Raw genomic sequence first — 51,645 nt, 5'->3', positions numbered from 1 at the left:
GGGTCATACCAGATCACATGGCACTGGACTGTGTACAGATCATTAATCATCTCCAATGAGAGAGACTCCACACCCTCTCTGGACAATCTGTTCCAGTGTTGTGTCACTCACATATAAAGAAGTTCTTCCTCATATTCAGGTGGAACTTCCTGTGCATCAGTTTCTGCCCATTGCCTCTTTTCCTATTGTTGGGCACCACCAAGCAGAACCTGGTCCGTCTTCTTGGCCGCCCTCCTTTAAACATTTATAGACATGGATGAGCTCCCCTTTTTGTTGCCCTTTCTTGAGGATGAACAGGCCCAGCTCTCTCAGCCTTTCCTCATAAGAGAGATGCTCCAGTCTCTTGATAACTTTGTAGCTCTAAATTTAATGATTGGGAATGGTCTGTGCTGGGATAAAACCCTGGCTAATGGGTGTCACAGGCCAGCTCTCCTCTGTATGTAGGACTGACTGGCAAAATACGCTCTTCCTCCATTTATTAGGAATGGCAGAAGCTGTTGGTTTGGTGATGTTTTACAATTTTTACCACGCATTCAGCCATTTTTCTCCACTTGGGTGTGTTTCTGATCTTCACCCACAAAAATCCTTTGTTTGACCTTCCCCTTGCTGTCAGCCTCCTTCACGAGCAGTGAGTTAGCATCTTTAAGTGGTTCCTCTCTGTCAGTGGTTTTACATCTTTAATAGGATATGAAATATCTGCAGCAACCTTGTCAAGTTTTATAACCCTGTTCACAGGGATTTGGTATAGCTGGCATGGTCCAAAAGCCTGTCCCAATCTGTCTCATAAAGGTAATCCCCAGCTCATCTCTGATTCCTGCTAGTTTTCAGCAGTTACTTTCTCTCTCTTCACTGAATATTGGCTGCTTGAGCAGCCTGGGGAAACAAGGAGGACCAGTCGAAGATTACAGTGCAGCACTGCCAGCCCTCTATGTCTGTGTCTGTGCACAAACTTTTCTGGAGAATGCAAAAGGAAACTCAGTTTTCTTGAGAGTTGATGCCCACTCCTGTCAGTCATCTCCTCCCAGCCTGAGTCGTGCACAGGAGGTCTGAGCTTGTCTTTCATAGACACCTTGAAATATCTGAGTGAACTGGAACCAATGACAGAGGATTGAGGCATTGTCCTGCCCTCTCCAGTTCCACTAGCCCTACTGACAGAGGAGAGGGGGTCTGAGCTGCAACAACACACTAACAATTCTCTTTACTTCTAGAAGAGAGGATGAAGGAGGAGCAGTGAAGTATTAGGAAGTGAAAAACAAGTATCCTTCCCTGCCCCTACATTTGGATGGAACACTAGGGTTACCTGTGTGTGCATCAGCCTTCTCCTGGGATTGCTCCCTGGTGTTTTAGGTGTGATTTCAGACTGATACAGATGACCTTTCTTTGACTGCTATTGACATTGCTGACTTCATCACTTTGTCAGTCTTCCAACTGCTTGAACCTTCCAGAAAGCCTCATTTGAGCAGATCAGCCTTGCCTAGCATAAGGATGACTGCCTTCATTATTCTGAGAAACAGCTCATGCAGATCTGGTTACATTACTTGTACAGAGCTATATGATTAATACATTCCTTGTCTTTCCATGATTAGTATTTAAGCAGTAGCATGTGAGGGTTTTACACAGTTATTTAGAAAAGATTGTCCCCATTCTTCATTTGAATGTTAATAATGTAGCTAGAGTCTCAGTAGATCTGTCATAAAAAATATTATCAAAGGAACCAAGATAAGTGCAGAATTATTTGCTGTTTGGAAAATCCAGACACATCAGAGAAAGCAATAATGACACAAAATAACGTTGATAAAAGTTTTACAGGGAGCATTTTTTACAGCCCTCATTGAAATTACAGCTCATATTGAATAAGCTGATTACAAAGGCTTTAAGTTAATTTACATTTTAGTTCAGGAAGTAGAATAACGCTCTCTGACAGAAAAAAGTTCACCTCAAGGCAGAGGTCACCCAGCTGTAGCTACAATAGAGGCAGAACTTTGGAGAAAATATACACCTGGGGTTCAGAGTTCCCTTGGGTTGGGGCTGTACATGGCAACTCACCCAGAGCTCCCCACGCTTGAGATGTAAATGTCTCCTTATTTTTTGTGACTTCCACAACATTCTTGCTGAGAGGTACTATGGCTGAGCATCCACTGAGAAATAAATTGTCTTCCCACTGCACTGTGTCCAGTTCTGGATCAGGTTCCTCCCTTTCAGCATGAATTTCAGCATATTGCAGAGGTAGTCTCAGAACCAGAGCTTATGTACCAATGTCACTGTTCCCCTGAGAACACTGGTGACACACCTTTCTCTATGTTATTTTTTTTTTGTTATTTTTTCCTCCCGTATCAGCCAGACAAAAATCCTCCCACTAAATTATGACATCCATAATTCTGGATCTCCTGTCCTATTATAATTCAGTTATTCACTTATTGCTCTAAATACAGGGAAAGTGTTTTTCTCAAGTCTTTTTTCTCCATGCAGTGTTTGTACAGCAACATGTGTCACTGTAGCCAAAGCCTGATTAATATTGCTGGGTTTTGTTAATAAGTTATTTGCAAAGAACCATTTGGGAGTAAATGGGATCTAATAGAAGCTTCATAGGTTTACCATTATACCCCCACTGTTATAATTTAGAGGCAGCATCTTTTGTACTCATTAATGAATAATGACAATATGACAATCTTCAAAGCTCACCATTCCAGCACCAACCTTTCCTCTAACTTAGAACGAAGATGTTAATTTCCTTCTCACAAAGCAGGGACTTTTCTTTCTTTGCCGATGCATCTGTTTTCCAGATATCACTTCTCAACTCCCACTGCTGGGCTCAACCTCACTGAAGGATGAGGGGAGGGAGTACACAGTGTTTCATCTTTCACTGTCAGCCCTCAAAGCCAGTTTCACAAAGAAAGAAAATAGAGTGTGTCCTGCTGTTAGATGGCTCCTGTGGGTTTGGAAGCTATATGTTATTGACATAAGGGTCAGGAATCACAAAATCATGAAATCATTCAGGTCAGAAAAAACCTTAATGACTGTCAAGTCCAACCATTAACCCAGGACTGCCAAGGCCATCACTAATCCTTGTCCTCAAGTGCCACATCTACATATCCTTTCAATTCCTCCAAGGATGGTTACTCCACCACTTCCCTGAGCAGCCTGTTCCAATGACAGACAACCCTTTTGATGAAAAATTTTTTTCCCAGGATCTCATGTAAACCTCCTCTGGTGCAACTTGAAGCCATTTCCTCTCATCCTGCTGCTTTACATGGAAGAAGAGAGAATCATTTAGGTGGAAAAGACTTTTGAGATCTTTGAGTCCAGTGTCAGGATCTTTCACTGGTCTCCAGAGTATGGTGTGATGCTTTTCATTTTTAGGTGAATGAAATAAGGTCCCTGAGGCAAAGCTGTGCTCCCTACATGTTAGACATACTATTTGCTTCCTTTTGATATGTCTGACACCCAGACTAACACTGGGCCTGCCTAAGTGTCATCCTCAAGAATGCCCTCGTCCCTTTAAACATTCATGTACTCTTGCTTCTGCTCATGTATTTTTATTATGAACAGGTTTCCCAGCTGATAACACAGCAGTGAATACATTATTCATCCTGGATTGCTGACTTTATTGCTCGCTGTCTCCATTACAGCAGCATCCTCCTATTTATGAGTAGGGATCCCAAGATTCATCTGAGTGTCCTGGCAGAATGTGGCTGATGCTGCAGGGCTTAAGGGGAAAGGCAGTGGGATGGGACCAGAGCCAGGGATCTCTGTCCAGACTCCACTCACAACACTGGAGCACAGAAGCCCAGCTCCTCCAGTCCCTTGTGAGCCCCAGGAGATGCAGGGGAAGCAGAAGAAGCTTCTTGGGGCTGAAGTGCCACTTGTGCTTCTATTACATTACAGAGCTGCTACCGCTATGCAACATTCCTTTCCCTCTTCTCCCACATGAACCGTGAGCTGAAGTGCACAGGGGGTCTGTGAACCGTAATTCATGGTTTTCAGTTCTTGTGCTCTCAAAATTCAGTGTGTTTAATTCCTTCATTACTTCCCAGTTAATAGCATTATTTATTTGAGTCAGGGTAGTCCCCACCAAGCCTGTGCGATGGTGGGTTCCCAATTCCACATGATATGCTGGGCAGTCACAGACTCCCTGTCCTCCCTAACACTAACTAAAACAGGAAACAATTATGTTAAGTATTAGGAAATAGTTCTTCCCTGCGAGGGTGCTGAGGCCCTGGCACAGGTGGCCCAGAGAAGCTGTGGTTCCCCCATCCCTGGAAATGTCCAAGGCCAGGTTGTACATGGCTTGGAACAACCTGGGATAGTGGTAGAGTTTCCTACCCATGGCAGGGGGTTTGGCAGAGCTTTTAGGCCCCTTCCAACTCAAACCATTCCAGGAGTCTGTGATCACCCACCAGTGGGCCTGGGGAGACCCTCCCCAGGTGGATTTGTGTCCATGCATGGCTGTAGGTTGGGGAAAAGACATAGGAACATGGCCATACCTGCATGCACTGTCATCTATGTGGAAGAGGAATCCGTGTTTGATGAGTGGGGGATACAAGAGGAAGCTGAATTGCAAGCAGCCTTCATGTCCAGCTGCATACAAAGACCAAGCAAGACAAAAATTAAACAGGCCATTAAGCAGCACTACAGTGGATTAGCATTTGTCTGTCTTGCTTACACTGCAGGATTTCAAAATTCCTTTGAAGTTTGCATATTAGAAAATCACTTTCCAAGCCACATAACTTTGCGGAACAGCTGACTAATCCTTTAGGATTTAATTAGGTTAACTAACATGCAGAGTTTTGTAGGGAGCTATTGTTTGTATTTTGGCAGCAAACATGAAAAACATTGACAATCAGTAATGTTCTGTAAAGAGCCATAATGGAAGCATGGCATCATTTTGGTAACTTTTGTAGAAGCTTCCACTTTCTTCACAGAGCACACATTGGCCTTCTGATCTTGTTCAATTATAACAATTAATAGTTAACAGAACTGTTTGCTTTTAACTCTCACTGAATAAGATTACACTTTTCTCTTCTCCAGGTTAATTTATGGTTTTGTAGTTTCTTCTCTGACTCTTCAGGAACCCCTTCCATGGACTGGGAGAACATCAGCTGGTGCTGGTGGCAAGGGGATCCCAGCACTGGTCTGGCATTGAAGCCACATTCCACTGTTTGCCCAGCAGAGTCCAACTCTGTCCCTTGCAAGGTCTGGTACTGAGCCCTTCCCCGTCTAAGCTCCTGGAATAACTATAGCATAGAATCATAGAATCATTAAATTTGGAAAAGACCTCGAGGATAATCAAGTCCAGTCCTCCCCATTTGGGAGGTTGGTTGTGGGCTACTTGTGCCTCAGGTGCCTCAAGACTGAACAATGAACTTAATTTGGTATATACAGAAGACTAAGGTTGCATGCAACAAGCTGACACATAAATTCTTTAGGATGCAATTACAGCAATCAGAATGAAGGCTACTCAACTATTTTAACAAGAACACATAATTAACTGCAGGTTCATGTTGAATGCTGCCTGGTGCCATGAAGCAGGTTCCAAGGATTGGCTTCCATGGGTAAACACATCAGCAGGGCTTTTTCCAGAGCTTAGCCTCTGGCTGAGATGCAGACTGATGGAAAACAGCAGTGGCTGAATTGGTGGGAGACAAGCCTGAGCAAGACAGGAGGAGCAGAGTATCTTGTCCATCACCTAGCAGCCCAGTTGACAGAGCTGGAGCCTCTAGGGGTGTGAGCTCAGTGCATCAAAACTCATCGGGTATTATTGCTGCTGCACTGTTGCTGCCTTGTGATTAAACAGCATGAATATTAATGAGACCTTATAGCTTCTTTGGAAAGATCTGCCTGCTATGGCTTATAGATCATAGTGGTGCTGGGAGAAAATAAAACTATGTCAAGCTGTTTGCCTGTTGCTTATTTGTAACTCTCTCCCTCAGCTCATGGGAGCCTGGACGCTGTTCTGGAGAAATAGTTTCCTCAGCATCTCTTCCACTTCTAAATTATTTCATGGGAAGATTTGTTCTAGTAATGAGTGGAAAATTCAGTGTGCAATTAATATTTGTCACCCTTGGGCCTTCACAATCCTTGTCAGAATATACATTACACCAGTAAAAATTCCATACAGAGCAGCAGGCAGAGAGGTGGCTGTTTAGGGGCTGTGCATGGAGAGAAGGAAGAGATAAAAAGACAGGAAATCTCTCAGGATTTACAGTATACATAAAGCAGAAGAGCATGATGTGTGTGAGTGGCACATCAGGACTTGGCAGCTGTGGCACAGAATCCTGTGTGGTGAGGAGCAACCTGGCCTGGGAAAGGAGCACATGCCCATGGTAGGGGTGGGGGAATGAGCTTTAAGGGCCCTTCCAATCCAAACCATGTCATAATTCTATGGAATTAATTTTGTTAATTGCTGTCCCTCATTCCCAGGGCAGTGCCATGGGGTGCATGAGTTCCATGTCCCTGGTCCCTTTCCATTGTTTTAGGAGGAAGCTTCTGCAAAGAGACTGACCTTCCCACAGCTCATTTCCAAACGGAATTTAACAGACCCCTGTCTGCCAAACATAAATAAGAACATTTACATGCAACACTGTTGGTTAAGCAGAGCTGTAAACAAAGACTAAATGGCATCTTATTTAGGGAACAAGGTCAGGAAGGCAATGCTGCCATAGCTGCAGCACATGAGTGGGATGAACCACCCAGCTCCATATAGTCAGGTTCCCAAAAACCAAACCTACTTAAAGACTTAAAGCCACCATTAAGCGCTTTCCCCTGTGGCAGTGAAGGGAAGGCTCTAAAAGATTGCAGAAAATGCCTTATTACAGCAAATAATGTGGCTCTGGTTTCACTATCAACACGCTGTGGGGAAAGCCCAATGTGGTGAAGCTGGTGGCATGACAAGGGCAGGACCAGCACTGGCAGCTGTGTCGTTCCCAGGGAGAGCAGAGCCAGACATGCTCACAGACTTCCCTGGCCAGCCTGGGAACCGGCATGCACCAAACCAGGACAGGAGCCCGTGCACTGACTTGCCGACAGCTGGAATGGGGCTGGCAGAGACAGGAGAGCTGCAGGGCTTGTGGCACCTCCACACAGTGGATCCGTGGGCTGCTCTCAGCTCTTTACACACTACTAACTCATGTATTTTCTTGCTGCATAATTCATACCTTTTTAGCAGAAAAGAAAAACTTCGTAACTGTCAATGTGCAACTGTTTATTAACATGAGCCTGCCAGACAGCCCTTGGATTTGAAAGGAGCTCTTGAGAAGAGCCAAAGTCTGTCCTCTGTAAGCAGATGTTTTTGAAAGCTCAGAGGCTTGTGGGTACCAGTCTTCAAACAATTCTCCAATGGCTGCTGAATTGCTGCTTCATCCTAGTTCCCCTGAAGAACTTGGAGCATCACAGAAACAGAAATAAATAAATAGATAATTTTCTTTACACAAGGCGAGGTGCTGGATGTGCTGTATTGTTCATGTCTCTCTCCTGCACAGAGCAGTGAACCAAGCACAGAAAGGAGATAAGAGCATTTGTTCCCACAAGGAACACAGAGAGGATGAAAAACAAGGTTTCTGTTGTGTTCTGTGCAAGGTTGTTTATAACGCCTGTGACTATTTTTAAGCCTGAGAAATGAAGGGCTGCCAGCTGCAGCCCGCTCTTGAGGGAAGGTGCATTGTGTTCTCGAGCACTGCCAGGTGAACCAGAGCAGATACTTGTTACCCAGCAGCCAGCACAAGGACATTGGTTACACCATCCTCCCCATCCCTGACCTTGGCAGGAGCTTGGCTGCAGGCACTGTCCTGGCAGGTGGCCCTACACACCTGCTACTGGGGTGACACCAACATGCACAGGGACAACATAATTTCAAAAAAACCTTCCCAAAGATATTGCTGGGGGGGAAAGGTAATCTCTAGGTATAGAGGAGGATCAAGGTCTGCTCTTCCTGCTTCCTGTTCTGTAAAACCATGTCTGGTGGTATGGAGACGTGGGCAGGATGAAGACATGGGCAGGATGAAGGCGCAGGCAGGATGGAGGCACAAGCAGGGTGGAGGTATCCTGCACCTGCTGGAGCAGGGCAAGGATAGCTGCCTGTGAGGCCACCCCAGGGGCCAGGGATGAAGAGCAAAGCAAAGAACATAGGAGATACTCCAGCTCCTTTGGCAAGGTGAGCAGCCAGCCTCTTCCTCTCACCCACTGCTGGCACACAAGAACTCTTGGATGCTGACAGCAGCTATTTTCAACAGCCTCTGACAAAGGGAAGTGAGAAACCATTTCCCAGAGCCAGAATCTCTCTCTTAAGTGTTTTGGAGAGATCTGAGGCTGCCCAAACTCATGCTGTACCATGGGTGCTGGAATTGGCTCCCCGGGGAAGGGGTCACAGCCTGAAGCCTGACAGAACTCACTGAACATTTGGACAATGCTCTCAAGCAGATGGTGGGATTTTGGGGTTGTCCTGTGCAGGGACAGGAGTTGAATATAAAGATTCATCTGGATCCCTTCTAGTTCAGTACTGTATGATTCCAGGATTGCTGCAGTGCCTCAACCAAGCTGTAGCTCTGTAAAGAGCCTCCCCATGGCAATCCCAGCCACCTCCAACACAGCTCTGCCTGGCTTCCCTGAGGAGCTACTCTGTCATTTCCTGGAGGTTTGATGCATGTTCATCAAATTAAAAGGAATTAAAAATAAATAAGAACCATAAATACCCTAAGCAGGTCAGATCTATATAGGATACTGTCAATAAAGATAACATTATTTCAATAATAAGTTCAGAACTTCCACCTGTAAATTAAACATCTTATTGAAATATATGCTGATTACAAGGCTTTGTTCTAATTATTTTAATTATGGGCTTTTAATGTCAAGAATTTGTAGAAATTAAAACACTCATAAATGGCAGCATGCAACAGCAATACTGCATCTGCTGGCACTTGGACTGGGCTGTCAGAGTGAGGAATGAACTGATTCCTGGGGAGGGCATGGTGGGTGATGGGTATGCAGGGAGGCTATAGGGCTGTGAATGGTGTCTGTACACACCTGTCACACGAAGTGATGGTGGCAGCTTGGACAAACTCCATTCATCATCCCCATTTGTACAGCTCTCACCCCGGGAGCAGCCACAGTGGCTCTGGGCAACCTGTGCCAGGGCCTTAGCATGCTCACAGCTAAGAATTCCTTCCCAGTATCCCATCTATCCGTGCCCTCTGGCAGTGGGAGGCCATTCCCCCCTGTTCTATCCCTCTGGGTACTTGTCCAAAGTCCCTTCCCAGCTCTCTTGGAGCCATTTTAGGCACTGAAAATGGCTTTAAATTCTCCCTGGAGCCTTGGAGTTGCTCCCTTGGTGTCTTTTTATCTCTAGGCTGAACTTCCTCAGCTGTCCCAGCCTGGATCCAAAGCTGAGGGACTCCAGCCTTTGGAGCATCTCAGTGGCCTCCTCTGGTCTTGCTCCAGAGCTCCACATCTTTCTGGTGTTGGTTCCCAGAGCTGGAAGCAGCTCTGCAGGTGGGATCTCACCTGAGCAGGGCAGAATCTCCCCTCCCCTGCTGCCCACACTGTGAGATCAGCCCAGGGCTCAGGGGGGTTTCTGGGTCCCAGCACATGTGGGTAGTGCATGCCCAGCACCCTCAGTCCTTTTCTCCATGGCTACTCTACGATATTTTGCAGTGACACTCATTGGGATGGTGTATCATTGGAGTGTCCTGCCTGATCCTCAGCACACTGTGCTCAGCTGACTCCCTGCCTTTAGAAATGCCCCTGGAAAGGGTCTCTTCTATGCTGCCAGCCTTGCAATCCATTTTGGAGAAAAGCAGTGAGCTGAAGGGTAGACTGGTAGGCAGATTCAAGTTGTTTTTCTTTTCTAGCTGGACATATGGATACAGGAAATCTTTAGAGACCTTGAAAAGGAAAGGTACCTCTCTTTGCATTGCTAAACCGATGGCATGGCTAAGAATAGTCTTTGAAGGGAGAGGGAAGATGAATGACATGAGGCATTCAGCACCTTTTCTTACTGTGCAATAGTCTTGAAATTTAAAAAGTGAAATATCAAGGCATGTGCAGGCGAAGGGGAATGGCTAGTCATGCTGAGGACATTTGGAGGAGTGTGTTATTATGTAAAGCAAACTGGGGAAAGGTTAGCAAATACCACTGGTTCCCTGGGGAGTCCTTTTGCCAGAGTCATTAGTGCACTGGCAGGATAACAGATCCTCTCTGCTAATTCTCTAGGTCATAAGCAAATTAAGACAAGAAAGCTGGTCTGTTATCAATCTACATTAGGCACAGGAGTCCAGCTCACCTGTCCAGCAGCTGCTGGTTTATGGAAAGTTTAAGGCTGGAATATGAAAGTCTTCTCATTAAACCGGGCCCATTTTCCTCTCAGCTCAGGGAGGCTGGGCATGGAGCTCTGGGACAGGGCTACACGGTTCTGGCATCCCTTGGGTGAGAGCATGGCACAGGCAGAGCAATTTCACAGAGGGTGCCCCAGGATCTCCACCAGTGCTGCTTCATCCCTTCAGGGAAATCCATGGCCGTGGTGTTGCAGCTATGGTTCATGTCCAGGGCTCTGGGGTTGTGGCCACACAGGGAGGACTTGGATTCAGCCAGCTTGTGCTCACCTCAGAGTCTTGATGCCAGCCCCCAGCAGTGCAGCTTGAGATTTGGAAAGGGACAGGCCAGGGAAATGTTGCTCATGGGATGTGGGAAACTCCTTCCCTAGACAGGAAGGGGTGAATGAGGGTAGGAGGAGGCAGAGTTTTTGGTAGAAGCAGCCCAAGTATCTGCCAGCATGGGCCAAAAGCCCTTTTGATATCCTCAATATAAACTGCTTGGTGAGATTAAAATAACCCACTCCCAAGGAGGATTCAGCCCAGGTCTGGAGGTGCTCCCTCCATGGACACACCACTCTGTGGATGAGTACCCTGGGCATGGCAGGTGCTGGGAGAGAGTCTTCTCTGCCAGGGCCATTCCATGGGTGTTGAGAGGTTTATGCTGGATATTAGGTAAAGATTTTTCCCCGGAGGGAGGTTGAGCCCTGGAATAGGCTCCCCAGTGAATGGTCACAGCCCCAAGGCTGCCAGAGCTCAAGAAGCATTTGGACAACGCTCTCAGGAACAGGGTGGATTTTGGGGCTCTCCTCTGCAGGGCCAGGAGCTGATCCATGCAGGTCCCTTCCGGCTCAGGATATTCTATGTTTCCATGATTTCAAACAGAAATGGTGCCAGCAAATCCTCCAGAGTCACATTTGCAGTGAACAAAAACACCCACCTGCACACAACACAGCATTTCAAATCTTGCCTTTAATCTCAGGTTCCAGTAACAACCTTCTCACCATCCAATTACTTGTCTTACAATTGACATAGAAATATTAAATTCTTAAGAACTAAAACACTTTGAAACTATAACCTACTTTTAAAGTAGACAAGATTTATAGTGGAAGCATTTACTTTCTAGTCCTTGACATTATCAAAGTCACTGGTGCATCATCAGTAGCCTCATAAATGAGGTCTCCAAACACAATGTCTGGTTGCCATTTGCTGGGCACTGTTTGCTGGCTGAGCCCCTCTGACTGTGTGGCAGGTGACAGCCCTGTCACCATCCCCTATGACTCTGAAACCACGTGTGACCATGGTGTGCCCTTGGCATCCTTTTGCTGTCACACAACTGCCTGGTGCAATCAGGTCTGTCCTGCACCCCTCTGACCATTGCTGAGTAGCAGAGGCAGCCGCTGGCACTGTGGGCTCACTGCTGCCAGCCACAGCATCCAGAAAACAGCTCAAATGGAAACTGGGGAATCTGCACTGAAGCAAACATCAGGCTTCTGGCAGCAGCAGCAGCAGCAGTGGCAATGGTGCCCCTGGTCCCCACCTCTGCCTGGCCCCAGCCCTCATCATAAATTGCTGCACTAATGTACATGGAGAGGCATTAACTTTCACTCCTGAAACAAGGTACAATTAGTTGGGCATATAAGGACACCAAGTGATGCCAATTACCCTCTAAAATATGAATAGAATTAAGCCAGAGAAGCAGAAAATTACCTTTGTGGGAGATCTGTTGCAGAGTTTAACTGAACAAGGATGGTAGCTGGATTGGCAAGGAAGAATTTGTCTTTTAACACCAGTTCACAAGCACCTTGACTATCACCTTGGAAATCATCCAGAGTTTTAATTAGCCATAAACTCTTCCCTACACATTCAGCAGTGTTCAAGGAGACCATTGTACTGATTTCACACCCCTCCTGAAGGCTCCTCAGGCTGCTTCAAGGCACTTTGTTGATCAGTAATTGCTTCAAATAGCACATAATTAATCACTGACCAGCTCTGCTCCTTGCAGCCTGCCCAAAGATCATATAATCACAGGACACTTTGCGTTGGAAGCACCTTCAAGTTCATCCCATTCCACCCCTTGACATGAGAAGGGACACTTTCTGCTCGACCAGGTTGCTCCAAGCCCTGTCCAACTTGGCCTTGAGCACTTCCAGGGATGGGGCAGCTACAGCTGCTCTGAGCAGCCTGGGCCACGCACTGCCTGTTCCAGAGATGGGCAGCAGCCTTCCTGGGAAGTCATGGCTCCTGGAGCTTTGACACCAAACCAAGCTCCAGCCCCACTCCTGGGGTGTTTGCAATGGCCCTAATCTGTGCCAGGGCTCCTGCTTTCCAGAAGGTCCCAGGTCCCCACCAGATGTGCTGGTGACAAGACTTGCAAAATGAACTGGGATCTGCCCCGGGTTTACTGCCCTGCAGCCCTGAGGAAACCAGTTCATCAGGACGTGCTCCAGCTGCTACGCAGTCCAAGTGCTTTCTGACTCCAAGTCCTTCCCTTGCACAGATGTGTTCTCTGGCTGCTTCACCCAAAGAAACCTAAAACATCTGTGGAGGATGTTTTGTGGAATGATTTTTAGGGGCTCTGTGTGGCTAGCATGAGCACAGGGATGTGCCACAAGCAGCCTGTGACAGCCATCAGCACAAGTGATTTTCAAGACTGACCAGCCATGGTGATTTGAAGTTTTCCCCCTTCAGATCACAGCACTGAGCTCAGGGCTGCACCCAGGACAGACCCACCCCACCCCGACCCCAGCACAGCCCACTCAGAACTGGGCTTCCCCATGAAAAGCTGGAGGTACCAGGGAGTTTTATCCAGTGCAAAGCCACACATATTCAAGACCTCAGGGAGTTTCTACCCAATCTGTTCCAGGCAGGTAGGAAGCACACAGTGCTGTGCAGCTCCTGGGACTTTTTAATAGTAATTAACAATCTGTTCTACTCAAGTATTGGTGGTAAGAGGCTAGGAAAAGCTGTCTGTCAGGATCTGGAGCAAGAAGACCACCAGAATGACTCTGATGTGTCTGCAAATGCTCCTGAAATAAAAAAAGATCCATGTCTCCCAAGGGCTGTTGCCTCAAGAGACTCCTGCTTTCCCTATTGCTCTCTGATGTTCATATATATAAAACCTTTTTGTTCCCATCAATGCTACTCCCAGATTTATGCTTATGTGAAAAGCCTCATGGAATGTGCTGTGGGAACTGAAGACTTTAAAAAGCAATTTGAGAAGCAGTTCAGGGAATGTTCTCCCAAGAACTGCTGCCACTGCTCTCCCTGCTGTGCAGGACTTGCTGTACCTGCAGCACCAGCTCCTTGTTCCAGCCTGGTTCCAGCTCTCTTCATTTACGAGATGCATTATTTACCAGCCTGACATGCAACTCATTTAAAAATCAGATTTAGCAGCAAAATAGTAGCACTTGCTATGGTGCCTTCCAACAAGAGTATTTTGCTGGGCTTCTGTTGACTTGGCAATTTTCTGCCCAATTCATCACCAAAGGGTGCTAGCACAACGCCCTCAGCCCCTTCCCAGCCTGGGTGCTCTGCTCACAGCACCACTGCGATATGGACTGCCTTGGACCTTGGACTTCCACCAGCAAGCCAAGCAGGAGGAGGCCCACACCAAGGGAACAACCTGATGGGAGCACAATGAACTCAGTGTTGCAAAGAGCCTGGATCCACAAGTGGATCCTGTTTGGGCAGCTGGATGCTGTGCTCACGGGACCATCAGTCTGTCCTGCCCCACAGCACCCACAAAGCAGGGTTACCACAGTTTGTGACATGTACCAGTGGTGTCAGCAGCTCCTAGTGGAGGGTCCCAGGATGCAGCACTGGCACCAGTGGTGTTAACCCTGTGCCCACTGTTGGCAGATCACTGTGTGGCTGCCTGGGAGAAAGGCCAAAGGAACAGCTGAGCATTGGCCACACTCCTATGCAGCACAGGAGGTTTTAAATATGTATGGGAAGATCCAGGCAGTTCTTTTAAAGCTGCATCCCAGAATGCACCACATGCCCTGTGCCCCATGGATCTCTGAGCTGCCACTTCCCACACCTGGGAGCAGGGTCTGCCCTGCTCCTCTTGTTGTGCAGCAGTCCAGCAGTATCTGGTCTGTTGGGGGGTAGGAGCAGCTCACACCAGCTGAACCATGCTGTAGGAACTGTCCTGGTCCCAAGGACCTATTAGCACATCATGGGAAGCGTCAGTCACTTTGCAAAGGTGAGACCGTTCATGGACTGAAGTGTAACTAGAACCCTCGGCAGCTCAAGATCCACCCTGGAAAGGGGATACCTGTGCTCAGAGGAGCAATGTCCTTTCCCTGTGTGTTCCCTTCCCAGCCAGCACCCTCTACCCTTTCCTCCAGCTCCTGGGACCAGGTATCCCACTGGGCCATTAGTCAGTGCCAATTTCAAGTGGGAACAAACCAAGGCCCTCCAAGACCAGAAATAGAACCATGGGCACAGGATTCAGAGCCAGGGCCAGGGCCAGTTATGTCTGCCTCACCCATGGCCAAGGTGCCCATGGCCACCTTGTCACACCTATGCCTTCACTCTGCAACACGTGTGTGGACACTCACTGCTCTGAGCACTGCAGCCCCTCCTATGCAGCCAGGAGCAGAAACACGCGGTAAGCACACATCAGTATTTATACTTCAGAGAGAGAGTTTTTGCCATGACCCAGATTTCTTTCTTCCACTGGGACTCAAAGGGATTGAATGAAAAGGAAGCTTGGACATGGACATGCACATCTCACCTCTGTGCACAGCAGCCCCCAGCCCAGATCAGCCAGGACAGCACATTTTCCCTGCCCACTGTCCTGTCCCCACAGAGCTTGTCACTGAGCCATGCCTCCAGGTGCCACACTACTCACCTGCAATGGGGTCAAGCACAAAGTGGGAAAGTGGATGCCTTGCTCCCTCTGAGGTGCAGGAGGAGAAGCTGGGATGCTCCAAACAGGATCAGCCTCTTTCCTGCAGCAGGCTTCTCCTCCAGGAGAGGTGCCTGACAGATGCCAGTCTCAGACCCACCTTGCTGCAGCATTACTTGGTTCTTTCCATCACGTACTCCGGCCAGGAGCAGGTTGACTTCCCTGGGAGCACCCACAGGCACTGGCAGGGCCGAGTTGCTCCCCAGCTTCTGCTCCAGCTCACAGCAGAGTTGTGTCCTCCAAAGGCAGTGCTGCCTTATCAATAATAAAAGGCAATTTCCCCAGACAGAGCCAGGAGATTACTCAGCCCTGCATGCAGTTCATCTGCAGCTGACAGGATGGGAAGGACTTTGGGAAGATGTAATTTGACAGTAACACAAAACAACAACAACATTAAGGGAAGAATAATGGCAAAGGCATCTGTCAAAAAAACTTGTGTTCTTTAACCAGGAGCAAGAAATCAGAACAGTCAGGCCCAAGCAGAAGCTGAAAGAGAGGGCAGAAGTGCAGCAAGGAGCCAGGTTCCATTGCCCATGGGGCATCCCGGCCACCATAGGATCTCAGCTCCAGGATGTGGTCACAAGGAGGGTGAGAGGACCCTGGTGTCAGCTCAGCCAGCTCAGCAACTTGCCAGCTCCATGGCCACAGAGCCCAGGGGAGGGAAAAGCACCACTGTGCATGATGCAAGTAACATTCCACATTCATCGGGGCAGAACCTGGTGCCATGAGCCCACAGCAGACACAGGGCTTGGGGTGAGCCAGGCACCAGGGTCACGTGTGGCATGGCTACTGCAGAGAGAGATGGAGCCAGGCAAGGTACTGCTGCTTCAGTCTCTACAAAAACAAGCCAGAGGATGTCTGATGGTATTAGAGAGATGAAAGGTATCCAGAGGAGCTGGGTTCCATGAGGTTGTTCCAGCTCAACAAACAGGGGTCTGCAGCCCAGGAGCTCACAGCAAGGATTCAGGTGCCAAGAGGGGATTACCATCTCCATGGGGACAGCTCTGGTGACACTGGAGGAAGAGGGAACATGTTTTAGCAACAGCAATGGCAGCACTTGGACCTCAGCACAGTCATGAGAGCTGAGCAGAGTGCAGCAACTGGGACTGATAGGCAGTCTCCAGAGCCCCCTTTCCCCCCAAGTCCAGGAGCAGGGAGACATGTCACTGCTGATACTGCAGTACATCAGGGCTCAAGCCACTGAGAGACCTGTCCAGATGAGGCTGGCCTGATCTTCCCTTAACAAGGGCACTGCATTTATGGGTGTTTATGTGCCCTCCACATGTAATTTGAGCCCCTGATAAGTAATTCACCAAAGTTCAAATCCCATCAATGGAGCTGCCATGGAAAGACCTGCCCAGCACAGCCAAAGCTCCCAGGTCCTGCCTAGAGAGGAGCCAAGCAGCACCTCTCCAGTCCATAGGAATGCTGTTGTCAAGCATATAGAGTATGGGATGGCCCAGACAATATCTCCTTAAGAGTCTGTTATGCCTCAATACTTAAAATTTTAAAAATGGGGGAGTGAAAGAGAGAACTCCCAGTGAGTGAGGGATCCTCTTTTGAATATGGGCTATGTGTCATGAACCACATGAATATATGAACACATGAATACAAGAACCAGAACCATGACTCCAAGTGTGGTTGAGAGGACTTGGGAGACAGGCAGCGCTGCAGGAGTGCTTCAGTGAGCTGTTGGGCTCTATTGAGTGAGGGCTTCCCACTAACCAGAAATGCTTCCATCCCATCCCCTCACACAGGCCTTCTCCTCTAGAGAGGGTGTCCCTGACTCTCACTAAGGACCTTGGCGATCCCCCAGTGTTGGAATGAGGGTCTGACTGACCCTCAGCATGGTGGATGCTGCCGGCAGATGCTTAGTCTGAGGGACTGGGGGGACCCCACATGAAGTCTGTAATCCCCAGTGTGAAGCCACACGGGAACAACATATCCTGCTGTCTGTCTGAGGTTCCCCCCTCCACATGGATTCAACAATTGTGCAAGCCCCTGTCCGCTCTGGAGCCAGGCCCCTGCAGAGCCTGATGCTCATTTCTCCCAGGCTGGATGCTCCTGCTTCCTGCAGGCACTTGGCTTAGCATAAGTCACTGTGGGGTCATGACACCCATTCTACAACCCACTCATAAACACTGAAGCTGCTTTGGGCAGCCTGACTGGCCTGGGCAGGTACTGCATTGGAAGTAGCAGAGGGAAAACCTCTCCAGAATGTCACTGCATGACCCCAGCACCACCAAGGAGCTGCAGACCTTTGCAGCTGTGGGCAGGGGCAACACAGGGCAGAAAAACACCAGATGCAAAAATGACATCCCACTTGGAAGGACATCAAGAGCCCCTCACTGTCAGAAGCAGTGACCTGAGGTTTTACAGCCTGGACACAGACACCAGAGCTCTGGAAGCAGAGGCTCAGCCAAAACTTCTCTGAATCTGGCCATGTTGGAGCATCTGAGGGAGAGAGGATGCCTCCTGTGTTATCCAGGCTCCTAGAGCTGCTGGCAGGCAATAAAAACCAGTGAAGGGGCTGATTTTGTGTACGTATGGACAGACAGACTAACAGTCTTAACAAAACCTTTCTTTTAAAAACATAATTTTTAATTTAATTGTGAATTGGGTGCTGCATTAGCTGTAGGTCACTTGCACTGACACACTGCCTAATTAGCAGGGATGAGGTTCAGGAAGCAACAGCACAAATGTTTGGCCCTTTCCTGGGCATTTATTTTAATTAAATTTTTTCAGGATGGGATCATTCCTGTTCTACAGAACAGCTCCTCACCCAAGTTCAGCCAGACCTTTCCCAAGCCACACATGCTGCCAGGGATACTCTCAGCAGGCTGTCAGCTATTAATGGAGCAGGGCACATTTATATCTGCATCTCAAAATCCCCTTTGGCAAATCACAGCACTCTGCTCAATAGATGCTCCTGCAGCATCCAGCATCAGGCAAATTGTGTCAGTGATAAATCTATGCAAGGACAGAAGAGATGTTTCCAACTGCTAGGGCGAATTACATGGATAAGTCTTCAGAAGATACATTAAACCTAATGTGAAATCAAACCTTCCAAGTGACAAGCAGAGCAGTTATCCTGCGTTACATGCAAGTTATGTGCAATAGGATCTTGTTCAAAGAAGATCTGCCTTTGCCAAGAGAGATGAGCTGAAATGAGAGCCCTGATCCAAGAGAGAGGATGCTCTGATCTCTGGTCAGGGCTCCTGGCATGGAGCTTTAACCATTCCCTCAGTCCAGCTTTACCTCGTGTGAGAGAAATTCTGACGTGAAACATCACCAGGAGATGGAGAGGGCAGAGCAGAAGTGACCCTGTGGCTGTGCCTGTTAGTAACCACTCACAGTACAATCAGTGCCATATCCCTCACAGTGCAGATAAATGGCAACTCACTGAGAGAAAATGAGATAAACAGTGGCCTTAATAGCGCTCCATTGCCCTCCAAATAGCAACCCCAGCCAGGACTGCCTCTGGGCACAGCAGGAAAAGGCCCTTGGATTAAAGGACATGCTCTGAGGTTGTCCCTTCTCTGCTGTGCTATGTTTCAGCCATTTCCATTATGGTCAGCTCAGAGCAGATCCAGAACCAGCCAAATCAGACACACAAAGAAGCACTGGGTGGAAGCCCAGGGCCTGATGTGTGCCAGTTCTCCAGAGGGCTGTTCCCTTCCTCCCTTGGTGTCCATAACCTGGAGGGGACAAGCTCACCCATCCTTCTAAAGGGTGTTGGAAATCTCATCTCCAATGCACCACGAGAGCTAACCACCCCTTTTGTCACCTGGGGAAGCCCAGGTGAACATTCATGGCATGTTCACATGCCCATCACTGCCTGCAACAGCAGACATTCCTGTGTGATCTCTGCCATCACCTGTTCCATGTTGTTGGTACTTAGTGCTCCTATGCCACCAATGTCTGGCTGGAGGCAGCTGATGCTCTCCAGGGTGGTGATCCCCACTTTTGATGTTCCCAGGGAGCCACTTCAGGGCCAAAGCCGTAAAAATTAGGATTTGGAGTTTATTTGTTCCCTGTACTCCTGTCTGTCTATGAATATGTGGGTTCATTCTGAAAAAGGACCCTGTGTATCTTCCAGTTTCCAATGTGTAGGGAACAGCAATCTGGAGTTCATGGGGCTCCCAATGCACGTGACAGCCATGGCTGCCTTCAGATTGGAGTCCAAAGCCCCCAAGGCTGGGGGTCCAATGGAACCAAGGACTGTCCTCTCCTTCCAACTCAGCTGTTTACTTATTCCCTTGCTAAACCCAGATCTGAGGGACTTGGGGCTCAATTTAGCAGAAGTTGAAGACATCAACCCACAAATGAGGGGGTAACTTTTCCAAGTGTGTGTCTGGAGATACCCCAGGGACACATGGGGTTGCTTCCAGAGGGGGCTTCACCCAGCCCTCTGCCCCTGCTCACCTTCCCATGTCACACAGCCCTGCCCACCACACTGCTCATCAGCTCCTTCACTCCACAGTGCCCAGGCTCATGTTCAGGGCACCAACCATCACACCTGAGCCTGGAGACACATCCAAAGGGGCCACAAACTCCTGTGGGAGGGAAGGAGGGAAGGAGTGAAGGAGAACCTGGCAGGCAAAAGGGAAGGTGCTTTAATGAAGCATCCAGTATTAAACCACTGAAGGACTAAAGAGAGGAAGGACTAGGATCCTCCACAAAAACCCAGTCATTAGTGAAGCCCAAGGGTAAACGCAATTGTTTTCTGTTTTTTTCCTGTCTTTGATGACCCAGTTTTTTACTTTCATCAGCATCAGGCTTGTGTTAATTTTTAAATATGCTTGGATAACTAAGAACATTAACTATTCATGATCTTATCTGCAATAGCTGTTGGCTCTGACACTCTGCTAGAGCTGATCTTGCCTGGGAAGGCAGTAGCTGGTTTTTCCTGAGCATCTTGTTGGAATTATCACAGGGTGGGGTTCCACAACACTCCTGGATAAATCCGGGCATGTGGGGCTGGTTAGGATCATTGAGGCCATTCTCCTGTAATTGAGTGGCTTGAAAATACTTAAGAGGACACAAATGCTGGGATCTGGGGAATGCTGTGGACACTCAGAATGCTTCAGCTCCAGGGAAACCCCAATATCGTTTATATATATAAAGGGATCCTCCTGAGGCGGCAGGTGACTCTGCTGTCCCCTCCCAGCCAGGTAGTGTCCTAGTCCAGGCAGAGGCTGAAGGAATCCCTGATTATCAGGAATGTGAGCTGATAAATCACAGAATCATTGAATGTTTTAGGCTGGAAGGGACCTAAAAGCTCATCTCATTCCACTGCCTGCCCATGAGCAGGGACATCTTCCAGTAGACCAGTCTGCTCCAAGCCCTGCCCAACCTGGCCTTGGACATTTCAAGTGATGGGGCAGCCACAGCTGCTCTGGAAAATCTGTGCCAAGGCCTCAGAACCCTTACAGGGAAGAATTTCTTCCTAATATCCAATCTAAACCTTCCCTCATCAGCTTGAGGCCTTTCCCCCTTGTCCTGACACTTCATGCCCTTGTGCAAAATCCTTCTCCAGAATAAGCATGGAGGTCAGTGTGTCTAGGGTGGGGGGAATAAGGCACATGCAGCTCTTGGGAGCCCTTTCCCTGGGTGTAAATCTCTGTCAGCAAGAGTAGGGGATGAAGCAGCTGCAAGAGCTCAAGTTAACTTGGGAAAAGCTAGACAGTGCTGAGATCTGGGAACAGGTACAAGAGTGAAGAACACAGGACAGAGCACAGGAGAACAAAGGTGATTAATTATCAGAGCATGAACCAGAAGAATGCAGGGAGAGAGAAGGAGTTATTCAAAGGACTAAAAAGCTCATGCTGGTTTCCAGGAGGGATTGGACTAGCAGCACCTCCTGCAGCTGGCATGTGGGAGATGCTCCCACCAACTTGTGCTGATAGTTCATTGCTGGAAAGAAAATCTCCTTTTCAGAGGATCCAAAGTGCAGGAGGGCAGCACTGGAAAAGCAGTAGAAAAGTGTGAGGAGCACAGTGATCTGCAAGGCTCCTGGCCCAGAGTTAACACTAGGATGGAAGAACCATCCCTCCCCCATTTTCCAAAAAGGGTACCGGCACTTCCTAAAGGAAAAGTGAAATGAGACTCATGGAATCAGAGAATGGTTGGGATGGAAACACCCTCTGGAGGTCACCTTGTCCAAATCTCAGACTCCCAGGACCATGGCCAGTTGGCACAGTTTACTCCAATTTTTCCCCCTATGAATATGAAATACCATAGGACAAAATATAATTATTCCATTTGCAAACTAACAGTTACAATGAATGCTCAATGTATACAGCATTTTATTGTTTGAACATATGTTACAATGGACAAACATATATTACATATGCTATACAAAATATACATTCTGCTGTGAAAAAAATATAAATAGACAATAGGAAATAGCAAGAGGGAACAGAAGCAGCTTTGCTCTTGCTGCTTCTGACCCCTCTCAGTTTCTGTACCGGTAGTGCTTTGGCATTGATTGAGGCAATTGCTTGTTTTTACTAACAAAAGAAAGGCCACTCTGTCCCTCTGCAAAGGGGAAACAAGACACACATGATTTTCTCTTCCAAGTCTACCAAAGAAGTTTTTCCACAGTGCAGTGAAGTGTCACCTACTTACAAGCATCAGCTATTTACAACCAGCTTATGGACTTTAAATGCTTATGGAAGAATGTAAATGTCTTAATTCAGGATTCAGCTTTTATAGGCTACTCTCTCACAGAAATAAGAGCAGCTTTAGCTGCACTCTCTGACAGCTAGCATAGTCCTGGTGCAGACAGCAGTGCCCAGGCCAAACAGGTCTCGCCTACCGAAAGGGAATTCCCTTGCTCCAGGGCGTTGTACCCCAAGTACACTCAGGGTCTGGACAATGCCAGATGCACTGTGACAGATCTCTGTAAGCTCAGCTCCTATGAAGCGAGAGAGGAGTGAAAGAAATAGGAACAAGCATTTGCCAAATGGCAATGAGAGAGCAGCAGCAGCAGGGATGTGGTTTTCCCACTGCTGGGAATCACAGATGCCAGCAGCACCTCATCCCAGTAGCCTGAGTGACAACTGGCTGAGAGAGCAGCCCAAAATGATAAGGCTTTGCTGCTGCTGTAGTTTCATGGCATGACCTTTTTCATCTGGATTTAAACTGACAGTGTTGGGTCCCTGCAGCAGGGATCACTTTGGATTCAGAATAAGCACTGTGCCTTAAATGCCATCTGGGAAGGAAAAGTCTGGAGGAAATAAAACCAGAAATAAATGAACTTACTTGATTTGGTTTTTTTTAAAGCTTTCACCTGTCAGAATCCCAAAATTTACACACCTGTGTTTCTCTCTATTTACCCATAGCTCAAGGATAATTGCATTCCCTTCCCACTAAAGCTGCTGTCTACCAAAGCAGCCATGCTGGCTTTGAGAGCATGGGAAGAGGCCTTAAAAATATTACTCATTTGCAATGATTTGACTATTATTCCTATCCAAAGAGCCATGGAAAAAGCATCATTAGTCCCAGTGTTTCCCCACTCATTTACTCAAATACTTCACCACAGTCTCTAAATTCAGCTGTGATCCTGCACAACGAGACCTGACAATTGAGTCACAAACCCTTCAGTCCAAGAATGGATCAATGGGAACTCTCATATACCTATAACTGAGCCGGGCCAAAAAGGGGTTTCTGTCTTTATAAAAATATCACACAGAAGGTTTTATTCGGGTACAAATCCTACAGCTCCAAAGCAGGCAGCAGTGACCAGGAAGGAAGCACCTCACTCTAAAGGCGTGACCACAGAGCACAATATATCCACTGAAGATCTATCTCTGAGGAGTCTTTTAACACCTTCTACAAAAAGGGACATTTTCCCCCAAAAAGAACAACTTCCTAGGAAGCCTTTATAATGTCATTGTTTTTCCCCATTTTCTCAGGCACATCTCACTGAAACTATGAAGTCTGAGCTTCCTCTGTGTCAGCAAGATTTTTCAGTAATGAGGAGTTCCCTGCATTGTATCATTTCTCACCTGTCAAATATTTAAACATTTTGACCACACTTAAGATTTAAGGGAACTATTAGTTAAACAATGAAGCCTGATATTTTAAAATAGAAAAGGAACAATGTTTTAAACTCCATATGCCTTTGGCTATGCAGAAGAAATAAGTATTCATCAAGTGCTCTCTCAATTTACCTCATGCTTTTCATCACCACATTACTTTTAAAAGTTCACTTAACTGTCAGCTAGGAAACATATGGAGACCCTCTCAGCAGATACAATACAGAGGGGTTTTTTATAGGTAAAAGCTTAGATAAACCTTGAAATTCTGCTACTATCATGAAATGGATCAGCTTGCAGCCAGGTCAGCCAGGCACACAGTTGTAGGCAACAATGAAATTCATCAATATCACAGCTGTACCACATATCTATATGTAAATGCACTTTTCAAAACAAAGACAGCTCTATTCCCTCACAAACAAGCTTTGAGTCCCCCCAAGCTCCTCATATGGCTTGATATGTAGCTGTCAAGACTAACAGTATGATACATACTTTGGCATAATAAAAAATAATTTACATTACAGTTAACACATTTATATGCTTAGTGTATACAAAATATTTATAAATGCGAATTTATTTACAACTAGAGTCCATTATTCATAGAAGAAAACAAGCCCCAAATTTAGACTGCCAACAGATACCTGCCAACAGTCTAAGGAAGGAAAAGCTGGCCAAGAGTTTTATGCTTACAGTTCTGGGGGAATTCCGTGAGGAGGCCCTGATGGTTTGTTTCCAAGCAGACAAAGCCCTGTGAAATAGCTACACACGTTCTTGAGAGCTTTCCAAAACATGCACCACCACAAAGACTGCTTCCAGCATCACACAATCCGTGTTTTAATGCTATTTTTGTAAATGGCACTAATTTTCCATGTGTTCTCTGATGCACAGTCCCATTGTCCAATGGAAAAATTGCAGAAAAAAGGGCATGTACCATCTCCTTCAAAAGAGTCTGACTCTTTAATACTTACAGACACATACACAAGTATCTTTGGCCTTGGGGTTGGTACTGAGGTAGTAAATACAGTCAGACAATGTGGATTTGCTTTCAAGGCTTTTTGAGTGTTTTATGTGGTTTCACTGTGGTCATGAATGCTCTGTGTCCTGCTAAAATCAAAATTCTCCTCCCGTAGCCTATGGCAGGGACTGGGCGATGCCGGGTCCCGGTCTCTGCTGGCGATACCGTCACCCCGGAGCAGCTGTGGGGCCTCGCGGGCCAACGGATGGTGCAGGAATTGGAGGTGAGAGCAAGCCAGGTCTTTGCTGCCTCCCCACAGAGGAACCTGGAAGGGCTCTGAGAGAGAAAAATTAGAAGATGAACAGAAGCAAGTTCATAGAATTGAGGAATATTCTAACTTGCAAGGGACCCTCAAGGATCGTTGTGTCCAACTCCTGGCCCTGCACAGACACCCCGACAATTCCACCCTGTGCCTGAAGAGCGTTGTCCAAACACTCTTTGGGCTCTGGCAGCATTGGGGCCATGGCCATTCCCTGAGGAGCCTGTTCAGTGCCTGAACACCCTCTGGAGGAAGGACCTTTTCCTGATACCCAATCCAAACCACCCCTGACAACAGCTCCAGCTGTTCCTTCAGGTGCTGTCACTGCTCACAAAGAGCACAGATCAATCACACTCAGATTTTAAAAAGATTTGAGCTCTGTGACTCAGCAACGACAATCCTTCTGAGCTGATTTTCTCTGGTTTTGAGAGTATATTTTACTAGATGCACTCCTTTTCCAGCTATCTCTTACAGTAACCATGAACACGCAGAGCTTCAGTGTAAATTTTTAAAAAGGTGATCTGGAAGAAAGTCAACAAAAAAATAACCAATTTAGGGAGTTGTTTAAACTTCAGCTGAAACAGAAAGGCTATTTGAATTTCTTATGTGAAGCTCCAACTTTTGGTTAATATATGTCCTTGAATTATAAGCAAAGGCTCACATTCCACAAACTTAAACCTTAAATTAAGAAATTCTATCTTTTTAACATCACCCTCTTTAATTGCAGGAACTGGATGCAAGCTGTTGCTTGCTGATGCAACATGGGCATTTGGAGAACAAGTGGTTAATAAATATGAGTTATTCCACAAACTACTGGCACTTGTGTCAATAGTGAAGGGCAGCATAACAAAAGCCAAAGTTACCAGGGAATACAAAGCAACAAAAGGAAAAGTGGACACTCACCAATAATCTGCTGGGAAGAGATTTTCTTATCACTTTTTTTGTCATGGTTGGTAAGGAAGACAGACACATCTCTGTCTGCTAAGAAATTACCCACAGCACTGGTTTCATTCTGGGTGTGTGCTGTGTACGTTTCCTTGGACATCTGCACCATGAGATTTGGGAGTGTTTGATCCAGGGGTTCCTCCTCAGTGATGAAGGCATAGGGACAGTACTCTCGGGTCCGGGAGTAGATGTTGGCATTGTCATAGCAATCTGAGCAGATCACTAATGGTGCTGCACTACCTGATGAACACAATGGAAAAATAAAATACTCTCAAAAGGGATGAGGATGCCAGATTTCCATAGGCTTTCTGTCCTGGTATGATCATTTATTACAGCAGCACAGATTAAAGGGTCTTTTTACAGTTAAGGGAGTAACAGAGTACTCAGCTTGAGAGGTCACATGAGAAACTCCCCAGGCTCCCCCATCCAGATTCTCTACAGCAGTCTCCTTCTGAAGGTGACCAGGGGAACCACAGACATGTTCCCCTATTTCATGGGCAAAAAAGTTCAATGGAGGTCCAACCACTTGTGCACCAGGGTGAAACAGCCTAGGGATTAAACCTGCCCACATCCATCTTGGACCTGACTTGCCCCTGCATGCCCATGCACATCAGAGCTGATGACAAACCCATCACTTAGATGAAATGCTTCTCAAGTCCTTCCCAACACACACTCTAGTGCAATGGGACTGGGCTGAAGAGATCAAGAACAGGTGTGAAAAACTTACACTGAGGATTGATTTTCAAGCCAGCCTATGTAAGGAGTGATGAGTCCTCAGCATTTTGATGGCAAAGAAAGCATCTCTCTAAGCTCAATTACATGAACATCCAGAAAATCATCCAAACAAGGTAGGGAAATAGTGCAAACCTTAAAACAAACCAACCAACCAGCCAACCTTATACCAAGGATAGGAATCACAGCTAGTCATCTTCCAAGCAAAATCTATTTCCATCTCTTCTGCCTGGGCTCTTGAGATGCCAAAGGAAAGAAACAGGATAAAGATCTATCTTGACACTTAAGTTGTGAGGATGAGACTGTGCATTGGTATCCTGATGAGGCTCTGGCAACACACCTGAGGCCTTTGCTTACCATCTGTGCCTTTGTGCATGTAGCTGCCAGCTGGAGGCATCAGCTGCTGATGGCTCCCTGCCTCCAAGTTACTGTAGCCTTCTTGAGGCTCAGACAGTGTTCCTTGGGAGGACAGGTAGCTGGGAATGTCAGTAGGTAGGTTCATCTCCTCTGCAAGGCAGAATTAACATTGGCAACATTAAACAGTGTGAACATTTCAAGGTATTACCAGCACTATTCCCCCACGTTAACAAGAATATCCAGAATTTCAACTCACATACAGGTATCTTTTTTTCTACCCCGTAATCACAAATCCAGACAGCCGGTTCAAAGCTGACAGGGCCAGAATGAAACTTTACACCTATTATTCCAGGCCCGGAAAACATTTCTAAGTTTATTCAAATACCTACTTCCAAACTTTACTGTCTTCCTTCAATGTACAGCAAACCTACTGTATAAGGAATAGAATTAGCACTTTCTGGTATTTAAAAGAAATTCTAAAATGGAGGAATTTGAGCAAAACCCTGAAGACATTTTAGAAGGAAATCTTCAGTTCTTTAATCTTATCAATTTGTAACGAATCCAAAAATCGCAAGTGTTTTGGATTAAAACCAGGACCAGAAACTGTTGATTTTACACTTAACCTGTGTTAGTGATGCTGTAGTCTTCATTCTTTCTCCTCATGTGGTAGATGACGATAACCCACACCAAGGATGTTCCCACCACACAACACACAACAACGATAATCACGATCCCTACTGTTGTCCAGCCATCCTCTTCATGGACAATGGCACTCTGGGAAGAATCACAGTTGGGGGAAGCCAGAACATTTAGATAAATATGGCCACGCTCAGTGCCTAGTGTGTTGGACATGATGCACGTGTACTTCCCAGCATCCTCCAGTCCCGCATCCACTATGATGAGGAGCTGATTTGCTGCTGCGAAGAAATGCCGCTCGGTGACTGTCAAGGGACCATCGTCCTTGGTCCAGTTGAGGCGAGGGGCAGGACTGCCACCAGCTATGCACTGCAGGACAGCAGTTTCACCTCGGGTCACTGTCCTGTCCTCCAGGGGCCTCATGAAGGAAGGAGTTTCTGGGACAAAAAAGTAAAATTGTAAGATAACTTCAAAGAATCATGGAATCCTATAATTGTTTGGATTGGAAGGGACCTCAAAGATCATCCTGTCCCATCTCCTGCCATAAACAGGGACACCTTCCACTAGACCAAGTTCCTCCAAGCCCCATCCGAGCATCTCTAGCACTTCAAGGGAAGGGGCAGCCACAGTTGCTATAGGAAACCTGTGCCAGTCCACTTCTAAATTTGGCCATAATGTTAAGCGTCAGTGTCTTCAAAAAATGCTGCACTCTGGAAGGAACTGGCCTTCCATTATTACTCAGCATAATTCACAGGATGGGTCAGCTTGGAAGGGACCATAGTGGGCCATCTGGTCCTACCTCCCTGCTTAAGCAGCGTTATCCCAGAGTACACAGGATTGCATCCAGATAGTTCTGGAACATTTCCAGTACAGGAGACTCCACTCTGGGCAGCCTGTTCCTGCACAGTGAGGAAGTTCTTCCTCATACTCATGCAGAACTTGCTGTGCATCAGTTTCTGCCCATGGCCTCTTGTCCCATTGCTGAGCACCACCAAGCACAGCCAGGTCCATCCTCTGACCCCTCCCTACAGGCATGGACACACACTGATGAGAGCTCCTCTCAGCCATCTTTCCTCAAGGTTGAACACGCCCAGTTCCCTAAACCTTTCACAGAATCATTAAACCATTTAGGTTGGAAAAGGCCTCTAAAATTATCAAGTCAAACTATTCAACATCTCTTTGTAAGAGTGATGCTCCAGTCCCTTCATCACCTCCATAGCCTCTGCTGGACTTGCTCCAAGGATTCTGAATCCCTCTTGTCCTGAGGAGCTCAGAACTGGACACAGCACTCCAGATGTGCCTCACTAGGGCTGAGCAGAGGGGCAGGGTCACCTCCCTAACATACTGGCAATGCTCTCTCTCCTGTATCCCAAGACCCCCCTGGTCTTCTTTGTGACAAGTTTGTTACCTGTGACAAAATTTGCTATATGGCAACACAAATTACTTGCCTGATCTATACTGCTGGACTAAGATATGCCCCTCAGCTCACTGCAAAGATCAGACTAACTCCAACTCTGCCAGGCAGCTCTGCAACTCAGCTTCTAAAGCTTCACTGTGTAAACATCACACCAAGTGCTGCTCTTTGTATTTTAACTTCATTCTCCGCCATTTCAACTTGCTACTTATAGCTAAGCTACATTTCTATTGCAGCTGTGCAGGGATCCATCTGCCAGCACCGGCCAGTCACACTTACCCAGCACAGTCAGGGTAGCATTGGCTGAGAGTCCCCCAGCGATGTTCTGGGCCATGCAGCTGTAGATCCCCATGTCTTCCATCTTCACATTTGCAATGAAGAACACATCGTCCTCAGGCATGACGTGCATCCTCCTCTCTCTTGCAGCAGGGAAGTCTGTGCCACCATCTTTCTGCCAGGAGATTTGTGGCGGGGGGTGGCCCTCGGCAGCACACTCCAGCCGGGCCATTGCCCCGGTGCGGATAGTGAGATCCATGGGAGTTTTCAGGAAAGAAGGGAGCTCTGGATCAAAGGGGACATCGATTCAGCATTTTCATTATCAGGTAAAATGCAGCAAAAGCTCCACAGTAGAGAAGAAATTTGAAAACATATCTGAAACACTCCATAAGAGAGAGAAACAGATTCTACTGAAGAACTGCACAATTTTTCAGTGGTTATTTCTAAGAGTCTTTCTCCCAAGATTTAAATACAGTATCTACAGTGTTCATAGAGTCACAGAATGCTTTGGGCTGGAAGAGACCCTTAAGACAATACACGCCCAAGGGCAAGGGCACCTTCCACTCTCCCTTGCTCCAAGCCCTGTTCAGCCTGGCCTTGAATACTTAGAGGGACGGGGCAGCCACAGCTTCTCTGGGCAACCTGTACCACAGCCTTGCCAACCTCTCAGGTACATATTTATTCCTAATATCCAATGCAAACATACTTTATTTCAGTTTAAAGCCATTAAATTCCTCTAAGATGATGTGAAAAAGATGATTTCTCATGGGAAGAATCCAGGCAAAAGAGTTTGCCACATTTTTCTTCTCTGCTAACAGGGAAGGTAAGCTTCCATCTCATCATCTCCAGGTGGGGATCAGTGCTCTGCTGACTGATGTGAACATTGTCTTCTTACCTCCCCTTCCCTCAAAATAAACAGAATCACTGCTTTTGACTTTTCAGAGTTTTTACCACTTATTTTTCTGATGAGTCTTCCCCAGTTTTACAAACACGTGGGAAAGGTGCTGAGTTCTGAGGAGACAGTAGAGGGAGCTTTTAGTTTAAAGAATTCCACCTCCAATTAATGAGATGAACAACTAACTGTGTTCTAATAAAGCATGTGAGATAAATGCCACTTTCAAAAAGTGAATAGAGGCTTTTCATCTACAAAACAAAATCACTTGTTTCCTTTATAAAATGATGTGTGATACATCTAAATCCCACTGATATTTTCAAAAGTATTTTGGGCCAGCTTTAGTGAAAAATAGACTTGCAGCTACATAATGGAATTTCAGGTTCAGAGTGTTTCTCCATTTTTTACCATTATCACTTACCATTGACAGTCAACTTGGCTTTGTTGGAATAATTGGAGCCAAAGTGATTGGTGACAATGCACTGGTATTTCCCTTCATCAGTGAAATTCACATTCAAGAGGTGCAGGACAGTGGTGTATTCCAGCACCTCCCCACTTTGCTGCTGGTACCTGGCAAAGTTCTCAACGTCGGCATCATAGAGGACCTCACTGTCTTTGCGCCAGGCCGTGGCCATGGGTGAATCACTGCTGCTCACAGCAGTGCACATCAGGGTCACATTTGTGCCTCGCAAGGCCACTGTGGTCTCTGGGTGGACTCTTATCTGTGGTTTAGGGAAATTATCTGAAAAGAAAAGCACCAAGATTAGCTACTTTTCTCTTGAGCAAGAATTAATATTGCAAGAAAACTCACTCAAAAGACAATGCAAGCAAAACCAAAACTTTGGGGGAAAATATCCTGCTTGAGGGGCACAAATTCAGCTGCTTTGAGCTAGAAATCAAGCTGTGAAGGAGGCAGAAGAATCAGCACTGAAAACAATCAGCGTGGAAGTGTGGTGCTGAGCAGCCCTGTCTTTTGTCCAACTGTCTGAAACTTGCTTTATTTAGATCACACTCAAAAATCCCACACTTGGCTGAAGAGCCAAGCCATTTTATGAAGGACTGAGACTTACTTTCAGATAGTTTAAATATCCTGAAGAGCCTTGAAGTTCTACAAGCACAAAGCATAACAAGCTGGAACTTCACTAACTCATCTCACTTAATGAAACTGATTTCCATATCCATAAATTCAGCAAAGGCACTCTCATAGACACATGAAGAGCTCTGGCTCCACTCAGCCACTGTGGTGGTACTGTGGAGAAGTGGGTGTGTGCACCTAATTTTTTTGTAGCCTTTGCCACCAAAACAATGAAAGAACTGCATATACACAAATAACTGTTATAAAAATTGCTCACCAGGAAAAGGAAACATCAGGCCTGCCACAGGCTTCACGTAGAACTCTGGGTAAAGTTTGAGAACACCGTAAACATCACAGTTATGGAGCACCAAAAAAAATGTGCCAGAGCCTGAACTACTCTAATTTTTGCCCAGAGCTGTGGCTGTCCCATTCCTGGAAGAGCTTGTGGCCAGGCTGGGCAGGGCTTGGAGCAATCTCTTCTCATGGAAGGTGTCCCTATCTATGGCAGGGGTTGGAACTGGATGATCTTTAAGGTTCCTTCTGACCCAAACTATTTTATAATTCTGTGATATTCTGCCATATGAGCAAGAAGCAGGAAGAAAGTGTTAAACAGTCCTTACAAAGCTAAAGGTAGTCAAAAGCAGGGAGAATGAAAACATAATTCATTCTTACTAGAAAGCTAAATAAAAATCAATGCCCAACAGCACTACTCCTTTGGGTTAGCTTCAGTGCTCAAACACCACCAAACAGAGCAAAGAGATGCAGAACTAAACCCCAAACTCACAGCAGACTCAGGGATGTACATGGTCCACGTGGGCACCAAGGCCAGGACCAAGTACCTCCCCAGCACTACAGCTTGATTTCAGCAACAAGACTTGTGTTACTGTGCTTTTGTGTCAAAAGTCACTAAAATACAAACCACAAACAAAGTCATCAGGGTCCACACTGAGAAGGCTTTGTCCTGCCAACCACTCAGGGTGAGCACAGCTGACACTGACAGCCTGCAGCAAATGGCTCTCACTCAGCCACTGGGGCAGCCATTTCAACTGGCAATCACAAAGCAAACTGCTTGTGTTCAACACTCTGCAGAAATAGGGCAAAACAAAAGGGTGAGTGAAATTTATTTTACATGCATACGTGGGATTTCACACAGTGAAGCAACTTAAAGCATACACATACAGACGCATCAGATTTACAGTATTATGTTATACCTATGGGTATTTATTATAAAATCTTGGGTATTTATGCTAGAATCAGTCCTTCTATGTCAGTATTAACACCTAACATTTAATTTTAATCCTGGAGGATATAAACTCAGTTTCAGCTTCCAAAAAAACAGTCCCAAAATCACTAAGCCTGTCTTTAAAATTATCTCATCCCTCTTTAAAGCAATTAAAAGAACATAACATTGCAGCACAGCTCCATGTTTCAAACTAAACAGAACTGCCATTATGAAATGAGCAGAATCCTCAGTTCTCATTTTAATGCCAGATGATAAATATTTAAGGCCAAAAGTGATTTATTTCATACAGGTATCAACTGCAGCTTGTTTTCTCTGCTCCACAGAAAACCTACCAACAGAAAACAATGATGGTCTCTTCTTTCCTACCATCTGCTTTCGAAGTTTCCTAAGTATTATTACTCGTTGCTGGAGTACCAGATGCCACCTCTGAACTGACTTGAAGACACTGGGGGGCTGAGTTTCGTTTGCCATACTCCAAGTATGAGTTTGACTGACTTGAGACAGTCCAGCCTTTAACAAGTGATCTGTCCTAAGATGCAGCCAGTCGTGGGAGAAAAGAGGCACCAAACAAGCCAGGATTCCATCCTGCTCTTTGTCTGTACATATAAATGACCCATCATTTTTAAAATACATCAGAGAAGGCAACTTTAACACCTGAAATTGCCTCCTCACAGCAGCAGATCTTGCAAACTAAATCCATCTGGCCAAGGTTACAACAGTCAGAGACTTTATCTTACAGAAATTATGCATTACAGTAGTATTAGTCTTGGGTGTGAAGGTCATTTCACATTTTATTACTTCATATGTCTGAAGACCACAAGAGACCCTATCAGCTTAAACATCTGCTGAGCACATACAAAATCTTGTATTAAAGCCTTTCCCTAGCCCCAAAAAACAGGAAGAAAAACACAGGATTTGCTAATCCCCCTGAGAAATTCCTGATGAATGATTTGTTCACTGCCTACACACTGCTGAGATTGCTGCAAAATCATAGGATAAGAAATGCTCAATGGTTCACTACTGCAAGTAAAAGTTAACTCCTCCTAATTGCAACTAATGAAATGCAGTTGAAGTTTTTATCAAACCTTAAATCTAAATATTCTGCTACCAACTTTGAGTTGATATTTTACCAGCATTGCTGCATATATTTTATGATGAAAGCAGGCACACTTCAGACAACTTCAGACAATGGTACAATGGCTGAAGAATTCTTTCCAAGGTAGGGCTTGTAAAGAATCTAAATAATTGTTATGAACTTACAGCTCCTTCAGCTGAGCCGGGGCAAAGGCATTTTCTTGGATGGACATTATTGCATTGTTGCTTAAATCTCTGTAAGTTAAGCAAAGAGCACAATGAGGAATCAGTGCGATTTTATACACTGCCTTCAGTTAAATACTTGAAAATCTCACAGAGAACACGAGACTGAAGTTGACACATAATTAGGAGTTCTACAAATTAAAATACTTACAGATGTTCAAGTCCTTCGAGACCAGAGAATGCTTTTTTGGTAATTGACTTAATCTGGTTTCCCTGCAAGATTCTGAAAATAAAAGGCCCAGAAACCAGTCTGAATGTCAATATGAGTTCACAAACAAGACTCAAAAGAAATACCCTATGATGCTTAACTACATTTTTTTTTTCTAATTCTAGCTGAGATACAGGACTAAATACTATTCTTTTTAGCGTAAAGGCTCAAGTAATTTTCCCAAGAACAGGGCTTCTTTCCTATTTTCAACTTAAGATATTTGGGTTAGAAATGTGTCAGAAGATAATTTAAGTCAGGAGGATGAAACAGCAATAAGTAGAACTTGGGAATGAAGCAATAACTTCTTAATACCAACCTGCTACCACCACACAACTTCCTGGACTGCACCCTCACACCAGACCATTTCCTATAAACAACGTTTGTAACTACACAGGACTGAGCTTCCTACAAAACATGTAGCACTGGATGAAAAGCGCACAGCCTAATATCAAGTAGTTTGTTAATGCAATTGTATTTCAAATTTGCTCAAAAATACTTTGTAATTTGGTTTTTTTTGGTTTTTTTTTTTTTTTTTGGTAAGTAGTAACTTTCACCCAAACCAAAGAAGCACAAAAAATGACAATCATCACACAGAGGGAGTGAGGTATTCAATAATAAATGCAGTCAAATACTTATGCCCAATCTCATAAAATTAATGCTGTAAGGAAATACAGTGCTCCATGGATCCGATGCTCCTGAACAAGGAACCCCAGACTACATCAAGTGCCAGTTACACACAAGTGGAAACACTGTGAGTAGGGCTTTCTGCCTCACGGCATTGACTGACAATTACTTAATATTTTGCACTGTCCCTCTCTGCATGCCTGGGAAGTGCTGTTGTTCCCCTAATTTGTAATACATACAGTTTATCCAGCCTGCTGAGTCCCACAAAAGCTTCATTTGCATCTTCTATGGCCCAGGAGATCTCATTGTTCCGCAAGTCCCTGCAGGAGAAGACCTTTCTCAGAAAGAAGACTTGGAACATCATCATGACCAGGGCTAGTGGAAGCTGGGGAAGACAGGCCAGGTATGCAGCTCTGGCACACCTGGAAGGTCTCTTTTACAAAACTAAACTTGTCAGGAGATGGATTTCTCACTTCAGAAGGGCAAAAGGGAAAACTTCATGGTTAAGTGCTGCAGTAAGCACCACAAACAAATGCTGCAGCACAACTTCTTGATGTGGCATTTAAGGAAAGCCCCGATCTGACCAGCACTTTTCACGTGATGGACTATGTGCCAGGAGCTGGGAAAGGCTCCTGAAGCAAGTTGGTTCATGTAAGGGAATTAAGCAATGCACTAGCAGCATTAATCTTCACAAGTAACAGGCTTATATCAGCATTAGCATATTAAGGAATTACACCCAGGCTACTGTGTAGGCCTGCCAGGCACACCTTGGTGGCTTCTCAAAATGAAGTCGATATTCTGCTCACAAATCTTGTTATCACCTAATGGTATTTCTGACTGACCTCAGCACAGCACTTCAGCCCCTCATGGAGAAGAGAGGTCTGAACAAAAAAAGCAATACAGCAATACAGTTTGGAGAGGATTAAATGCTCTTCAGAAAGAAAATGAAATAAATTCACATGCATTTTTAGCCTGAATGGCATGGACTGAGCCAAAAGCATCTGTTTTGATACCACCATGCACAGAGAGGAATGCATTTAAAGGAAATCACACTAATAAAAAAATAGTCCAGCCGGTGTTTTACCTGATATTCTATGCAACAGCTAGATGAAGCTTCCAAACAAGTCAACTGACACAAAATTAGTTGCATACACAGGCAACTGTAGATATCACTTATATAAACACCTCTTTCCCTATGCTAATGAGGGGAAAATGAATTACTTAGTTTCCCATTATGTCAGACTGTAACTGTGTAGAACACCATCATGGAAGAGACTGGGATCAACCTCCAGGATACCATCAGTGGTAACACATAATTTTCCTATTTTTCTTACTTCACAGAAGTTACCTACTTAACACTTACTTAACAGAAGTCTTGTTAAAACCACACACAGCAGTCACTTTCACAACTTGTATTTATACACTTCCGGTTTAGGAGAAAAAGAAAAGAATTTCATATTTCACGCATCACAAGGTCTGAAGAAATAAGGCCTTGAAACTTGCTCACATTAAATCTTTTCCTCTTTGAAAATTATTCAAGCTACGATGCTTCCAACATGGAGCTGAGCTAATAATGACTATAAGAATAATATACCAAATTTATTTCCAAGTTGCTAATTCTTGTGATTTAAAACATTTCTAGAATTATCTCAAGATCTGCTTCAGAATGCTATATTGTGAGTGCTGGAGAATACAAATGCCAAACCGCTCACAGTATTATGAAGCAAATAGTGTGATAATGCATAAAACTTCAGTGCTGTCCTTAGATATATCTGTAACCCTAACTTGCAGTTAATGTACAGTTTTACAGTTTATTCTCCTGTACCACAGAGTGGCAGGAGCTGAACATACAGAAAATATGTACTCCAGCTGTAGCACCAAACAACCAGCATACAACCAACAACGGAACTAAAACTACATAGTATCTCCTGGTTTTTGAGGTATTTTCACACTCCACTACTCAGACCACTCAGCAAAATGAATGAGCAGCCCAAAAGAAAAGCCCTTCATTGTGTGAGAGAAGAGCTGGATCCTCATGCCTGGCTGGGCACTAATGCTTGGAGCCTTGTTAATCACCACTGCTCTCCATCCTGCACATTCCAGTCCAAAAGAAAAGGGCCAGGCCCTCACTGTTGACACCCCTGAGAGCCCAGGACAACCTACTAATTAATCTGCTCTTGTTCTTTTTCATGCTACTCTAAATCTAAGAAATTAAGTTTAATTATTTCATTAAAAAGTTGTATAAGGTTAACAGAGTATGACTGCTTACATGAATATCTCTGGTGAGTTTGCTTATTTAAGCATTTATTTAATGAAGTGACAGAGGGGTTATAGATTTTCACTCTTTTCTCAAGACCTGTTGTTTAGGATAATTACAACTGTTCAGATCTACATGGGAAGGATTTGGTCTCTTTTGAAATATCCCAGATCTGCCAGAAAAAGGTCCTGGCAAGTGCAAAGCTGTCCCTTTAACAGCAAGAACCAACTCTACACCCTCTGTAACGTTTGTGAGTCAGCACATGAGCAAGATGGACTAAACTATCCCTTCTACAACACAACAAAAGGGTTCAGTCCTTGGTTTCTGAGGTTCCAAACCTAAGGAAACCCTCAAGAATAAAGAGCTCCAGGCTATTTGCTCCACAACTGCATTCACAAGGTACCCACACTTCTCAGAAGACACACATCTGAGCACTCAAGGTCACCAAGTAATTGTTTCTTACTACCTCTACAATTGAGTGGTCAGCTTGTTTTAGTTGGGCTGGAATGCTATCATCTTGGCAAGCCAAAATATTATCAGCCCTACCACACCTGCAGGCAGGACAGCACCAACAATGATCTCAGGCTCCCACAGTGCAATATCCATAGTCTCTGCTTCCAAAAGCTCCACTTAAACTACAACTACGTTAAACTGAAACTTCTGTTTGAAGTTTTCTGTACTTACAAGGTTTGAAGATTTGTCAGACCTCTAAAGACACCATCAGCAATGTGATTAATGTGATTGTCACCCAGGTTTAGCTTCTCCAATAAACTAAGTCCCACAAAGGCGGATTCCTTGAGGCGAGTGAGCTGATTGTATGACAAGTCTCTGAAAACATTCAACACACAATTTAAAGGCAAGCAGGGGGATTAATTATTAAGATACTATCTGACTTGATTAACTATTGTGTTCTAATTTCTCTAACAGAATACTTATAATTAAAATACATCATTACCATGGGCCTAGCAAGGAAATGGAGTACTTCCTTCAGTAACTCATTCTTGCCAATCAATAACTGCAACATTTCAAAAATCCCCAATGAATAGCAGCCCAGGACTTACAGCTCAGCAAGTCTTTGGCAGAATTCCCATGCATCTGGGCTGATCCTGGTGATGGCATTCTGGCTAACATAGAGTTGTTGCAATGTCCGCAGCCCATACAGCCAGCCCTTGTTTACTTCTGTTAAGTTATTATGTTCCAGTTCCCTAAAGAATTAGATGGAAAAAAACATTTGCCAAATAGATAATGAATGTAACATCTACTTACAAAATTTCACCTTGTGGATCTCAAAACTATATTTACTAACTTTAAGCCTTAGACAACAAAAAATGCATGATTCTTTCAATGTCATTGAATTAAAAAAAATGAACTAAAGTATATGAAGAACTGAGTAACTAAACGCCAGCTTCAGGGATCGAGTGGCAGAAACAAAACTATATTCTCAAAAGTAATTTTTTAAAAAAGAAGTCTTTTGCTAACATTGCATCATACATCGCTGTGTTCACACTGTCAAAGTCAGAGGAAAGTAAAACCCCATGTTATGAGGACTGCAAATGAAAACAGCAAAAAGCAACTACCAAGGCAAACATTCTTGATCACCATGCAGGAAGAAGCTGGAAAGAGGACCAATGTAATGGAATCACAAGACTGGTTTGTGTTGCAACAGATCTCAAAGATCTTCCAACTGCAACTGGGACACCTTCCATTAGACCAGGTTGCTCTATTCAGCCCTATTCTACCTGGCCTTGAACACTTCCAGGAATGGGGAAGTGTATCTTTCCACTGCTGAAGTAATCAGACATGACATAAAAATAATGGGAAAATACTCTTTTCCTATGATTTCGTCAGTATCTCAGCACAGCCTTGATGTAAGGGAAACCAGGACACAACTCCCCAGAGCCATTTTCTTTTTGCTAAAGAAATTCCACAATCAGTCATACTCACAATTCCTCTATATTACCCAGGCCAAAGAATGCTCCATCCATTAGTCTGCTAATCCCATTGCGCTGCATTTTCAAGGACTTTAAGGATTCCAATCCTTGGAATGTAAGACTTTCCACTATTTTAATCCGGTTCCTTTTCAGTTCCCTTTCATAAAGATGACAGTCAAATATTAAGACATCTTGCAACAAGCACCACTGTGTGACAGTCAAGAACATGCTGAGATTAACAGGTCAGCTGTAAATGTTGTTTTGATGTTTTCAAGACTGTTACTTACAGAAACTGCACATGAGGCAATCTGAAGATCTTTGGTGGAATCATACTAATCCTATTTCTGTTCAGTTTTATCACCATTAATGAGCTAGATAAGTTATCAAGGCAACCTGCTTCTAGAGTAGTTATTCTGTTGTTACTCAGATTCCTAAGGAAGGAAGGAAGAAGGAAGGAGGTCTTTCAGAACACAAAGAATTTGATGAACACAATGGCACAAGCACCTCAGAGCAACCACTGATTAAAAGAACCCAAGCTGCTTGTGAAGTCACATGAAAAATCTAAATCACCAAGCTAAATCTTTTTTCCCCAAGAAATTGGTGTGAGGAGCTGATTTTTACTGCAAGTCCATGTTTCAGTTAGAAGAGGTTAACACAATGTCCACTCAATGAGTGATCTACTCAAACAGGGCAGAAATTACTCCCTGTTGCTGATGGCTTATGTACCTGCATTCTGACAACAGCAATTGCTGTTCTCCGTGTTATTTGGGAAAATACAATACTGATTGGTATGAAAACTATTTTATTTCAAGGACATATGTAGCTCCATTAAGCACTGCTACCAGTTCAAAGCTGTGTAAGGATGCCAACTTTAAGACACTAATTTAAGAGTAAACGAGGTTTCCAACATTATCATTGTAGAGCCACAAATCCCAGAGACAGCAGATCACTCATACTTACAGGTACTTCAGTTGCATTCGTGGAAAGGAAGATGCTTTAATTTCTGAGATAAGATTAGAACTAAGATCTAGATTTTCCAATGAAAGGTAGACCTGGAGTTGCTCAGCATTTATTTCTGGAATGGTATTGTGTACCCTGAAAGAGATTAGCAATAAATATGATTATCACAACATCTCATCCTTCTAGATGCACGGCTGAAATATCAACAGGATTCTGTATATCAACAGCACTAGTGAGCTTGATGGATAGGACATGCATAAGATGCTTCCAAAAGTGTTAATTCCTAAAGCAATACTGCAAATCCAAGAGCTATTTTCCACCATGGCATATGAACAGATTCAAATTCTGAGGCCTATTTATGAGCTGGTCCTTGTGGGAAGTGTCATTCCTGGACTGAATCCCACCCCTTCAAACTGCCTGCCTTGGTTGACTGCATTTTATTGGTAATTTAGGATGACTTGATTGTCCAAATAATTTGTATTTCTTTAAAGAGTGCTTACATATTCCCTGATGCTCTTTACATTAGCAGTATTTCAAGAAAAAAGACAATGTTTTTCTACAATGTGATAGCAGAACTCTAACATGGTCCTACCATTTGTTAAACAAGAAGGCAGATGAGCTATTACTTACAATGAGAGAAGAGTTATATTGGAAGTTGTTTCTCCAAGATATGGAATTTCACTCAGCTCATTGTAATTCATTTTCCTTAAATAGAGGGCAAAAAAATTACCAACACTTCAAAGGGGAAAAAATCCTCTGTACACAGCAGAAATTATTCATATCAATCCATTTAAAAATTTTACTGTATTAATAATACATAGTAGTTGACAAAAAATGATCACCCAAGAGCTTAAATACTAATAATTTGAACAATTTGAACAGCAAAACATGCTAGCTTTTCTCATTTTCATGGATACTATTACTTCTCTTTCATTTAAAAACAGCTATAGCCAAAACAAATACTCATTTCTCTTTAAAAATACTGGTCTTCTGATCTTTCATGGGAAAGATTTCTGCTCACAACACAAGAGTTTTATACATAAAATGTACTGCCAACATGGAGCATCAATTTTTTATTAACTTGCACTGAATATTTCTGCAAGACAGACCAGGTATCTTGACATGCAATAAAACATTAGAATTAGGTAGGATATCTTAAGACTTTATCCTCATAAAAAACAACTTACACTTCTTGGAGAGTAGGAACAGACAAATCAATGCTCCAATTGGATGATAATAAATGATTATGACTTAAATCCCTAGAGAACAGAGCAAAAAGTTATTTAGTTCCTGGAATAATAATTTAAAAACCTAAACACAGCCAAAACATCTATACGTTATGCAATCTCAAGTTTGAAACTGCATTTAAGTATTTTATACAGCTGCTCCTTCACTAAAGAAAAGAGCTTGTTTTAGCAGTCACTCACAATTAAAGTCTAAACAGTTATATTTCTCTGTTTGAATCAAAAAACTTTTGTTAAAGCTTCTTGATAGGAAGATTGTACCTGACCAGATAATTCTGGCTTTAATCGAGAGCTTTATTAACAACACTCGTCCACTGTTAAGAAGGAAAAACTTTGCAGAGACATGTGAATAATTTCTTACAAAACACCCGTTATTGAACTGCTTCCTGCAGCGCAATCCCCATTTTCTCAGCTTTCCAAATATGCTGACTAGCCAAGCCAGGCTTATTTTAAAGGAACAACATACACAAAATTCCCAAACAAGCTGGAGCGGAGAGAACCCTGAGGCTGGGAATCTTTCAGACAGATGCTTTAGCACCAGTTGGTTTTACTTATAGGAATCAAATGCAGGAGTTGGACTCTTTCAATGGGCAAGAGTAATTAAATACAGCTTTAATGTACACACTGGGTGTTGGTGCTATTCCCATTGCTGTAACTTTACACAGTATTTTACTTTCACCTTGGACTTGGTGCATAAATGCAACAGATACATCCATTTCTGAGCACAGGCTGCCTCTAGTCATGATGTGAGTCAAAGGCGGACCAAAAAATATCTGATTTGTGATGGAAACACGGTCCCAGCCTTTCTGACACCGGAAAGGACAGGCAGATGTCAGGCCAAAAGGTGAAACCAACTCATCTATGTGACATTTTGCTGGTACAAGTCCAGCACAGAGGTGAATCTCCCAAAGCTCACACCAAGAGGCTGAATCATTGTGTCTGAACAGACTTGACACTGCCACTATGCTTGCAGAATAAGACTGGTGCCCTCACCACAGTTGGAAATCTGTTGGTGAGTGCCGGAAGAACTGGACACAGCTTATGTCTCTGAGCTATGAAGATGGTGAAAGGTCTAAAGGAGCCATACAAGGAGTGGCTGAGGTCACTCAGTTTCTTTAGCCTGGAGAAGAACAGACTGAGGTCAGGACTCACCAGGGTCTACAGCTTCCTCCTAAGGTGCAGCTCCGATATCTCCTCTCTCTGAGCATGACAAGACCCAGGGGAACAGCTGGAGCTGTATCCGAGGAGGGTTAGGTTGGCTATCAGGAAAAGGTTCTTCCCCCAGAGACTGGTTGGGCACTGAACAGGCTCCCCAGGGTAGTGGTCAGGGCTCCAAGGCTGCCAGAGTGCAAGGAGCATTTGTACAATGCTCTTGGGCAGAGGGTGGGATTTTGGGGTGTCCTACACAGGGCCAGGAGTTGGACTCTATGATTCTTTTGGGTTTCTTCTAGCTCAGAATGTTCTATGCCAGCTAGTTGTTCTAGCATAGCAGCAAGGCATCATTCTTCCCTCCCCATTTCCAATTGAGAGAGAGCTATAACAAAGAGAGATCTAGAACAAGCTGTTTTCAGCACAGCTGTTCCACTCCCTATGAGCTCTTCTGGTAAGGTCCTGTATCACTGATCCTCTCACCATTGCTGCAGTAGCATTGTATGCATTTATCACAGTTTTAAGATTATCAGGCAGGCAGCAGCTATGCTGACGCAGGAGACAAAATCACACTTTGCAACCAGAACTGTATTTATCTGTTAAAATGAATATTAAAATGTAAATAAGTATAATTCAAAATATTTCCATTGACAACCAGGTTTGGACAAGCCACAGCATCAACACATTCTGTTCCTGCAATAGCTTTGGGCCTGTGCTTGACTCCAAATAGACCAAGGGCCAAACTTGATCCTATAAAAATCATTAACTCCAATTCCTGGCCCAGAACAGGTCAACCCCAAAATTCCAACACATGCCTGGGAGCACTGTCCAAAAACTCCCTGAGCTCTGGCAGACTATTTTTGATCTGTAAGACCACAATCTACTAAAAGACAATATGGACTGACAATTGACAGACTACAGTATAGTTATAGTTGTTAACTTTCACTCAGGTTCAGTGTAAAGATTCGGCTGAATTATTAAAATCCTGGGTGTCATGGCAAGTCAGGCATTTGTTAATGTATTCTTTTAATTACACCAAGATGCAAATTATACTGATAGAGCAGTGTGTGTTTGAAAACAATAAAAAAAAAAATCAAGAGAACCTGAAGAGGAGAAGAACTGCAGCCAGGTGCAGAACTATTCTGCAGCTCTGCTTTCTCAGTACTTGTGGTAATTAAGCCAGCCCTAAACACTAGAAAAAACACAGAAACAACAAATCATGAGCTGCCTCTCAGCAGGCTTCCCACCTCAGGGGGCTGACTGTTCAAGACACTCTCTCCAGCTGCCCATATTCCCCTGAACCCCGCTCAGCCCCAGCTTCTGGGCATCCACAGGAGGCTGGCACAGACAGGTGGAGGGAGATATGATCCCAAATCCCAGCAGTAGACTTTCCTGAATTTTTCAAACATGCAGGCATCCAGCCAGTGCTGGCAGTCTAATCTTGGAGCAGTGTATTTAACCAGAGCAGGAAGTACTAAGCCATGCTGTTTCCAAAGAACTGGTGCACAACAGATGGAGGAAGGAGACAATGGACATGGAAGATAACAATGTACCCCTCAAGGTGTGCAGATACTCCACTAATGAGCAAAACCAGGCCACCAGACCAACCTGTGTGTCAGGCACAGCTAGCGGGCACTGACACAGATCTTGGAAGCAAGATTAATATACATAGAAAACTGAAACTTGATTTTTCTAAGGCTTTCAGGAAGACTATAATAGAATATGTTAGCTGGGTAGGGAGCCTTCAACAACCTTCTAGTTTACCTGCCTGACTACTTTAGGACTGACCAAAAGTTAAAATTATTCAGGACACTGAATTCCTCCAAATTCCTCCTAAACACTGACAGCCATGGGGCCTGGGTGATGAGGATGGGCTAACATCCAGCTATCCCTCCCAGAAGCCTACTGTCTAATTACTGAGTTAGAAATTAAGATTTTAATTCAGAAAACACAGAGAAGTATTTTTGTATTTTTACTCAGATTTGGACTACAACAAAGTTTTCATTACAGTAAGTCCTCTTTCAAGAAGGTGGGTAGAGTTAATATTTAAAGTGACTTTGACATTATTTATATCTACGTTCTGTTACTGATGCTTTTCTTGTTCAAACAGACCAATTTATCACAAAATACAGATTGAAACACATTGGCTGATTTTCTGTGTTTAGGGATCGTTCAATCACACAGCTAAGATTCCTGTTCTTCTGGAGAACCAGACACAATTCCCTTGTTCTGGAAAAGCCAAAACCAAAGAACCTATCCTTTAAGCAGCCTTTGTAACTGGGAGGTCCAAGCTGTGCAGAATACAGAGCAGACATGAAAAATTTGTATTTTAGAGATTCATCTGGTATTGTATATAACATCATCCAAACATTAATTCTGAGCTTAAGTGGTACTCATTTCTTAAGTAAATAAAACAGAACACATACCAAATGGATTATGGATGATAAAGAATGATCTTAATTCAGCCAAGCTGAGAATACTGTGGCACTGTAGAGGTATTGATGTAGAATGCAGGCAGCCAGTTGAGCTCACCCAAAAAATCTACTGTGAACACAACTTGCTGAACTAATTAACTGATACCTGAACTACTTCTGTTCATCGTCTCTCTGGTTACCAGGATATATAAACACACCTACCACTATGGGACTAGGGGCAGCGACCACTAGCATTGTGCTTCTCTCTGCCCCTATGCACAGTGCTGGCATTCCTTGCTCTAAAGAAACTAACCTTAAGAGGTAGACATATAAAAAAAATGTCCTAACTCCCCAACTTCACAATGCTTTTCATCACCCACCAGGTTAGGCACAAAATATATATAACTTCAGAGGAAAAATGAAGTTAGTAGCCTGAGTACTTCCACAATGAAAGCCAAGTTCTGCTCTGTTGGCTTTTATTAAAAACAAAAAGTGAAAATAAAACCAACCCCCCCCTCACACACACACACACACACTGGAAGCACCACCTGCAAGTAATTTGAGAATTAGGAAAAATAAGATTTTTTTAGTCCTCAGTGCCATTTGAAATGGTATGACAGAACTAATAGAGAAAAGCACATCAGAGACTTCATCATGTGAAAAAAATTAGGCTTTGATTAATTTAAAACAGCTGGAATACATTATAGCTCATTTAAATTCAGAATTGCTAGAGTAGTCCTAGTGAAGAAAAAACATCACCCATGCTTCATGTGCCAAAATCCTAAAAGCCACAACAGAGGATAGACACAGAGTGGATTGAGAGCAGCTCTTGGAGGACTTAGGGCTTTTGTTGGATGAGAAGCTCAACAGAAACGTGCATCTGCAGCCCAGAACACCTCCCTGAGCCCTGGGCTGATCCCCCAGCATGAGCAGCAAAGGAGGGGGCGATTCTGCCCCGCTCAGGTGAGACCCCACCTGCAGGGCTGCCTCCCACCCTGGGGCACCACTGCCGGGGCCGCTCTGCCCGCAGCGCTCCGGGCTCCGTGAGAACATCCCGCGGACAAAATCACAGAATCAACTGCGTTGTAAAAGCCCTCCAAGATCATTGAGTCCAACCTATGACCAAACACAACCTTGTCAATCACACCACAGCACTGAGTGCCACGTCCAGTCGTTCCTTGAACGCCGCCAGGGAGTCCACCACCTCCCTAGGCAGCCCCTTCCCATGCCCAATCACCCTTTCTGTGAAGAAATTCCTCCAGACGCCGAACCTGAACCTCTCCTGGCATAGCTCAAGACTATACCGGCTTGTCTTATCGCTTGTTCCCTGGGAAGAGAGCCCGACCCCCACCTGGCTGCACCCTCCCGTCAGTGAGTGACAGAGACAAGGAAGGACACCGAGCCCCGAGCCCTGCCAGCCGTCCAGCCCGGGCCTCGCACCGTGCCCCCCGCCCCGCCAGGCCGCGGCCTGCGCGCAGCCCACCGCCCGCCCGGCCCCGCAGCTCACTCACAGCCCCGTGGTGCCGGCGGGCAGCGGCGGAATCCTCCGCGGGCCCGGCCCGCCGGGCAGGCGCTGCCGGCTGCAGTCCAGCAGGCCGCGGCGGCATGAGCAGGGCGCGGCGCACGGTTCGACGGCGCCCGCCCGCGCACACAGCGCTGCTGCCGCCGCTAGCAGCAGCAGCAGCGGCCGGCCCCGCGGCAGCGCCCCGCCGGCGGCCCGCACGGCCGGCCCCGCTCCCCGCATCCCCCGGCCCGGCCCGGCCCGGCCCGGCCGCCCCGCCCGGAGCCACCGCAGCGCGCAGGCGGCGAGGGGCGGGGCTCGCTCTGGCCCCGCCCCTCGCCGCCTTCCGGCCGATTTCCCGGCCCGCGCTGGGCGGGGCCGGCAGAGCGAGGCACCGCCTCAAGCCCCGCCCAGCGCGCGGCAGGGCGCGCAGGCGCGGGGGCGCCGCCGCGGCCCGGGCGGCCCTGAGGGCAGGGCGGGGGCGAGGCTGCCACAAGCGCGTCCCCAGCAGCGCCTCCGTTAGGGGGTTGTAAGGGGAAGGGCCAGGAGAGTCCCTGCAACAACCTCAGCTTGCAGACGGGGAGGGTGGGTGTTGTCAGCAGCTTCGTTTCATCCGTTTGAAACGTCAGCTTGTTGTGTCAGTGGGTGTCGGTGTCTGCAGTGAGGGGTCAGATGACGTACTGTTGTCCCTTCCAAGCGGACCCGTTCTCCTTCCCCACGAGCTAGGTGCTGCCGTGAGGGTGTCATCCTCTCCCTGGGCTGTGGGTGCAGCGCACCTGTGCTGAGGTGTCCTCTCACAGACACCTCACAGGTGTCCCCAAGGCTGTGTGGCTCCACTGGCACCGCCGCCTGGGTCTGTGCTCCATTAGCCAGCATGAGGGCAAACAGACCTGCAGGGCTTCCGCTGGATCATGCTGGCATTGCCAGCGCCCAGCCTGGCTACCAACACCTGGGCACAGACCGAACCACTGGCTGTGTGCCCAGTCCTGTCTGCTCTCTGCAGCCCCTCCATGCCATTCACATCCTGACAGGGCTCTCAGGCTGCTCCCATACCCCACTGCCATGGCCATGGCCTCCAGGTTGGCCAAGGTCACAGAATCATTTAGGTTGGAAAAGACTTCCAAGATCATCGAGTCCAATTTGTGACTGAATACCACTTTATCAACTAGACCATGGCACTAAGTAACACTTCCAGTTCTTCCTTAAACACCTCCATGGAAGGTGTCTCTTTGAGCAGCCTGTTCCAATGTCTAATCACCTTTTCTTCTGTTACAGAGTGTCCAAAGGAGGGATATGAAGATGGTGCAAGGTCTGGATGGGCCATGAGGAATTGCTGAGATCACTTGGCTTGTTCAGCCCAGAGAAGAGGACTCTGAAGTCAGACCTCATCAGCATCTGCTGCAGCTTCCTCCCAAGGCCAGCAGAGGTGCAGCTCTGATCTCTGCTCTCTGTGACCAGTGATAGGACCCAAAGGAATGTCTGGAGCTTTGTCAGGGGACAGTTAAAATGGATATTAGGAAAAGGTTCTTCCAGAGGGTGGTCAGGCATTGAACAGGCTCTCCAGGGAATGATCATGGCCCCAAGGCTGCCAGAGCTCAAGGAGTGTTTGGACAACATTCTCAGGCAGAGGGTGGGATTTTGGAGTGTCCTGTTCAGGGCTAGGAAATGGACTTGATGAACCCTGTGAGTCCCTTCCAACTCAGGATAGTCATTATGATCTGTGAAAAAAGGGCTGAGCAAGGACAGGGAAGATGCCAGTGGGAATCTGCTGCCTGCATCAGGGTGGCCACTGGCAGTGCTGCCCCTGGTTGTCCAGGGCCACAAGCTCAGAGGAGCTCAATTAGGAGAATCTGTTTAGGCTTATACAAAGTCCAGGGTCCAGCACAGGTCTTTCCAACAATAGTTGCCAGTGCAATTTGAATTTATAAGATTTTTGCCATGGCAGCAGAAACTTGCATATTAATAGAAGCCAGTCTTAATTGCTGAGCTGCTCCTAACATCTTGGAGCAGAAAGGAGCCTGCTGTGATTCACTAAGCTACAACTGCCACTACTGGGGGCCCTGCCTTCTCAGGCAATTCCCTTAAAACTCTCTCCTGCTCCCTCTGCCAGTCCATCACAGCTCCAAGATCTGTGGAGCTGCCCACAGTATCCATTTCAATATGACATCTCTCTGAGGGTCCTCTGGGACGATGCCTCTGGAATCCATTTGCCCACGCAGGGCTAGTGCTATACACAGAGCACCTCCTGTGTGCTCAGGTTTGCCCACAGGTGTTTCAAAGCCTAGTCCTGCTCACCATGCTAAAGTGGGCATAAGCCCTTGCAGAGCAGGTAGCAGTGGCACATCTGAGAGTATAGCTGAAACAACCCTGCTGGAGGTAATCACAGCCCAGCCAGTGTCAGTGTGGTTTAAAATGGAGAAGGCACTTGACCCTTGATCCCTTTCCTGTCCCTGGCTGGGACAAGACAGATGGATTGGTTAGGGACTTGCCAAGGAAGAACGTCTCCCTGAGATGAGGAGTCTCCCCACTCCCCAGCACAGGTCGATCCTGGATCTCTAGGGTAGGTGCAGGGGGCTTTGCTGCAGCCCAGCCCGGATCATCCCCATCGGGCCACTTTCCTGCCCCAGCACCTGGGCTGCTTCCCTGAGCATTTGAGGGGAAGCCTGGGATCCTGCTACAGCAGCAGGAGTCTCCCCGCCCCTGCCAGGAGCATCGTTGGCCTGGGCATGCCTCCCCGGCTGGGTGGCAATGGAGACTTAGCACATCCCACTGCTGTCTGCAGCTTCTAAGGCGAGATGCTTTCCAGGCCCCAGCTCAGCATGGTTCTTTCCTTCGCGGCACTGAGCAGCGGCGTGGGAAGGCTTGGACTGTGCTGGAGTTGAGCCTTCGCCACTGGATGGCACACGAGTCCCAGCACAGGAGCCTGGGTGGCCTTAGGGTGCTGAGCCAAGCGCTGCCGGCTGCGGGTTGGGGGTGCTGGAGGGTGCTGAGAGCTGCAGGGGCTGCCAGAGGTGCTGGGCTCTCACCTGCTCACGTCTGCTAACTCCAGGCTGCCCTCGGGACTGTCGGTGGCTGGGTCGGAGCAGGACTCTGACCTTGACTGAACAGTATCTGCCGCACCTCCGGCTGGGCATCCAGCCGCCCCTCAGGAGCATACAATTTTCTTGCTGACCAGCACTCCCTCCAGATAAGGCTGAGCTTACGTCCCTGGTCCTTGCAGGCTGGAAATTCAGGGAGGTTTTTAAACCTGCTGGCCTTGACAAGCACAGCCTGTAATTAGCTCTTTATACCATTCTGTGTGCCAATGCCACTGCTGGAAGGCAGAGGATGCCAACCTGGCCAATAACTCACAATAAAAACTCTTCTCTCCCCCAAATCTGTGACCAGCCACTTTTCTATCTGCCCCTGTTGCCTTCTCAGCCCTGTTCTCAGCAGCACAGAGGTACCTCTGCATCCCTTTCCTCACTGGGACATCACCACCATCCAGGCTGTGCAGGGTGGCCTTATGCTGTGGGATGCCCAGTACTGCAGTGCTGGGATGGGGCAGTGCCAGATTCCTCAGGCTGTGGCTCTCCTGTGGAATCACCCTGCCCCAGCTTCTCTCTGGTGCTGCACATCATCAGTTGTGCCGCAGGTCCCTGTGGCCCAGCTGTGCCCAGGAAAGTGAGCGGACGGCCAGAGAAACAGACAGGTTGTCTCTCTGCTGCCCTTGGCCCCATTGTTCTCCCACGGCCACTGTGTCAACAGGAACTGAAAGAGGAAACAGGGGCTAAGGAGATGCCAAGACCCCTGCTGCTCAGGGAAAGATAAGGAGGGAGGGGGAATTTATATACTGTCCAAGGGTGGCGGATACAGGAGGTTCCCCTGTGGTGCAGAAGAGGGACAGCATTGTGTCCCCAGATAGCTTTCCATGTATCATGCTGAGTGTGGGCAGTGACTGGGGAAGCATGGGATGCTTGGGTGGTGGTTTAAGCCAAACGTTTAAAAACGTTGAAGTGATTTGCCTGTGAAGCTTTGGGGAGGGCTGGCACCATGGGCAGAACTCCATCACCCACAGACCCTCCTCACGGCACACAGATGGCTGAGCGCTGGCTGGGGTTTTTGGAATGTTCCTGTCTCTTCCAGTCCATTCTCAGGGTATCTGCACCATCCCAAAACCCTGAGAGATGGGATGCAAATTGGCGATCCTGGCTGTGTCTGCCCATAGCCCCAGTAGTGCACAGTAGTAGGCTACTGCACTTCCTGGGAGGAAGCAATGAGTGCCAGGGGGCTGGTGGCACTGCTGCCTTCCCCAGACATCCCCAGGATGCAGCAGTCCACTGTGCATCTGCTCCAGGAGCAGGACACTAACCTTCTTACATCCACTCTGCCAACAACCAGGAGGGAACTTTGAACTTGGCCCTTGAAAGGGGTGACAAAGCCCAAAGAGCAGTAGCCATGGGCCTCCAGGGTTCACAGGTCTTGCTTGGAGCACACACGGGAGGCACCCCCATTGCCTCAATCTCCTTCCTGGTTCCCAGTCTATGGGTTTGGTGGCCAATGGACCACCAATCTGCAGCTGCTGGTGGGCAACAGCCAAGGAGCTGCTGTGCCTGTGTCCTGGACCTCTCCAAGTGCAGCACCTGCATATCTTTGCAGATACCCACTGTCTGTCTGGGAACCACAGCCGAGCCTTGGCACTTCCAGCCATGTGTGCTGGAGCTGGGCACTACTGCCTTGTCCAGTCCTGTAGGTTTGTAGTCATGTCTGATCAGGGTCACATTCACAACATTGTCAAAAGGCCCCAACACCCCCACAGCCTTCCAGGTGCCCCGAATCCACACCCTCCTAATCATCAAGTGCTTCCCAGGAACAGTAAGGAGATCTCCAGGCCTGTTTTTCCAGGGAAATCACTGCAACACAATAGCATCTTCAGCTGGAGTGTGGCTTGGTTCCACTGACATGTGGCCAACACCTACAGCCTTTCCTCTCCCTCCCAGCAGTTTGTTTTGTTTCCTTCAGCATTTATAGGTCAGCTGAAGTCAAGAGAGCTAATGACTGGGAGCATGGCCCCAGGAACTTCCCAGGCTCTTATGGACTAGGAACAGGGTGGGATGGAAACCGAGCATGTTTCAACAGCATACAGCTGATTTGGGAATCCCTGCATTTCAAAGGTGGTGCAGGTCCAGTTCAAAGATGATAGAATTGACTTGCAATGAAAGTGAAAGGTGAAGGTCTTCATAGACAAGGTCTATGAAAAGAAAATTAGGAACAGTTTAATATTAATCACATCAGAGAGAAACACTGTTTTATATTAAACAATAAAACAGAACGGTTATTTTGTAACCTTTAAGCTATATTCAAATTTATGTTCTTACCATCAGACCTGGTCAAAGGTGTTCCTGGGGAATTTATTTGAGGAAGGGTTTTGGGACATACACTTGTAATGCTGCTCTATTGGGGCACTTAGACTATGACACCAGTCACAACTCTTCCTTGTCACTCAGCATTATTTCCAGTGCAGGAACCAACCCACACATCCCCTTCTCTGGTGTGGAAAAGTGTCAGATCCAGGCAAGGAGACTGTGACCTCTCCAGCATCTCTGGTAGACCATTGGGTGTGCTCACTTCAGGAAGAGGTGAAATGTGAAGGCTACCTCCTCATCCCTTGCTGCTGGTAGGTCCCACTCAGAGGACACAGGCATCAGGCTCAGGAGCCACAGCCACACTGGTGCAGCAAGTGAGCATCAGTGTGAGCACAAGGCCTTCCCCTGCCAGTGGTCTGCCCTGCAGCTGCGGCACCTCCCAGCACTGCTGTGGCAGGAGCTCCTGGAGCCAGCATGGGATCCAAAGAGCACACCGACGTCAGAGCCAGGACAAAGTCTGGCAGGACACAGAGAGGTGTGAAAGGCAAAGCAGTGTCACATGTGCCTGATGCACGTGACGGCCAGTGCAGAAC

At 46.2% G+C, this 51,645-nt stretch overlaps 1 protein-coding gene across 2 annotated transcripts; it reads right to left on the bottom strand.

The window, feature by feature from the left end:
- Positions 1-21,504: 21,504 nt before the first annotated feature.
- On the bottom strand, positions 21,505-45,819 carry LRIG2 (leucine rich repeats and immunoglobulin like domains 2). Of its 2 annotated transcripts, none has more exons than XM_021539516.3 (18): positions 45,718-45,819; positions 40,587-40,658; positions 40,030-40,104; positions 39,400-39,534; positions 38,727-38,870; positions 38,453-38,596; positions 37,570-37,713; positions 37,193-37,336; positions 34,491-34,571; positions 33,571-33,642; positions 33,363-33,431; positions 31,779-31,942; positions 30,206-30,526; positions 28,896-29,177; positions 27,190-27,639; positions 26,567-26,716; positions 25,436-25,717; positions 21,505-24,549 (listed from the first exon to the last, which is right to left on the bottom strand). In XM_021539516.3, exons 3-18 carry the CDS (start codon positions 40,098-40,100, stop codon positions 24,323-24,325), a joined length of 2,880 nt encoding a protein of 959 aa, XP_021395191.2. In that variant the 5' UTR covers positions 40,101-40,104; positions 40,587-40,658; positions 45,718-45,819; the 3' UTR covers positions 21,505-24,322. The 2 variants fall into 2 exon arrangements, with proteins under 2 accessions (XP_021395191.2, XP_021395192.2); XM_021539517.3 differs by lacking the exon at positions 45,718-45,819 and adding an exon at positions 42,896-42,905.
- Positions 45,820-51,645: the final 5,826 nt, after the last annotated feature.

Source organism: Lonchura striata, chromosome 30, assembly GCF_046129695.1.
Source record: "Lonchura striata isolate bLonStr1 chromosome 30, bLonStr1.mat, whole genome shotgun sequence".
In the NCBI taxonomy this organism is placed as follows: Eukaryota; Metazoa; Chordata; class Aves; order Passeriformes; family Estrildidae; genus Lonchura; species Lonchura striata.
Note: the sequence above shows the minus strand (reverse complement) of the source record. Positions and strands in the feature narration are given on the sequence as shown.

Bases quoted from the DNA above. Each gene is read 5' to 3' on its own strand.
- LRIG2 (XM_021539516.3), bottom strand. From the start codon at position 40,100: ATGAATTACAATGAGCTGAGTGAAATTCCATATCTTGGAGAAACAACT. The intron at 38,597-38,726 runs GTAAGTAACAGT...TCTTTATGAAAG, and splicing joins TTGCCTCATGTGCAGTTTCT to GGAACTGAAAAGGAACCGGA. The intron at 34,572-37,192 runs GTAAGTACAGAA...CTTCTCCTGCAG, and splicing joins CTGACAAATCTTCAAACCTT to GGACTTGCGGAACAATGAGA.